The sequence below is a fragment of the Calliphora vicina genome, chromosome 2, assembly GCF_958450345.1.
Source record: "Calliphora vicina chromosome 2, idCalVici1.1, whole genome shotgun sequence".
Classification (NCBI taxonomy): domain Eukaryota; kingdom Metazoa; phylum Arthropoda; class Insecta; order Diptera; family Calliphoridae; genus Calliphora; species Calliphora vicina.
Genome location: NC_088781.1, coordinates 51,889,355 through 51,961,443, shown reverse-complemented (window position 1 = coordinate 51,961,443; position 72,089 = coordinate 51,889,355). Strand labels below are relative to the sequence as shown.

Sequence of the window (72,089 nt, the reverse complement as noted above, 5' to 3'; positions counted from 1 at the left end):
TATTTCTTATTGAAAATGAAGGAAAAAAATGCCAATTAAAAAAAAACAAAATATTGTAATACATAAAAGAAATCAAAACATAACAAAAAGGTTTTCAAAAATTAAATCTGTTGTGTTTTTTCATTTCTTGTTGTTTGTTGCGGCGTTATATAAAAATCGTGTAAAAAAGTCGCGTATTTGAAAAAATGGTTGCTAATATGAGTTCGCGTTATATCGAAATCGCGTAAATAAAGTACCGCGTAAATGGTGGCTTACCTGTATTTATGTTTTAACTTTTTACATACTGATTTTTTTTGTTTTATATATTGATTGTGGAGTTTAATACGTATTTAAATGCAACTCAATTTATAGTGTTGCTGTCAGAAAGTTAGTTGAGTTTATCTAATTAGAACAACTGCTTTTTATTGAATGGCAAAAAAAGTACTCATTAATTATAACTTCAACAATACTTCACTCATTTTAATTAGTAGTCATCAAGATGAAAAACTAAGATGCTGGGTTTAATTATTTATAAGGAGATGTAATGGTTTTGCTTGAGCATTTTGTCATTCGTTAAAAAAATAGTAAAATTGTATTTTTCAGATGCTTTTATCATTTATATAAAACTAGATTAACCTGGTGCACTAAATACGTTCGATGGTTCCACAATAATATATTCAAAGTATTGAGAATCACACTATTATAAATCTCCAGATATCCAATACCCTACCTGTTCCGATCCCTCAAAATCACCACTTCTGAACCGAACACACAATCTCTATAACACTGAAACCGGTGGTGTGGTTCAGCGGCAATTTTATTCAAATTAAAGAAGTAAAGCAAAACTTCCGCATATGACGATTCTTTGGTACAAAACTGCACATTTTTGAAGAAAAAAAACTTTCTTGTTTGCACTATAATGTGCAATAAATAAATGAGTATAAACGAAAGATAAGTACCCTTCAAAATGACACATAAGTTATTAAAAACAAAAACCGCTTTCAGAAGGTGTCCTATCTATTGTAAATCCCTCATTTTTAAATCATACACTCAATTCTTTCTATGGGAAGTGCCCATTTACAGTTTTAATATAAAAAGTATACTAATATACTGTGTTTCAGTGGTTCAGCCTAAAATCGACTTTAAAGCTTTTGTGGTTAGGCTGTATGTATATAATATTATTTACTTTAAAATTTGTTTTATTCAATATTTCATATTTCTTATAAAATAAAATAAAGGTACATACATAGAGTTATCCCTGTAAATACTTGATATTAATGATAATGATATTAGTGTTCGTTGATCATCATTGTTGGACTTTGTATTCCTTAATATCCAAACAGAAACTTAAACAAAGAAAAAATACAGTATCATTTCAATATTGCATTGTAACGCCCCATAAATGCTGTTGTAAATTTATTACGTCGTAATTATGGTATACATGGAAATCGTTATCAAGTTATTGCAAAATTTCATTACTTTATTAAATTACAGGTAATTCCATGTATGCACTTGTATATATATTAAGAAATGCACTTCAATTATTATATACCACCAATAATCCATATAATTAAGGGAATAAATTTGGAGAACAAATTTATTCCCTTAATACTCTCCTATATGTCATTTTGAACTGTACATTTCATTTATTCTCACCATGATATAAAAAAATTACAAATAAATAAACATTCAGAGAAGGTTTACAATACTCCGAGAAATTTTCAATGAAATATGTGTAGTGTGTAACAATTCACAATACTAATCTAAGACGTTTGGCTTTATTCACAAAGGCAATATAAATGAAGAGATGCCCGGAGATAATGAAACCTTTTTTCATCAGACATTAAAAAATGGATGGTATTAAGGAATACTCATTGTAACGTTGCCCCAATTGTTGCATCAAAGGGATTTTGTGCCCAACTTACAAAATAGTCACTGCAGTCTTTGCAGGAACTACTTAATATGTTTGCTAGATATTTGCAAGAAGACTTTTATCCCTAATTCCAACGTGTCCTGGATAGACTAATATGTTTGCGCAATACCCACTATGCTGACCAACTGAAGTAGACTTTTAGTGTGTTTGGCTTATCTATTTAAGGTTCTTAAGCCTGATTTGAAACTGATTTGAAGTATAGGCATTGTCTTCAATTGTGTACTACACTTGTGGACGAGAGACGATATGAAGCACATGTTAGCAATTTTGCCGTTAAATGTTTTTCATTTATTGCTCGGGATGTGCGTGATTATGGCAAATTCATGGAGTTTATATTGGAAACTATAGAGGTTGAACACGTTGATAGTGTGCAGGGCTGTAGGCGTTTAGTGTTCGAGATAATGCGCGGCATAAAGGGACAATTCCATTTCGGAAGAATTTTTGCAGTTTATTTTCGAAGCTAAAACCACAACATAGCCTGCTGTTGAATAATACAGCGGAATATCGTCAACTATTCCACTATATCATTCGTCATACCAAGTCTCTGACAATTGTCCCAATGAAGTTGTCTCTCAAATCGTATTAAGAGATTAGACAAAAAATTGTACATTCGTAAAATTGCTCCCTTATTCGTGCAAGTGCAAGAGGTTTGTGTCCGTAAACAGCTCAGTGATTTAATTGTCAATATAACCACAATCAAGCATAAACAAAATTTTTCTGCTAACGATTCTTCTGAAAACCTTGGCCCGAATTGTGTTGCTACTCAATGCCTTGGATAAACGCACAATAATATTTTAAATAAAATATTTTTTATTTTATTTATTATTTCAATAAAGGCAAAAATGGGATTAATTTGGATGAATATGGTAGTTTTGTTTTACACATAAACTTCAAATCTCCTTTATTGTCAAATGCTTAATAAGGTTGACATAAAGAGAAAATGAAACTACCTTGTATTTTTTTATACCATGAATGAAACTACCTTGTAATTTGTTTATATCATGATTTTTCATATGTATTTCGTATTAAAAAAATTATACAAATGTTCGTAACTTGAATGTTTAACACCTGTTTTCTTTTTATAAATATAATTTCTCTTGCTATATTAATCATTATGGCTAGTAAGATGAGATACTGTTTTAGGGCACTGCTACACGTTCAATATATATTGTGATATTTGGATCGCGATCCATTGTAATGGATCACGCAAAATTAGGTTATTCTGCGATTTGGATCGCGATCCATCAATACTACATGCTACACGTTCAATAAATATCGCGATATTGGATCGCGGTCAATATATATTGAACGTGTAGCAGTGCGCTTAAAGATACTAATATGTTTTGTTTCATTATATGTTAAAAGATCAGCGAATATCAATTACATACACTGTTTTCCAATTGTATTTTGCTTACTGTGGTATTCAAATTCGCAACTTAGACAATTCCTTGATATATAATGTAGAAATAAATCTATGTGTTTATAAAAATTTATTTTTTTTCTATAAAATACTAGTGTTTTTCATAAACTTTTAAGATATTTTCACCAAAAACGCTGTAAATCACTTAAATACAAAATTCGCAATATTTTAAAAAAGTCAAATGAAGTATGACTACCTAAAAATTTATTTATAAAAAAAATTGTTTTTTAGGATGTAAAATTTCGGGATATTATCTAAATATTTCATTAAATTTTTAACTAATTTTTCATTTGAATTAAAAACCTATGTTCGCTATAATGCCTTGAAAGTGCAGCGCTAAATTTTTATTTAAAATTTTCATAATGCACAATTTTATTAAGGATAAAGGTAAAAGAGTCAAATTTCAACTTTCCTGAAAGATCAGACAATCATGCCAAAACATCCATTAGAATTATTATACTCAAAAGAAGCATAAGTTTACGTAAACCAGTCGCATGCTAAAAAATTTCACATTCTTAGCTGCATTACCCAAATTTTGAAGAAATACACAAAAAAATAGGGTATTCAATGAAAATATAAAAACCGTGATATTTCGAAAACGCTGGAAAAAAAGTATAACATAGCAATGAGGGTTCATCAACTTATACAAAACGTTTTACAAATCTCGGTCACCAAAATCTCTGTTCCGCAGTGTTATGTACTGATCATCAAAAAATACGTGACATATTTTCCGTATATATAGAACTTATTTGGAGCAAAATTTGTGTAGATACCTATACAAATTTAACAGTTACAACCGATAATGTGCAATTTCGGGAGGATATTTGTATGGCGATATATCTTGAAAACTGCGACCTTTACTTAGCGCACAAAATTTACATGGACAGCCAGCCAGACATACATCGTTTAATCGACTCAGGAAGTGATTTTTAGTCGATGGGTGGGTGGGTGTTAGATAAATGTTTTTGGGCATTACAAACATCATCACAAACCCATTATACCCTTACCGTTATGGTGGTGTAGTACATTCAATATAATATTTTTATTGATTGATAATGTACAATATGTAAATTAATTTAATTAAGATAAAGGTTCCAAATTACTATGACTCAGCCAGTAGTAAACAAACACACAATTTCAAAGTTCTGCAATTGATCATAATTTATTGTTAATAACTTTTATCTTGTTTGCTAATAGTAGTTAATTTGTTGATAAATAGTTTACAATTAAACTATCTATAATATACTTGTTTTAAGTGCAGCCAAACTTTCTATATGGCAGTATTAGAATTATATTGTTCGGTGTTTCGGTAACTAAGTGGTCTCAAGCAATGATAAGATTTTCTTCTTCTATATGAATTGTGTCTGGTGCGTGTTAGCCAATGATTAGACACTTTATTGCATTGGTGTTTTAGAGCGAGTGCAATTTGAAGTTGTTTAATTATTTGTTTATCACACACATTTAATCAAATTTTAGTTAGTTATTTTAGCCACTTATTTTAACATTATTAACGATTATTTGTTTAGTGATTGGTATTTCCTCCGATTAAATAAAGGCCGCCTGTGCGATTAAAAGTTAACTAGATTAATAGAAAGAAAGTTTAATTTCAATAAGCACCTGCATATTAAAAATCTAATAATGATAACGGCTACACTTTGGGAAAATATTGTTGGAGGTTAAGAACGACACTAGGAAAAATGTATAACTTTATTGTAACAATAATTTTTATTAGGATAATTAGTTTAAACATTATTACAAGAGTATTTATGTACAACTTTTGTAATATGTTAACAATTTACATTCACCAAAATGATGGCCCAAAAAAATTCTAGATTTTTTTATTGTTCTGTTCACAAAATGACCATCATGGTGAAATATTAAGTAAAAGTTTTCAACACATTTATGTGTGTAGTGCTGAAAAGTTTGTGGGTGTATTTTGCGTGTTTCTACCGTGTAATATGCAATTGTTATTATTATGAGCGTACAACCACAATGTCAGTCTACATATAGTGGACCCGATGGCACAGTTACAATACAATAAAAATAAAAAAAAAGAATTCATAACATGAGCTTTAACATACCATTGGAACAGGGTGTATTAAAAATTTAGTTTTTTTTAAACCGCAACTAGCGATAGGAACAGCGAGACAAGAACGTATTTGTAAAAGTATTTGCTTCATTGCTCTGAAAGAAAATTCCCCTTAGGTTACGTGGGTTGCTCGCAAATTAGAGAGTTCACTCGGAGGCCTTGTGGCCCTTTAGAAATACTATTCTCCTTATGCTAATAATTCATACATGAGAGGAGAGTAGTTGCCATCCCTAATTTCATTGGCTATGTGATTCCTGTGAGAACCCGTGAGAATCAACCGGTACTTCTAATAAATCTGATCATATTTACTAGTGACACATCTCTCACACAGTCCACATAATGAAAAAGTGCTTTACCAAGGTGTAGTAGTTTACGCTCTTGTAGGGTCGGGCAGTCATATAGAATGAACTGTACTTATTCTTCCTCTTCATCTAAAAAACTGCTACAATAGCTATAACGTGGATAACCCATACGTTCCGACATGAGTCCAATCATGCAGTACACATTAATTATACCCGTAATATGCCTAATCGAGTTCCTACTAAGAGAGAAAAGAGTTTTTGTCCTATCCTTTGTCAGAGTGGGTCAGTGCATTCTGGATATTCAACAAGCGATGATATTTGACTACCTGTAGTCCGTCTCTCTCAAAGCCCATTCATCTATCAAATTCGATACTGTCACCAAGGTTGTGTGAATATTCCTTTTCGCAAGAGTTACGTCCAGTGATGACCCGTTGGTTGCGAATTCATCAGATTGATTTCTCCGGATGCCCTCATGTCCTGGAACTCAATTAACTCGACGTGATGTTGTGCCAGAGAATTGTGAAGATATTTCGAAGTATTCAGCATATGCGACTATGCTCAATCTTGGATCTTGGTATCTCTTCGCCTTACTAAAAAGTTTTCTACATTCCTTCCTCTGCTTCTTTGTTCCCTAAAAGTCTTTCTGAGCTAGATATGAGGCCAGAGGTCATTAATGCCTTTATAGGGAATAGTAATTGATTAAAAAGACCAGACATGGGGATCTTCTTAGTGTGACATAATAACCGCCAACTCATTGCACTATAGATTAAATGACTACTTTTTCTGTGCTAAATTAATAACGACTACAAAATCATGGTATTCAAACCAAAACCTTAAAGAATTTCAAAAGTAAGAATAATTCTATTAAAAAAATGGAATTTAACCCAGTAACGACCAAAAATTAACCCATTTGCAATCATTAATGCTAACTTAAACATTAATTTATTTTAATTATACTAAAACTAGTAATTGCTTAAATCTAATTCATTTTGTAAATTTAAATCAAAAAGGTCCTCTTCGCTTTCATTAATTTCATTGTCTTGGTGGCTAAAGTGAAATTCTTCCATGGGTTCACTGCAACATAACAGTTAAGTTACTTCAGGTGGAAGTGTGGAAAGTTTCCATTTTTTTAAGCGCCTATTTAAAAATGATGTGGAAATTAATGGATCTGAGGTACAGCTTAATATTAATATTAATTCGGAGCTTAAAAAATATGTCTTCTCCGCTTCCATTACTGCGTCTTTTTGCATCTCAAAAAATTTTCAGCAATATGAAGTAAAATAGATTGCAAAGAAACTTTGGCAAGAGTCTCATTTGCTTTTAAAATTTCAATAATTTATATTCGTGAGTGATTTTCGGAAGTGGGTTATATGGGAGCTACGACCAATTATGAAACGATCGTCATGAAATTAGGTCGTGTGATTATTTTCTTTATGAAAGTTGCATTTTCTGTTGAATTTTATGTGTATATCATAATTTTTAAGAGATTTATGCACGTTAAAGCTATTTTCGGAAGCGGGTATTATATGGGAGCTATGACTAATTAAGGACCGATCATCATAAAATTAGCTGACATGAATTCCGTATATATAAAATTTATTTGGAGCAAAATTCGTGTAGATACCTATATAAATTGAAAATTTATGACCGATAAAGTCCAATTACGGGAGGAAATTTGTATGGGGGCTAGGTGGTATAATGGACCGATTTCACCCAATTTAAATAGGCTTCGTCTTTGGGCCGAAAAAATTATATGTACCATATTAAGGTGGGTGTTAGACTAATATTCTTGGACATTAGAAACATCTGCACAAACGCATTATACCCTCCCCACTATGGTGGTGTAGGGTATAACAAATTTATTGTTTTCGTTATATGCTTCTCCACTTCATCTGAAAATATGTTTACTTCAATTTTGTCCACTACATGTTTGAAAACGGCATAACATTTTTCTTTTTTTTAATTTTTGTTAAGCCAAATTTCAAACAATAACCTAAAAAAGATAGTATTATTCGAAAACGGCTAAAAATGGCTATTATATGTAAATGAAAATTGGTTTATAACATTTCAATATATCCATTTCTGATTTCATTCAATCTGCCGAACTTTGCCGAAATTTTAAAAGCTTCCACGAAGTTACATTTTGTAAACAATCGCATCACTTTTAAGGTTATGTTAGAAAAGTGGATTTATTTCAAGCAAGTTAAACAATTTTATCACATTTTTTGACAAAAAATTACTTACTTAATTTATTGTTCTCCATTTTCACTTTTTTGTTTGTAACTCGCGAAATTATTTAAACATGCAATTGAAAATTTGAAAGCAATACAGGCTTTTCAACAAAATTTATTAAGTAATTACGATGCAATGTCTTTGACTGCGTGTTGTCAAATGGAATTTAATATTTACCAAAAACAAAAAGCAGACTTAGTTAATTTGGAGTATTGGTTACAAAATGGCATTAAAAAAAGTGCAATATTTGCATTTGAAAAATTGGACTTTAGCACAGTTTTGGTAGCCGCTTAACCTATAGTGCATTGGCACGAAATTTAAATCTAACTTTTCAATCTTCCCCTTCTCTCTTTTCATTTCTATCTGTCCATCTTTTTTTGACTTTCTATTTTCAGGTAACACAAAGCGATCTATTGCTTGGACCCACCTTATCTGCTGTAGCCTAGGATTCTACCATGATTGCTGGAATTTAGCAGGTCTCTGCCGCTCCCTACACGAAGTATAGTTGGCTTCTCTTAATGATCTGAATAGAAAATCTGCCGAATCGTCCAGTTCCTGTGTACCATTTAATCTATCGGTTTCTGAAGGTGATATGGTATCACTAACATTACTGAATTTGACCCAGTCGGTTTTCCTAGGATTTCTAAAGGATTTTTCCCTATCCAGCTCTATCGTAAAAACTATTCTATGGTGGTCGGAGAATGAGGCCTCCAGTAATGCTCTAAAATCAGGAATTCTAAGTACTATCAATGAAAATCCATTTAAGTTTCTTGGAATTATTTGGCGATATTTTCATAATATCTTTGAATTTGTTGGATATTGTGGGAACTTATTGCGCCGTCCGCAAACGCTAGCATGTGATCTTGTGAACTGGATAAAAATTAACCTTCGTCATGCCCGCAGAAAAGTGAGGCAGTTGTGTAGTATATGGGGGATTTCATGTCAACTTTCGAAATCGATGTCGTCCGATCGGGATGAAATTTGCACCAAGGTTAGTCCTATTGGATAGTAATTTATATACAAAAATATACCCTTTTGCTATTTTTTTTACTCAAAAGAAAGCTTAGGTCTTTTCATTGAAGACCTTTTTGGTCGCTTAATGGGATGCGATTTGATAACTATCTAAATTATTTGGGACATATTTTGCTAAGAACAATAGGTAATAAGTTAAATGGATGAGAAGAAATACCAGTTTGGCCAAAATGTAAAATTTTGACCACTTATAACTCAGGCAGTTATTGGCCGATCTTGTTGAAAAATGGTGCCTGAGTTACTATCCAATAGTAATCTTTCATCCTGATCGGAAGACATCGATTTCAAAAGTTGGTTCACTTGACATGAAATCCCTCATATATTTAACAGCTTTATTGCTAAATTTCTCAATTTTGATAAATAAATCTTAGTTCGTTTTCTTTTACAGTTTAGAGTATACATTATTTTAAGATATATAAATCTGTTCGTTCCATGAAACATTAAGCTTTTGTTAATCATGCCCATGTTTTGAAACTTTGATGAAATTTTCACACAAAATAAGTCCAAAAATCAAACACCCATGAGAACTAATCTGATTTTGTAGCAATTTTGATTATATTCATCAATGTCACAGTTTATGTCATGAAAGAGGCCTTTCACTAGGTGTCTTTCAACAACTTCAACAATAGTTATTACGTGGGTTACATATTATACATTCCGGCAATCGTTTAATCATACAGTGTCCAGTAAATAAACCTGTAAGAAGTCTTATCGAGTTTCTTAAAGAGTTTTGGTGCTTTTTTGTTCTAGAGAGTGTCAGCACATTTTCGATATTTTACAACTATTCATTGACTTTTAACAAACACCCTGTCCTCAAAATCGACCCATTTAGTAGGACTACATACAGTTACTACAACAATGTACACTACACATAATATTATACTAAATACGAAGGAACAACAACACATTGTTAAGCTATTAGTTTTTCCCACTTTTTTTTTGGCTTTCCTTCATTTATGCTTTTATTTGGAACACATTTTCTACAACAACATGGTTTTTATTAAATGAAAATAAGGCTTCTTCCTTCACTTTTAAAGCTTTGTTCGTGTATTCTCCTTTTTCATTAATAAAGTGTGTGTGGAAAAGTTATTCATATGTGTTGAAATGTCTGAGTTTGCATGTATACATGCCTGTGTGTGAGTATGTGTGTTAAATAGTTTTGGTATGTGTAGGTGTGTGTTTTTGTTGCTTTTTTGCCTTTTCATTTTGTTGCTGTTTCTTCAGTTAACATTATAATAACAATAATTATAAATGAACATAATAATGTTGTTAAGTGTTGAATTAAGTTTTCGAAAGTTGATTTGAGAGTGAAATTATGCCACCACGCCTCTTATGTTTTTATTTTGTTTGTTTGCCAATTACAGTAAGTGGTCATTTTATTAGGAACACTTCGTTTATATTGTGGGGATTGTTGATTTCGTTATATTATGAGAAGATTAAATTCATTGCAAAGTCATTTCTGAAGTAATAGATATATATAGAAATTAGGGTGTACAATTATTAAACATGTTTTTTGAATTCTTTAAAGTAAAAATATAAATATACATTAGTTGTCTTCTTTCCACTTAACATATAACTCTATATTCAAAAATTAACTACCAAAAAATAGTAAAATAAGACAAAAATAACAAATATTTTCGAAAATACAAAAACTAAACAAACGAAATCCAAGGTAATCTTGTTTCCTACACTTAATAAATGAACATTTTTCTTTTACAATTTCAATAATTTATTTTCGTGAGTGATTTTCGGAAGTGGTCCTTATATGGGAGATATGAACAATTGTGGACTGATCGCATTGAAATTAGGTCGTGTGATTTATGTATATATGAAACTTATTTCTGTTGAATCCTATATCGATATATATATCGATACCAATAGTTTTAAAAGATTTATGCTCGATAAAGAAATTTTCGAAAGTGAGCCTTATATGAGAGGTATGACTTATTATGGACCGATCGTCATAAAATTAGGTGACATGACTATATATAAAACTTATTTGGATCGAAAATTGAGTAGATGTCTATTAGGTTATTCAATCGATTAACCGTTAATCGGTTAACCGATTAATTTGTGGCGATTAACCGAAATTCCTTTTTTTTTGCACTTTAAATAATTTTTTTGTATTTATTTTTCCTTTCAATTGAAATTTCAAATTAAAATTAGATATTTTTTGAACATCCAATAAACATGATTAGTGAGTATATATAACAACTGACATATTTAATTTACATGTCTTTGAAACTTTGTTTTTATTTACATATATAGACGAAAGTTTTTTTGAAATGAGTCATATATAATAACTAAACGAAACTATTAAATTAATCAAAATCTAAAACAATCCAAAAATTAATATTCTTTATCATGCTTTCGATTTCTCCAACATATACAATCAGCGAGAGAGTTTTTCTTTCCAAGAAAAGTTATCTCAAATACCTTATTTGCTGTTTTTTTCAGGGACCGAAAATAATAATTATTCTTGAAATTTCTAAGGAAAAAAGCCATCACAGGATAATATCGGAGAGTCAAGTCAAGCATACCATTTTGATTGTTTTCAACTATAATTTCATAAAATAACATGCTTTTTAAATCCTTGATTTTTATTTTTTTTGTCAGAAATAATTGTTATTTTCTGATTTTTATTTTTTTTGTCTGAAATAATTGTTATTTTTGATTTTTATTTTTTTTTGTCAGGAATATTTGTCAAACTTTGAGTTTTATTTTTTTTTGTCAGGAATATTTGTCAGACTTTGATTTTTATTTTTTTTGTCAGAAATAATTGTTATTTTTTGATTTTTATTTTTTTGTCAGATATATTTGTCAGACTTTGATTTTTATTTTTATACCCTTCACCACGAGTGAGTGGCAAGGGTATATATAAGTTTGTCATTCCGTTTATAATTTCTACATTTTTCATTTGCGACCCCACAAAGTATATATATTCTGGATCGTTATAGATAGCGAAGTCGATATCGCCATGTCCGTCTGTCCGTCTATTCGGCTGTATGTTGAAATCAACTTTCCGTAGCCCCCAAATAACTTACAAACATGATTGATACATCAATATATCGGGAATTCTTCCGGCTCGGTTGCCATTTAAAATCGGCCCACAAATGGCTGAGATAACGGGACAACCTCGATTTTTGGCCTATTTTTGATCTATATCTGGATAGATATTTCAAAGTCCATTGCAACGATGTATGTATATAAGGCTTTGACCTACAATGGGTCAAAATCGGGAAAAATATTTTTTAACCCGAATTTTTTTTTACCAAAAAATTTTTTTTGTCATAAATTTTTTTTTACCAAAAAAATTTGTCAAAAATTTTTTTGTTTCCCAAAAAAATTTTTTGTCATAAATTTTTTTTACCAAAAAAATTTTTTGGTAAAAAAAAATGCTTATATTAATGACTTAGTTATCCAGATATAGATAAAAAATAGGCCAAAAATCGAGGTTGTCCCGTTATCTCAGCCATTTGTGGGCCTATTTTCTCGTATCAATCATGTTTGTAAGTTATTTGGGGGCTACGGAAGTTGATTTCAACATACAGTTGATTTCAATAGACGGACATGGCGATATCGACTTCGCTATCTATAACGATCCAGAATATATATACTTTGTGGGGTCGCAAATGAAAAATGTAGAAATTATAAACGGAATGACAAACTTATATATACCCTTGCCACTCGTGGTGAATCAAAGTCTGACAAATATATCTGACAAAAAAAATAAAAATCAAAAAATAACAATTATTTCTGACAAAAAAAAATAAAAATCAAAGTCTGACAAATATTCCTGACAAAAAAAATAAAACTCAAAGTTTGACAAATATTCCTGACAAAAAAAAATAAAACTCAAAGTCTGACAAATATTCCTGACAAAAAAAATAAAAATCAAAAATAACAATTATTTCTGACAAAAAAAATAAAAATCAGAAAATAACAATTATTTCTGACAAAAAAAATAAAACTCAGAAAATAACAATTATGTTGTGATTTTTATTATAAATGTCATAATTGTTACGGTCCCTGGTTTTTTTATGTTTTTGTACACAAAATTCGTTGTTGTATTTTCAATTTTAAATTAAAATAGAAATTATTTGGTTAATCGAATAATTTTAAATTAACCGAATAAATCTAAACCTCGATTAATTATTTGCTCGATTAACCGATTAAACCAGAAACCCGATTAATTGAATACTCTAATATCTATATAATTTAATCATTTATTTCCTATAAATTCCTATTTAGGGAAGACAAAAATTTACATATCCAGCCACCCAGACGGACATTATGTAATCGTCTCAGCAAGTGATTCAGGGTCAATCGGTATACTTTAAGGTTGGTGTTAGACTATATTTTTGAGCTTTACAAACATCAGCACTAACTCATTATAGCCTCCCCACTATAGTGGTGTAGGGTATAAAAATTACATACACAATGTAGCATACTTTCAGGCATTTGTGAAAATACTAATTACACTGTCCAACAGTATTTTTGGAACAGAATAGCGACCGTATAATTCTGAAAGGGAATGTTGAGTAGATAATTTTTGTAGAATAAATAATAAACAAATTCTTCAGAATTTGGAAAAACTAAGTTTTTTCGGAAGCTGACAATCTGCTCTCCTCCAATACAAATGGGTTTTTCAATTGGACATTTCGTTTTCTCGACAGAAGCGCCAGAAGTTCAACAAATTTTGTATCATATTTTCGTTAATTTTTTTTAATATTTTACTGCTTTACTAAATTAGATATATCTCAATGGTTTTACCATATAGAAATTCATACTTCAAAACATAGATAAACATTGATATAGGCTTTTATTAAATGTATATTTTATATTTATGGGCCTCTCCATTTTCCTGCTATAGTCCTTTAAACTTGGTTCTCAAATATAATGATATTTTTTATTTTTTTCTAAGAATGTTATATAGGTTGCCAAAAAAAAGACCGTCGAAGCCCATCCAATGGCTATATATATCATTTAAGGAAGCTTCTGGGAATGTCTTTGTAAAAAAAATTTTAGCCGCCAGCACCCGCCGAAATAGTTTTTTTTTAATTTTTACGGAATGGAATTTTTAGAAATATTTCTTTATTTATTATTGATTTTTATATATCTAGACCCTACTGTAATTTGAAATATAGTAAAACAGATCTTTTTAAAAATTTAGTTTCAGAAACAAATGAAAACTTTTTTTTTAATGTGTTTTATATGTATATCTAGACCCTAGTGTAACTTGAAAAAAGTTTATATTGATCTTTTAAAGATTTTTTTTGGGAATCGGAGCTACCAATTCTATATTAAAAGAGCGCCAAATAATTTTGTCCACCTAGATTTTGATTTGGAACCACAGTGAGTTGGTCTGAATTTTTTTTTATAGCGTGTCAAAGTTTTATTTTTTTGATTTTTACTAACTGAAAAAAATGTTGTATGTTAATGTTTGAGAGAATTTTTATTGTCAGATTTACATTGTGGAATTTTATGGGGATCATTTTTGTGGAAGATCTTAACCCTCTATGTCTTCTCTTTAGGGATTAATTTAACCCTCTTTTCGAAAAAATAAAAAAAAAATAAAATTTTAAAAAGGACATTTAAGGATTAAAATATTCTACGAACAATTTTTCCGGTAAATTTCAGTGGGGTCACTAAAGACACAAGAGTTTTAAATAAAGCCCTTTACACCTAATTAGAAAAACTACATAGAATCTTGGTTCTCCCATTATTTAAAAAAATAGCCAAAAATCCATGTATAATTTGAATGAGCTGAAATTTCAAATATAAATAGTCCTTAAGGAGATCTACAAAAAAAATTGCATATTGTAAGTTATCTTGTTTAGTTCAAGAGATATTTAAGTTCATTTATTTATTTTTTTAATTGTGCTTGACCTCGGAGTTTCGATTTTTTAAATATCATCTATATTTGCGATAAAATTTTGAATACAATAAAAACAACTTCTAGCAGTTATCTCGTCCCTAAAAAGTTACACACATCCAAAGTTGAAACATTAAAATTTTTCAAAAGGGTGCAAGGTTTGTGGAGCACCTGATGAATAAATGTAAGTATAAGTAGTTGATATTTATGAAAACTTGAGGACTTGAAGCTTAACAGATTAGTGAAAAAAAATAATTTTGTGAATTTTTCGGACGTCATTTACCGTAGAAACTAAAAAATTATAATATAGGGATTTATCATAAACAATAATATAAAATTTGAATTTATGTAAAATGTTAACGGTTAAAGATATTAGAACAAAATTTGAAGATAGTGTAGATTCAATTGGCCTTAAGTCAATGGCATTAAATTTTTTAACGCTTTTTATTTTCAAATACCAAAATTCCCATATGGGAAAAATATGTTCCCAAAACTGGGCGTTTTTAGAAAAGACCCTACTGTGTGTTATCTACCTTGTAATAGTAAAATAACTAACATATTTAAATAAGATATAGGCCTAAACATGCATGGATCGGTGCTTTGCCTTTTAAGAATTTTTTACTCAAACCTTAAATTTTTCTTTTTTAAATTGGCAAAGTTTGGATAGATCAGGGGGCGAATAGGTTTGATCAAGTGATCCAAGTTCTACTTTACACGCTTTTGCATTAGGTTCTCTTTTCGGATCATATACAAAATTTTATATAGTCCCGAAGAAAATTTGTTACTACAAAAGAAAAAATATAGGGATTTTTTTGAGAAAAAACGTAAAAAATACGGCCAATTTTACATGTTGCAAATTTTGATGCATGTAACTTTTTATAGGTAAGAGATAACTTTTATCAATGATTTTATTCAAAATTTTATAGCAAAGATAGCAGATGTTTTTAAAAAAATCCGATTCTCCGTAGGCTTGTCATATCTAAAAAACCAAAAAAAAAGCAAGCAGAATTAAAAAAATACAAGTAAGAAAACTATATTCGGCTGTGCCGAATCTTATGTACCCTTCACCAAATTATACTTTAAAATAAATTTTTTTAAATATTTTTAGGTAAACAAAATTAAATTTTTTTTTGAATTGTTTTTCAAAATTTTTTTTTAATTTTTTTTTAATTTTTTTTTTAATTTTTTTTTAAAAAAAGTTATTTCCAAATTTTTTTAAAATTTTTTTTTTAAATTTTTTTTTTGCTTTTTAATTTTTTTTTTTTGAAAAAAAATGTATGACAAAAAAAAATTTTTGATGAAAAAAAATTCGGGTTAAAAAATATTTTTCCCGATTTTGACCCACTGTAGGTCCAACTTACTATAGCCTTATCTACATCGATGCAATGGACTTTGAAATATCTATCATTAGATATCCATATTGTCTATATTAATGACTTAGTAATCCAGATATAGATACAAAAATAGGTCAAAAGTAGAGGCTGTCCCGGTTTTTTGCTCACATCTCCGTTATTTATTTACCGATTTTGCTGATTTTAAATAGCAAACTTCTCGAAAGCATGTCTGACCGAATTATTGAAGATTTGGATCCCGAAGATATCTGGGGTCTTCAGAAAATTGATTTCAACAGACAGACGGACAGACAGACGGACATGGCTTAATCGACTCCGCTATCTATAAGGTTCCAGAATATATACACTATAGAGGGTCGGAAATGAAAAATGTAGAAATTACAAACGGAATGACAAACTTATATATACCCTTCTCACGAAGGTAAAGGGTATAATAAACAAAATAAACCTAAATATCTCTTGAACTAAAAGAGATAACTTACATATGTTTTCATATTTTTGGTAGATCTCCTTAAGGACTATTTATATTTCAGCTCATTCGAATCATTCTAGGATTTTTGGCGATTTTTTAAAAAAATGTGTCATGGGCCTGTAATTTTGGTAATTAAGCGTAATAGGCTTTATTTACATTTTTTGTATCTTTGGTGACCCCCACTGAAATGATCCAAAAAAAAATTTCGTAGAATATTTTAATCCTGAGATGTCCTTTTTGAAAGGTTTTTTTTTGATTTTCTCGAAAAAATGGTCAAATTGACCCCTAAATAGAGGAGACAAAAGGTTAATATCTTATGGGGACAAAAATAATCCCCATAAAATTTCACAATATAACCCTGTCAATAAGAATTCTCTCAGATATTAACTTACAACATTTTTCCAGTTAATATAGTGCAACCTTCAATCAAAAAATTAAAACTTTAACCACCTGTAAAAAAAAATTCAGACCAGCTGGACTATAAGTTTGTTTTTCAAGAATGATCTACTCAAAGTGTTCCTTCAGCATTATAGGATGGCTGTGCTGTTCCAATAAAAAGTCTCAATTTGTTGGACAGTGATATTATTTCCAAAGTGTACATTAGAGTGACAGCCGATTTTTTTTTTTAGATTTCAAAGAGTGCCGGGTGGAATATTGTGACACTAGGCCTAAATGTTAAGTGCTGAAAATTTGAGCCAAATCGGGCAACGATTTCTGGACGCGCATCGAGGTCAAAGTTCAGATATATGCAAAATTTTACTGTTAATATGGAATAAATAGGTGAAACTCGTTAACTTTCTGCATTGTTTTCTAGAAATGTATAGATTTATTTATATTAATGAATATTACACTAAAAAAAAATTTTGGAAATTAACCCTGTATCTCCTTTGGTTCAAAATGACCCAAAACTGTATTATCGCAAAAATTAGAGAAAAATGCAAATATTTCAGTTTTTGAAAAAATTTTGCTACTAAATAAATATTTTTGCAATTGAATGCAAAAGAATCGAAATATGTACGTAATTATCGTTGCAATGAGATATAAATGACAAAATTTGATTAAAAAAATTTTAAAGTTATTACAAATTCGCCAGACCATTAAAGTGTTTCAGGCCACTTTAACACAAAATTTAGGAAAAAAAATTAAGATGTTTCGAGAAAAATTAAAATAAAAGCTCATTTTTACTGAAAATATGTCCATATTTACTTGTATATGAGTTTTTGTCTTCGTTAACCTATTCGCAGGTATGTCCAAAAAAAAAATAATTTTTTTTAACGTCTGTTTCAAAACTCCATTTTCAAATTTTTAAAAATTTGGTTAAACAAATTTCAGATTTTCGATCATCATTGGGGTTTATTGAGATCAAAATAGGGAATAAAAATATGAAAAAATTATGTCAATACCTCTTACAGTTTTTCCGTACCTGCGATTTAAATTTTCCGATTTTAAAGAAAAACTAATTTTTTGTCCATATTTAGGCGAATGAGCCCAATTTCCTTACTGTTATAAATTTTAAGTAACACTTATACTTATTATATTAAATTTTTTTCCATACAACTGATTGTCACTCTAGTGTACATGATGTTGTGTATTCGTCACACCGACTATATTTTTATAATATTGTTTATGGTAAACTATTAAAGTTTGCAATTGATTGTAGAAATTTGTTCGTTATTATAAGAAACTTATTTATAACTGCGTATGACACATTGAACGTTACAACTTTTAAAAGAAAAAAATAATTTTATTTTAAAGAAAAATGCATTAATAATTGCTACATTATCATATATGAAAGACATTAAAACCTTAAATTGTTAGGACAAAATGAAAAATGTTGATCCAAAAAAAAAAAAATTTTTAAACCTTTACTATTCTGTTGTGTACCAAACAGTGGCCTGTAATTGAGGAAAATCTTTAGGAAATGGTTGAATATCCTGCATTAAAAAGGAAATCATTTTTAGGAAAATATATAAAAATGTACTAGGGGATATAAATATTACTATGACCCTATATTTAAAAGTTTAATGAGCGGTTAAATGGTTATATGCAATTGAATTTGAGCGAGTTTACATAATTCTTATATAAAATTTGAACTGTGAATCTCGATAAAAGACAAAGTCAAATGAATTTAAAATTTTTAAACAATAAAAAACTTGTGTAACAAGTTTTAACAAATTTCAACATGATATTTCATTCATGTTCTTTATTTTGGAAATATTTGATCAGAAGGGATACGGAAGAAATCTATAAAAAATCAGAAAATTCTACAATTACACAGTGCAACACGAAAAATATAACCACATACGGACACCACTAAGTGATAAAAGACCAAAAAAAGACTCGTGTCTCCCAGTTTTGCCAAAAGTCGTTCACTTTTTTATGGGCCCCAAAAATTTCGGCAAAAAAGTGATCATTTGCTCAGGCTCATATCTTGCACACAGTTCGGAATTTTGATGTACTATATGAGGAAAAGTTGTAGCCCTTGTCATAAAGAACAGAAATTGTGAACATATTAAATCAAAAAAACGTCATCTTCAAGATCAAAATCGCAATTTTTTAAATTTTTTTTGGATAGTGATCTTGAAGATCTTGAAGTAGTGAGGATTACAGTTTACCTAGTTTTAAATACCGAAATATATAACATTTCGTATTGAAATATCAAAAGTTTCTAACTTTCACATACGTTTAAATTAAAATTTATAATTTTCTCTGAATTAAAAATTGAATTTGGCAAAATATATAAAAGACAACATAAAAATGCAACAATAATTTTATAGTCACATTTCTAAACTGACTATTTAAGCTAATACAATAATTTGTTAACTTCAACAATGTCTACATCAAAATTGGTCAAATGTACAGAAAGTTTTACACACCAAAAAGCATAGAATTACAAAAGTTTTATGAGTTTTAACATTAGAACAGCAGCAACAGCCACAACAATACAATCCACTAAACACATAGAAAGCAAAAAGAAAAAACCACAATTTCACCCAGAAATAAAAAATTACTGACGAACCCACTAAAAAACAATTGAAAAAAGTGGAACAACAACTGTGGCTTCAAAAATTACTCATCCTTTCTTTTGGTGGCTCGCAATTTTTTGAAATTTAATAAAAAAAAAATAAATAAAACTGTGTACAATAGCAGCAGCACCACCACAACCATTTTATTTAACTTTTATTTTCAAACAAAGAGCAACACACCAAAAAAAAGTAAAACTATATTCATAGAATACAAGATGTGAAAAAAGTTATTCATTCTGCTGCACACCAGTTTTGTTTCTTTAGAAAAATGAAAGTCAGAAATCAGTATATTGCAAGTTTTATTAAATGAATAATGACTGAAATATGTACAAAATGAAAAATTTACATTCATGTGAAGAAAAAAAATAGAAAAGAAAGAGAAAATAATGAAATAAAAAAGAAGCCAAAACATTGAACCTTTTACTTTTTTATTATTTAGAATACAAAGCGGAAATTTAGTTGGCAAACAAAATATTTGTAGGTAATTTTAGGAAACGCTTTTAAAAAAATGAATATCTATTCGTATGCGCATCTGACCTTTTAAAAAAACAAATTTTGCCAAGTCTTTCAAACAGCTTCATAAATTTTATAAGTTTCCTGTCATTGAAAAAAAAAGATATGTTGTAATTCCTTAACTCATTAATTACCAGAAATTTAAACGTTGGAATTTTTTGATGAAAATTTCAGAAATGTCTTCTGATGTCATGTTTAATATTTTTGGAGAAAAAAAAAATTTTCTGATGCGTAGTTTTTCTGAAAATTGCCGTGTGTTTGAACACACGTTGGTACTGTTAAGTGTTTGGAAATCTTTTGTTCAGTACAATTTGTTTTAGTTATTTATGTTGTATTTTGGAAAGAATATTATCAATTAATATTTCAAAGTAGTTAGAGGTAAATCAATGTTACCATTAGATCGATTGTGTAGTAATTAGTGGCAATATTAATTTTTTTAAAGGGGCGCCAGCAATACGATTGAGTCGAACAGTGCCGGTTACGCAGAATCCCCTTCTTTTTAGCAAGCACAGCAAATAATGGGAGGTAAACAAATTGTCAAAGTGGACGGTGTACTGCTTTGGATGGTCACAATGTGACAAAAGTTCCATTATGACGGATGCACCGAGTCCTGAAAACTTATTGTAAATGCAGGATGCGCCCGAATATGGGATAAACTGAAAAATATAGACATTGTCCGAGAAAAGCGCCCACAGTTTATATCCGAAACGGATTGGTTTTCCACGTATAAACATTTTTCTTTAACATTTCCTCATGTACCGGGTGAATATCGTTGGCAGTTCTCTTGTTTTTTTTTAAACCGGGTTGAAATCAGTTACCGGATGATATTTATGTTTTGGTAGTTGTTTTGACGTTGATGGTTTCGGTTCCTCCGGTTGAACTTCGACTTCCGGACCACCATAGTCGTCAATAGTGGATGTGTAAATTTCTTCCATTGTGCCTATAAACACACACATAACTAGCAAAACAAAAGGAACATAATAAAAAATAATACCTGCCACTTCGGCCAACGGGCACTCATCGCAAATAATATTTCTTGATATTTTGTTATCGTCTATTGTTTCATAATCGGAATCACGGGCAGTATTGTCGGGTGCAAACAAATAACCGTTTCAATCGGTGACTCTCTATCATCTTGATGGTAATGTTAGCCATCGGTCCGGTTATCGATGATGTTTTTTAGTTCTGCTTTTTTAAGGTACTCTCGACGGGACTTTTTAGACAAACTCCCTCTCACTCACTCACAAATTATACAATTTTAAATAAGAAAATATTGAACAATTGAAAACAAACCAAATAAAATGTTGTAACACAAAGAAAACTGCTGTTCGATACAAACCAAGCCGCTACTGGTACAAAACATATTTAATGACCAATGTCACTATCAGTACCAACGTGTGGTGAAACACATGCCGGTATTTACTGCCACCTAGCGGCTAGTATATTTAACAGTAAGCTTGGTAAATGGCCTTAGGTTCCTTTTTGGAGAATTGGTAACACACGGCATTACATATGTATATAAAAATTCTAATTTTTGTTTATATGTATATTATATAATTAATTTAAAAAGAGTCCATTTTTGGACCCTTTTTCAAGATAACAAACCTTAATATAAACGTCTCATACATTTAATTATTTATATTTACTCAAAGTTGAGAAATGATAAATGTGTGTTGAAACACACGGCGGTAAGAAATGGGTTAAGGTAGGTATTATTCTATTTTAGATATTTGTAACAGAACCATTGATCTCATTGATCAATGTAATGGGTAAACACAAACTAGTTCCTCAAGCAATAGTAGATGGCCAAGTCTGGTAATTAAGACTGATTGCATCGAGTTACTTTTGTCATAGCAAAATAAATGAAATGAATATAACAAATCCAATAACGACCATTTTTCATTTATCTAAAATGATAAGAAAGCTATTCGGACAAAGTTTGAAGAATCTTGGAATTATAATTCTCAAGATATTTAAAAATAACTAATTTCTTTTGTATGGTAGGTGACTAGGGTGGCCCTTAATAAACGAAAGTTGGATTTTGGCCATTCTCACCCTCCAGTTTGGTGAACATTAGTAAAAAAATCATCCTGAAAAAATTGTAGGTAAATCGGTTGTTGTTAAGTTTTGAGATGCATTTACAACCTAGAGTTTATGTTATATTTTTGTTAAATTTCATCAAAATCGGCTCAAAAATATACAACATTTCGATCATTTCGAAATCTTTCCCAGAGAAATTCCAAATATTGCAAAATTTGACTTTTGACCTTCACGATTTAAGGGTTAAAGTTTTCCGATTTTAGTAAAAGTTTCAGAGTATATTTACAATTATCTGGACTATAATATTCTACATAGGTTTTACTTAAAATTCATAAGAGTAAGGAAATAGAGCTCATTGGCCTAAAAATTGCCAAATAATTGGTTTTTCTCGAAAATTTCAAAATTTAAATCGCAGGTACGGAAAAACTATAAGAGATATTTTCATAATTTTTTCACATTTTAATTCCCTATTATATTCTTAATAAATCCCAATGAGATGATCAAAAAATTCTGAAATTTGTTTATCAAAAGTTTTAAAAATTTGAAAATGGAGTTTTGAAACTGCCGTTAAAAACATTTTATTTTTTTGTTCATACCTAAGAATAGTTTAACGGTATCCTACGAAGACAAAAACTCATATACAAGTATATATGGACATATTTTAAGTAAAAATGAGCTTTTATTTTAATATTTATCAAAATATGTTAATTTTGTTCCTACATTTCTTGTTCTAGTGGCCTGAGACACGTTAATAGCCTGGCGAATTTTTAATAACTTTAACATTTTTTGACCGATTTCTGTTTTTTATGTCTCATTAGAACGACAATTACGTACACATTTCGATTCTTCTAAATTAAATTACAAAAGTTCTCCGGATATTCGAAATTTATTATTTACTTTGTATGGGAGGTGCCACGCCCACTAATCTAATCCAGCACATTTTCAGCCAAACTTCGTACAGTGATAAGTAGTTGGCGGATTTTCATTAATTTATTATTAGAAACTATGCGCCCAAAATATGCGTCAAAAAAACCAAAATATGACCTAAAAATTGAAAAAATATGCATTTATATTTTTGTGCAGAAACATAAAGTAAATAACTATGGATCGCGCAATGCCCAAAAAATACAAAACAGTGTTCGCTGCAGTTAATAGTTTTAAAGTTAAACCAGGAATTAAATAGTTAAATTTTTAAACTTATAATTGTTCTTCTGAGAAAACGATGGATATATTGATTAAAAGATCTTGGTATGAATAATTGTTTAAAGCCATAATCTGTAGAGCATCTATCTTGCGACTTGCCTTTCAAGATCGGCAATATTTTGATCGTTAAAGTAGTATCCAACCTTAATATCATCTCCTAATAAACCAGCAGATAAGCAAGTACTTAGTAAATGTATCCCTTATAGACAGTAAATATCTAAAATGTCACATATTTGCTATTTGTAATGCAGAGAGAAGTCAATTGGTTTCTTTAATGACAATTGTAGCTTAAGTGTATTTAAGTAATCTATAGTTTAGTCACTTCAAACGTTAATTGTGTAGTGCATTTGACTATAAGCAATCCAAAAGGGTCAACTGACATTATATTTCAAAAAGATCAGTTAACCCTCTGCTTAGTACTTGCACGTGTTAAAATAACTAATCACGTAGATGGTTATGTAACTAGTTGTCATCCTAAATGATAGGTAAAATCACCAGTTCAGTACAGTCTCCTAGAAATGCTGGGAATTGACTGTCAGAAGCGGTAACTTTGTATATAAATATAAATTGAATTGAAAAGAAGTAAATATGGGCATTTCCTACGATTAATCAACCAGGATCGATAAATAAATTGTTGATAATTATCGTGTTTTATTGAAGATATTTCGATATAATTTGGTACATATAATTTTTTCGGCCCGAGGACGAAGCCTATTCAGTCCATTATTTTACATAGCCCCATTACAAATGTCCTCCCGAAATTGGACTTGTCAGTCATAAAATGTTTAATTTATGTAGGTATCTACACAAATATTGTTTCAAATAAGTTTACGGAATTCATGTCACCAAATTTTATTATGATCCGCTTCCGTAATTCGGATCTCATAAAAATGTTGGTATACATATAAAATTCAACATATTTTATTGTGTAAATACCAGATAGAGACCTATATTAATACACTTTTAAAATAAATTAATCGCTTTTAAATATTCCGTTCCATTTCACAGATTATTACATTTCACTAGTGTCAGCCAAAGTTTATTTCTATTTTGCGTACGTTCGTTACCACATGTTTATAACTATCATTATGAAAACTTAAAGTCGATGGCATCCATCTTTTGCACTAAACATAGAGCTACCAAAGTGTTTCGAATCGCTAAAAAATGCTAGGAAAAGTTTTTTTTCTATATTCTTTGGACATCAAAAGCATACGAACGCCAGAAATAACCATATCCTAATTTTGACACAAAAAATTGGCTGCAAAAGTACATTTCATGTCATTCCGGTCAAAGAAAAATTTGTTTTTATATATATTTGTACATAGATATATTGCTTTATCCTGACAGTTTGTGACTAATTTTGTAGTTGTTGGAGGCGTTTTTTATCCTCATACTATTTCTAGAGGTCTATTGAACTCTTTGATCCAAAACGTGTTTAATGGTTGTATTAGAAATATTATATTTATATCTAATTCCTAGTAATATTTTTTGTAATTATACTCAAGACATTTAGGTATGTTGAAAAAAATACCGACATTCAAATTGCTCGTCGACTATTTATAGTCAACATAATTTTTTTAAAGGACTGGAAACACAGTTGCAATTCAAAATCGCATTTTCTATTTTAACTTGTAATATGCGAAGGAACCATGCGTTTAATATTAAAACTCTTTCCTTAGAATTCATTTCCATTTAAAAATTTTAAAATTTTATTCAGAGCCTCACATAGATTTGTTTAAATTGTTTAAAAAATTAAATTGTATAATGTTATTTTAGGAATTTTAAAACCAATATTTTTTTTTTATTTCAAGCGTAAATATTTATAACCCGCCATTTTTCAACAAGTTTAAAATTTGTTCTGCATAATATAACAAAGTAATGTAGCAAAAGTGGTATAAGTTCAATATACCACTAAGTAACACAAACATATATATGTTTACTGTAACCATATATATGGTTAAGACAATCATGTGAATCGTAAGTTAACCATATTATGGTTACCACAATCATGTAAATGGTTACTGTGACTATAATATAGTTAAAAAACTTGTAACACTATATAAATGGTTACAGTAACCATGCCCAATTATATTTTTTTCTGCGTGTACTCACATCGTATATGAACTATATGATGAGCCTGTGTCAAAATGACGCTGTGTTCCTTGACCAGTAAAATCTTAGTATCCTGATGATGCACAGTGGTTTAGAAAAGCTTTTTTTTGGATAGAATTCGGTATCTCGGGAACTATTAGAGATATTGTAACTAAAATTCACATGATTGGAGCTCAGGTGTTTTCGAGTTGATTTACGTTTGTTAAAGCTTCCTAGCGCAACCCCTAAAATTTGGTCACCTCGGGTCTCAATTTTTTTAAAAAAAAATTGACAAAATTCCATTTATGATCCGAATGAGCTAAAATTTTAAATATAAATAGTCCTTGAGAAGATCTACCAAAACTTCCTTTACATGTGTGGTTATATTTATTAGTTGAATAGATATTCAGGTTTATTGATTAATTTGTATACCCATTATCCCTATAAAGTATATATATTCTGGATCCTTATAGATAGCGGATTCGATTAAGCCATGTCCGTCTGTCTGTCTGTCTGTTGAAATCAATTTTCTGAAGACCCCAGATATCTTCGGGATCCAAATCTTCAATACAGACATGCTTTCGAGAAGTTTGAAAAATAACTTTTAAAATATTTTTTAACCCGAATTTTTTTTTCATCAAAAAAATTTTTTTGTCATACATTTTTTTCCAAAAAAAAAAAAAATTAAAAAAATTGTTTTTAAAAAAATTTGAAAAAAAAACTTTTTTTAAAAAAAATTAAAAAACAATTTCAAAAAAAAAAATTTGAAAAACAATTAAAAAAAAAAAATTAAATTTTGTTTACCTAAAAATATTTAAAAAAATTTATTTTAAAGTAGAATTCGGCACAACCGAATATAGCTCTCTTACTTGTTTTTTTTAATTTTGCTCGATCTTTGTATGGTTTTTTTAGATATGGCGGGCCTACAGAGGGTCGAAATTTATTTTTAAAATATCATTTTTAGCGATAAAATTCTAAATAAAATAAAAATAACTTCCTTACAGTTATCTTGTCCCTATCAAAAGTTATACGCATGCAAAGTTGGAACATGTGAAAAGGGCCGTATTTTTTAAGTTTTTTCCCAAAAAAACCCGTATATTTTTTCCTTTGTAGAAAAGGATTTTATTCGGGTCTATATATAATTTTTATATGATTCGGAAAGAGAATTTAATTCGAAATCGTGTAAAGTAAATTTTGGCTCACTTAAGGGCTCACAACACCCCCTATAAAAATTAGATTTGAGTAAAAAATTCTAAAAAGGCAAAGCAACGATTATCGAAAAAGCTTTATACTTGTATAGCCCCATAGGCTTCTTAGTTCCAAATGTTGTTATGATATATTTAACCTTTAAAATTTAGATTAATTAAAATATTATATTTTTCTTCATGGAAAATCTCCATATAATAATTTTTTAAGTTTTAAAGGTAAATAACATCCCAAAAATTTATGAAATTATTTAATTTTACTAAAATATAAAACTTCAAGTCCTAAGGTTTTCAACAATATCAAATACTTATATAAAAGCCTTTACTATCTTCTCAGAAGTTCCACAAACCTTTCCCCCTTTGAGCAATTTTTACATTTTTTCATACCAATGTCCTCCCGAATTGGACTTTATCGGTCATAAATGTTTAATTTATATAGATATCAACACAAATTTTGTTCCAAATAAGTTTTATATATACAGAATTCATGTCGCCAAATTTTATTATGATCGGTCCATAATTAGTCATAGCTCCCACATAATTACTGAGATTTTAAAAGAAAAATATTTTTGCTCATTCACTTAGTGTAGGATACTGGATGGTCGTACTTGACCGACCATACTTTCCTACTTGTTTTTAATTGGAAATTTAGTACATTGAAACTAAAACCAATTAAAATTAAAGTTTGTTCCCAAAATAAATTTTAATAATAATATGATTACTTTTGATCATAATGTGATTTCATTGGATTATAATATGAAATCAGTTAATCATAAATATGATTACTTTGGATCATACTTTGATTATTTCAGAACAAATTATGATCATTTATGACAATTATATTACGAATTTGATCATAATATGATATGCTATGGTACTAATAATGATCATAATATATTTGGACTACAATCATAAATCTTATCATAATAAGTTCCTCTTAGATTATGTTTACCAAAACCATGCTTTTTCTCGGTGTGTACGAAGCTAGCTAGTAACAATAACAATTTCTGACAAGAAAGTAGCGATAATTTAAGATTACTTGAAAATCATATAATTGCAGTAACTTTGTATAGAAATCGCTTTTCAGGAAGGCCTTAAGAAACAAGAAAGTATAGTAATTCTAGTTTGTTTTGTTTCCATAATTACATTTGTAAATCAGATGTTTTGCCAGTTAATCTTTCGTAATATCGATTTTTTGTTTGTTTTCTGTTAAAGAACATGGAAAATGTAAATCAAAACTACTTAAAAAGTTTAAATGTCATTAACAAATTCTAACACAGGAGGACAAAAAGAGAAAGGAAATTTAAATTTGTTTGTTTAATGAAAACTGAGTCAACGACTTTTTTTCTAGACCAATAAAACGGATAGAAGAGACCAAACATTTTTAGGAAACACAACTTTTGTTTATGTTTTATTTTTATCTATTGTTTTTTCTATCAATTCTGCTCGATTTTCTGGCTAAATGGTCTATAAAATATTTAACTTGAAAACAAATTTTACAAGTTCAATAGACAAATCAATACATATTTGCTGAAAATACACACAAATACTAAAATTACATTAGACTAAACGAATAAGATAGAACAGAACATTAAACTAAATGAAACCTTAAAAGTTGGACATTTCACGTCCAGAATGGCTGAAAATGGAAAGTAAATTTAAACTAAAAACAGAACAACAAAACAACATAACTACATGATAAAAATATTGCCTAACAAGTGAAAATGAAATTTCTGCTTATAAATATAATTTGTCTCTGTTTTTGCTGCCTGTTTCTTATGGTTGCAACTAATTAAATAAATACACTGTTTGTTCAGGTCTTTAAAGGTATAAAGGTTGGTCTACATGCAAATTTGTACTCAAAGTCATTTTTGAAATCGTGCCGCTGGGTAGTGAATTAGTCAAGAAAAATAAAATATATTGCAAAAAAAAAGAATATTTTTTAGATAATTAACAATAAAACCATTTTTAATCATTTTAAACGAACGAATTTTTATTTATTTTTATTAGTAGTTAATTAAAACAAAAACAAAAAAACTTTAATCAATATGGTTGTTAATTTTAAGATTTTTAAAAAGGCCTCGCCTAATAACATGGTCACCCTGTACATGAACAGGCGTGAATTTGTGGATTCTGTGACACAAGTGGAACCTGTTGGTAGGTTTTTTGGTGAAAAGTTTTTTTTTTTTATAAAAAAGTGCTAAAGAAATTAAAATATTTTTAAAATTCGAAATCAATATTTACTGAATTGAATTCATAAAAAAGAATAACTGAAAAAGTTCTTTGAGAAAGCTGTTATATTTTTGAACTTGACCTTTAAAAATTCCCTACAGTTGGTCCAGCTGCATTTTTTTTGTTTAACCTAAAGTTATAATGACAGTTTTATTATTTAATTTAACTCCTTCTGATTCAAAGTATTTCAAATTATTAATATAATTTTTTAAAAGACATAAGAGTAAAATATGAAAGTAGGTGTTATAATAGAAATTAATCTATGTTTTTGCCTTATAGGAGGCTACACTGCCCCTTCGATATTACTGAAATATTCACAGAAACATTTTTTCAATATTTTTGCAAATTTGCAAGTGGGCGTGGCACCTGATATACAAAATACTTAGTTATAATCAAAGAACTGGCGACCTATGTTAGGTGATAGGCTACACCGTTCGATTTATTATCTTTAAATGTACCCAGCATAATTCTGATTAACTGGATGGAAAAACATGATCAAATATCTGGCGCGATATAACAGTGAGAGCCTCAAAACTATGCATGATTTATTTTGTTATCATTGTACGTAGTTTGGATAAAAATGGGCGTATAAGTAGGCGGGGTACCTCCCCTATAAACAAGGTAGTTATATTCGAATGTCTGGAGAATTATATTAGTGCATAACTTAAAAATGCGGTATTTTTCTAATTGGTAGCTTTCATTTTGTACAGTATAAATTTACTCAAAGTTTATGCCATTAGCTTTGATCTTTTTCCATCTTTCTGGCAACATATGGATTCCGAGTCAAACGAACTGATAATTTTGTTTGGCCAAGAGCGGATCAATCCAATTTCGGATACTCTGTTCTGAAATGAAGCGTATCCCAAAGATTGCGTTCTGCAAGGTCTGGACTATAAGGCGTATGTGTAGGGTTCCTACGCGGGAAAAATTTTCCGGTAATTCCCGGGAATATTTTTTGTTAATTTTCGGAAAATGTGTCGGGAATTTTCTGGAATTTCTTCATAAGTTTTCTTCTAAAAGTTACAATATTCAGGTTTAAAGTTTATGCTCTTAAACGAATTACTTAGGTGCCTAACATTACATCTTTTAGGGATATTCAATGATCATTATTCATATTTAGAGAAAATAATAGTGGTTCAAATTTGTTTATCTACAAATTTCTCTAACTACGCATGTTTTGTAGATTTAATATGGTCGAAATTCTTGAGTTTTTTAATTAAACAATGAATTTATTGATTTCATACTGATTAAAACTACACTCTAAAAATTTCATGTAACTTTATTCCATTTATAGTAGGTAACTTTTCACCTACTATATTTAGAGTAAAAATACATGTTATGTCTAAACTCAAATATTTACACACATTGTATGTAAAATAATAGATACAAAAACTGTAAATTTACCTACATATATGTGTAAAAAATGTTTAGCAACATACCAATTTAAATTTTTTGTATGTAAACAACATTGATAATATGTAAAGTTACAGTTAAACTGCTTAAAGCTACATATAATACATGTATATATAATGTCAATATTCCCACCCCTTTCTATTCAAAAGACATAAAATTAATAAACTTATTTTTGAAGGATATTTTATTTAAAAGGAACTGTTTTATTAAGATTTAACACTGAATAAATATAAAAAATTAAAAGAATATAGACAGAATATAGACAGAATACATATAACACAAGTTTTTGGATTACGGAAAACATCAGTCAGACCAGATATTTGAAAAATATTGAACTCTTTTACGATGGTACATTCGGATACATTCTGCTTGATCTTACCACTATCGTTCCAAATCTCTTCAATTATTAATGCCATCATCTTGAAACAAATTCAAACCATAATTTCCTTTGGACACGGTACTTTTATACTTTTTGTTGCGATAACTGTAATTTTCGATTTGCATTAGTCCAATTTAAATTCACAACTTCAGCATAAATATTGCAGTAATTACTTGTTCTTTGTTATGGTATTTACTTCCGATATATAGACACTATCAGCAATATTTAAATAAATTTCTTAACAATTGAAAATTTTTCTTTGAAGCAATTCTTTGACAATAAACGCTTTCAAACTTTTTATTATTTCAGGAAAATTTTTTTGACAATTCATATTTGTATATTACTCGTTTTGTGTTTAAGATACATATAAATTTTACGCACAATATATGTAATTTCAAAGTAAATATGTTTATTTATTAAAAACATGTTTATCAACATTCAATATACTTAATTTTGAATGTATTTTTGCAGGCAAAAGTATGTAATTAATTTCCATAAACATATTATGTCTAAATTTACGCATTTTCTGTAATTTTACATGAAAAATTACTTACTTTACAGGAGCAATTTTACATGCATTTTTTAGAGTGTACGACTGTGACAATACCGATCAAATGCCACTATTAAATCAGAAACCCTTATAAAGGCTGGACCATCAACCAAAAATTCCAGGGAATGAAATGATTTTTTAATTTAAAAAGTCCGGGAAATTAGGAAGCCTACGGATGACGCAAAACTTCCCAAGTACTACTTTCTAAATAGTTTTTAATAGGTATTCCAACATTTTACCGAAGATAGTCATAATGGAGGATTACGGATTCGGTCCGGCGTTCTGGGCATTTTTCTGAAAATGTTCGCTTCAAAAGAATCAGTTGCTTTGGGTACAGATTCCTTATGATGGTCTGGCCATATTTCAGTTGTTCATAAAAGATAGGTCTCGGCAAATACACAGCATTACCTTAGCGACATGGATATTCAGCTTTGGTGTCCATTCGGCTGGTTGGGCGGGCTTCAGATACGATCTTTAACGCTTCGAGTTATCGTAATGGATCCATTTCTCATCGCAAGTAATGATTCGGTGCAAAAATGATTTTCTTTTATAGCGTTCAAACAGCAATTCAGAAATATAAAAACGTGTTTCAATGTCGCTCAGCTTCAATTGATAAACTACCCAATTTCCCTACTTTTGGATAAATGCTACTGCATTATGAATTTGATGCTTGAATAGCAACCCAATAATTTTACAAGCTCTTGTTCAGTTTCACAACAATCTGCATGGACCAATTTTTGGTCGGTTACAAAGTGCGAGAAATGGTTTGTGCGGTTCAGAAGTGGTGATTTTGACACAACAGACAAATATCGCCCATGCCAGCCAAAAAGATTTGAAGACCAGGAATTGCAAAATCATACTTGAGAGCTACTTGATCAGCAATTTCAAATCGTTTGCAAGCAGCAAGATTTATTCAAAAGCAGGGAAACTGGGTACCATACGAATTAAAGCTGAGAGAACTTGAAATACGATTTTGCATGTTTGAACTGCTGCTTCAACGCTATGAAAGAAAATCATTTTTACACTCCATCATTGGCGATGAAAAATTAATCTATTGTGATAACCTCAAGCTCGGCCAACCAGCCGAATCGACACCAAAATAAAATATCCATGGTGCTAAGGTAAGGTACCGTGAAATAACTCAAAATGAAATGACTTCCTACGAAAAAGTGAAATAACATCATTATGAAACAATTCCCAATGCATAGAGAGTTATTTCATAATTTTTTGTTGGGAGTTATTTCATTATGAAATAACTCCCAATGAAATTTTTGTTGAAACAACTCCCAATGAAAATTTTGTTGGGTGTTATTTCATTTTATTTTGGGAATTAGGAGTTATTTCACTGTATTGGGAGTTATTTCATTTTTGTTGGGTTCAACTTTGGGTTGTTCTCCTTTGAAGTGTATTAAAAGCCGGCTTCGCATACTATAAACTGTTTGCATTGCCGGCTTTTGGCCGGCTTCGCTCAGAAAAAAGATTCTTTTTGCATTGACGGCCTTTGTCAGGTCACAACGATTTCTTAATTTGGTGGGAAATTAAAATCGGCTTTCTGAAATATTATAAAACCATTTTGCAATGAAATAAATCTTTTCTGAGCGAAGCCAGATTTTGATACACCCCAGAAGAGAAGACCTTAGCGCCCGGCCGAAGGCCGGCAAAGTAAACTTTTCTGAGCGAAGGCAATTTTTGATACACCCCAAAAGAGAAATCCTTAGCGCCCGGCCAAAGGCCGCCAATGCGAAGCCAGTTTTTGATACATCCCAGAGGTCAGCAGTGCAAAAAATGTTTGGTAATTGGGAGTTAGATTAAATAAATAAATTGTTTCGAATTGGAAATTATAAAATCTCCGATTGTTGGGAGTAATTTCATTCATAAAGTTTGGGAATTATTTCATTTTTCATGGGAGTTATTTCATTGGGAGTTAATTCATTTGGGAGTTATTTCACGGTACCCTATGTTAATGCTCTGTATTTGGTGGGACCAAAATGGTACACAGAGAAAACAGATTCGTTATAGCAACCGAATTTGTTTCCAATCGAATGATTCGGTTGCACTCATATCCATCAACAGAAAGTCAGTTGATATAGAAGAATTTCGGTTGAAGCAACCAAACTTTTTTTAACTTGTCTAAAGTTTTGTAACCACAACTGTAAAATTCGGTCACTAAGGTGGAATCATTCGATTAGCAACAAATTCGGTTGCTATCACGATTCTGTTTTCTCTGTGTATTATTTATTTGTTTGAAGCGAGTATTGGTCTAAAAAGACGCCCAGAATATGCGGACAGACATGAAACTGTAATATCTCATCTTAATAATGCTCGACCTCATTATGCAACACCTGTTAAGAAGTAATTGGAATGAAGTTGTTGGGAAGTTTTGCCTCACCTGCTTGATAATCCGACTAATATTTGTTTCGATCGATGCAGAACGATCTCTCTGTAATACGCATTATTGGCATACGAATCATATTGGCATGATTCGGCCGGAAAGATGGAAAAGGGGCATAGCTAATAATGGCCAATACTTATTTTTTAATTAAACTTATTTTTTTTTGGTCGACTTTTTTTTGGATATTTTCGTGTTACGGGTCTGGAATTTTGTATAAAAAGGTTATCATATTATTTTTCTAAGATCAAAACATTTCGTTTATTTCGTAAAAGCAAAAATTGGTTCATTTAAGGGAACATTACCTACCTGACCCCTAATCAAACTTGGGCAATTTTAAGCACAATTTCTGGTTTATATAAAAATTTATAAAACGCCCTTGTTTTTACAAAAAATATATGATATTTCCATGGTCTGTTTAGAACACCAATAGCAAATAAGATATCACACGTCAAATAACAGGAAATTTATGAAAAAAATAAATTTTTGGAGCATATTTTACCCGTTTTAGTAGTTTCGGTATTTCAATAAAGATAATGGCAAAAATGCAAAGCATTGTCTAGTAAGTTCCATTCGAATTTCAATTATTTCAACTACATCAAGTTTTCATGCTAACTGTTATTATAAAAATGATTTTTTTTCAATATGCTTTTATCTACCCTTCAGGAGTCTTGGAAACTGAAGGTTTTAACTTTTGTTGGTAATGTTGCGTTTTTACCTTTTAAAAATGGATTCCCTTAATTGCAAAATAAAAGTGATCAGTAGTTTAAAATTTCTAACAACTCTTTATGTATTTAAATTTATACAAAAGTCCCTATCTTTTAAAAGACACAATTTGTAATTTACAAGAATACACGGGTAATATCGTTGATATTAACTCTAACAGCGCCAACGATATACTTACTCACACACAACTGTTACTATTTATATACACAGCGGCATCTTCTAGAAGTCTCATGAATAACACTATGCGACAAAAAATAATACCTGGAAAGTGATACAATTCTTCTGGAAGGTGAAAATTTCTAAGTAAAATGCCTAGAAAAAATATATTTTAAAAAATTTTGTTTTAGTACAATCTTTAATAACTTTGTCAATTTCCAATGGATTTTTAAAAGCAATATTGCGTTTTATGCATAAATAAACTTATTTTTTAAATCAATGCATAAATAGTACGGTTCCTTTATAAAATACTATGTAAAATCTTCTTCAAAGTTGGAAAATGGTGAAAAAATATAAACAAAAATATGTTTACTGAAGAAATGCTCACAAATTTTGTCAAAATACTTAAATAATATATATACCATTGGAAAGGCCGCAGTTTCTTCTTTTTAAATCCGTTTAAAAATTTAAAATCGATTGAGAATCAGCTTAGTTAATGGCTTATAGGTGCTTGAAGGTATGAAAAACCGGTTTTTTACCCGTAACTCAAGATTTTGGAGGTGTTTTGCAAATTTCAAAAACATATTCTTATTGTACTCGATAAAGCCTATCAGAAAAATAGTATAACTTTCCAGGTATTTCTACTTTAGTCCTTTTTGTCTCATAGTGTAATCTAACGGAAATACTACAGTGAAAGGTTCTATTTCCACAATGATTACCCAAAGCTTTTAAAGCAGCTTCAAAGTTAATGTTGTCATACTTAAAAACAATGTTAATAACAGCATGTTATCAACATTGCTGATAAGAAGAAGTTTCTATTGATGGAAATGTTTATAAACATGATAAATGTTACAAGCAGCCGTTACAGACTGTTAAATTCAAATTTATAATGAAATTGAGAATTCTTTGTATCTGTCAAGAATATTCGACATGGATTAAATAATATTTATTGTATTTTAGTTACAGATACTCTGCGGAACAACCTGCGGAAAATGTTTGTCAATTATTTTATAGGATCTAGTTCCATGACAAAACTAAACATATACCTTTAGTTTAATTCAGTGACCTGTCACAGAGTGCGTAAATTTATCCCCTCGTGTGACATCATCATGTTAAGTTTACAGGTCTACTTCATGTAAAGTGTTTGAACTATTTAGTCAAGTTGCAAGTTTTGTAATTCCCTTTCCCATATAGAATTTTGAAGAATAAGATGGGTTCAAAAGCGGTTATTAATTCGATTTCATTTTTGTAATCAAGAGTGGAAGTATGAAAATCGTTTGGAGTTTTGGACCACTTTCAGTCTACATATTGGTTCCATTAGTAGACATTTTTATTTTTTTTATGATCAATTAAGTAAACTATAATTTGAGATTAATTTATAATTTTTTTTTAAATTTTAGATGGTATTGTGGTGCTGGACGATGAGTACATTCGTCAAAATCGCAAAATCTTCGTGCAACTCATTTGCAATTTCCGCTATGGTCGCGAAGATGACGAAATGATTGGTCTGCGTTTCCAAAAGGAACTGATTTTGGTTTCGCAACCTGTCTATCCGGAACAAAAAATCGATATACAGTTGACGAAAATGCAAGAGCGTCTACTAAAAAAACTGGGCTCCAATGCCTATCCCTTTATCTTGGAAATGCCACCTAGCTCTCCTGCTTCAGTGGTGTTGCAGCAAAAAGCCAATGATAGCACCCAACCTTGTGGTGTCCAATATTTCGTTAAGGTATTTGCTGGTGAGAATGATTGCGATCGTTCTCATCGCCGTAGCACTGTTAATTTGGGCATTCGCAAGGTACAATATGCGCCCACTAAAACTGGTATACAACCCTGTACTGTGGTGCGCAAGGACTTCCTCCTATCGCCGGGAGAATTGGAACTGGAAGTCACTTTAGATAGGCAGTTGTATTATCATGGGGAGAAGATTTCCATTAATATTTGTGTGCGTAACAACTCGAATAAGGTGGTGAAAAAGATTAAGGCCATGGTGCAACAGGGCATTGATGTGGTGCTCTTCCAAAATGGTCAATTTCGTAATACTATTGCTTTTGCTGAGAGCAGCGAGGGCTGTCCTTTGAATCCGGGTTCTAGTTTGCAGAAGATAATGTATTTGGTACCCAATTTGGCGGCAAATTGTGATCGTGCTGGCATAGCTGTTGAGGGTGATGTTAAGCATAAGAACACTTCTTTGGCCTCGACTACATTGTGAGTAAAATTGCTAGCTTGATTGTATAATTGACTATATAACTATTTTTTACTAATTGTTCTAAAGGATTGCTAGTCAAGAAGCTCGTGATGCTTTTGGCATTATTGTCTCGTATGCCGTTAAAGTTAAGTTGTTCTTGGGAGCATTGGGTGGCGAATTATGTGCTGAATTGCCATTTATTTTAATGCATCCAAAGGTGAGCAATCTTCTTAAATCTACTTAATTTGAGTATATTTTTGCATAGCTTAAGTTTAAAACTTTACCTAGTTTATTTACTCTTATTGCCATTACCTTACATTTTATAATAAACAATTTTATTCTGTATCATTTCCTCGAACACAGCCTAGCCTCAAGGCTCAACCGGAAGCGGAAACTGAAGAAGCTTAAATTATCTATTGCTGCAGCTGCAACTACTACTACTCTTAAATACTCTGCATCTACTATATTTGCTGAAACTGTTGTACTCTATAAAGAGTTACATAAGTATAGTTAAAATATATTTTTCAATGATTTGCATGTTCTTTATTTATTTAAATATACAATATAGTTATATTGAAAATATTATAAACAAAATAGCAAACTGTGCATGGGAATCTGTATCAATTGCTTTATTTCTTCTTTAAGTACTTTATGTGATTGTCTGTATGTTGTTCTATATTAAAATACTATTTAAAAATACAAAATAATAATAAAATTGCATTGATGAAGCAACTGTTGAAAATCTATTGTTTCAATAGAAAATACAATTTTTAAGAAATTTTCATTTATCGCGCATCTGAGAAGGTCTTTAAATATAGATGTATCTACAGAGAACCACTAAACTTTCAAAATCGATTCGCTAGCATCAATAAGAAGCTATATATTCTCAATATCGAACATATTTTTCTCATTCGCATGATAACGAATTTCAAGGTCAAGTGTTTGTAATACCATCCATCTTTAAAAGCGATGCTGTGTCATAATCGGAGCTTAGCTGACCTTAGAGTCATTGTAAGGTACTCTCAAACTTCAGGAATGTAGACTTATATGTCAGTATCCGAAGTAGCTATCTCTTCTAGAGACAACCGGAATTCTTGAACAATTTTCGATGTGATTTGCACCCTCTCTAGGGATAATAGCCGCTTTGCTATTAGTAAATATATGGATATACTTAATCGATATTCCTTAATACTGAATTCGTTCAGCTGCTACTTTTATAGCCAGTATTCTATTATTTTGATTTGTCAGTGAATATCTGGAAGACAATTACCGAAAGATGGAGACCATTTTCATAATTGAATCTACCACCATTTTTCCTAATCCTAATCCAACCATTTGTTCTATGCTTCTTGGCCGCAGTCGTTCTCTAGACATTTCATTGCGTGATGTCTGTCCAAATCACCTCTAGATATTTTATCAGTAAGTTTCAATTCTGGAACACCACAGCTAGCGACTTGCAGGTGTTTATTAATCAATCGTTAACAAAACTGCTAAAGTTAGTTTGGCCGTATATTATCTCAAATACAGACCTGTGGGAAAGAGCAGATTGTCAATCCAGATCATTACATGGTAAATGGAGTTAGATTAGCCATGTTCTCAGACGCACCAGCGACAACATAGCCAGAAGAAGAAGCAGACCTGCTAACACCTGGAGGAGACAAACTGAAACTGAAACGAACTCAATGGGAAAGTCATGGGCCGAAGTGAAGCTCATCACAGGATATATCACAATGGAAAGACTTTTTTGTGGGCCTTTGTTCCACCTTAGATTAGTTTAGTTTAGAAGGAGTGTGCACCATATGCACTTCCAATCGGAGACCATGAGGTCCATTGTGATTTACATCAATAGTTCCAAAACCGCATAGGGAAAGAGAAAGAAATAAAGAAAGATTTTGTTATGGATTTGGAATCGCTGTAGAACGTCCTTGAAATAGCCAACCTATTCCCATTATAAAACCTAGTGTGTTAGTCAGTTTACAGCCAGCAACACAAACTAGTTAATCCAGAAATCAGTTCACTAACCATTTAAATATATGACCCTGTATCCTAGGGCAGTGGCACAAGCTATACTCTACTGTCTCTAGCTCCTCTACATCCCCACGCACCCTACAGAAATCCTGTGTGCCGTTATCACAATTATGTTTGAAGGCTCCAATTGAGCAATGATCGGTTATCACTCCTACTAGAATCCTGAGATTTTATCTGTCCGACACTATCAGTGTTTTGATGTATAGATAAACATTTGAAAATTACGATAGGTATTTTCTTTTTGCATTTGCAAAGTTTGGTAATAATTGACAGCTCAAAAACAATGGTATGCTAACTTTTCGGGTATGCAAAAGTATGCGTACATAAAAATTAAAGGTAATTTGTAACTATTTTTGTTATTGTATGATACTACAATACTGCAGTTTTTGTTTCAAACTCATCATCAGTGTTGCCAGGAGCTGGCGACAAAAGAAGCTATATTGGCTTCAAAAAAAGGCCAGAAAAAGCTAAACCGCTTTAGAAAAAAAGCCAAAAATAGCTAAAATATTATAAATTAAGAATTTTGGTTTATATTTATTTTTAAATAAAAAACAAGTAAGAAAGTATGGTCCGTCAAGCCCGACCATATAATACCCTACACCAAGTAAATGAGTAAAAATATTTTTCTTTTAAAATATCAATAATTTATATTTTTGAGTGATTTTCGGAAGTAGGCCTTATATGGGAGCTATGACCAATTATGGACCGATCACCATGAAATTAGGTCGTGTGATTTATGTCTATATTAAAGTTAACTATGTTGAATTTTGTGTGTATACCAACATTTTTAAGCGATTTATGCACGTTAAAGTGATTTTCGGAAGCGGGTCTATATGGGAGCTATGACTAATTATGGACCGATCGTAACAAAATTTGGTGACATGAATTTTGTATATATAAAACTTATTTGGAATGAAATTTGTGTAGATACATAGATAAATTAAATGTTTATGACCGATAAAGTCCAATTTCGAGGGGACATTTGTATGGGGGCTAGGTGAAATAATGGACCGATTTCAGCCAGTTTCAATAGGCTTGGTCCTTGGGCCGAAAAAGTAATATGTACCAAATTTGATCGAAATATCTTCAAAATTGCGACCTGTACTCTGCGCACAAGGTTTACATGGACAGCCAGCCAGCCAGCCAACCAGACGGACGGACGGACGGACATCGTTTAATCGACTCAGAAAGTGATTCTAAGTCGATCGGTATACTTTAAGGTGGGTGTTAGACTGATATTTTTGGGCGTTACAAACATCTGCACAAACGCATAATACCCTCCCCACTATGGTGGTGTAGGGTATAATTAGAAAATGTGTTCATAAAATTCATCTGCTTTACTTAAAGGAAGTACTAAAAAGTTAAATACTAGATTAACGATATCAGAAAATGGACATTGTTGGTTCTATATTTGTCCATTTGTAGTTTAATATATTCTGCCCCTGAGCCTTAAGCTTCGTAATTTTATTAGCACTTTAATTTTTCACTATCAATATGACATAATATATTTTTTTTTGGTTTTACTACTTTATTATCAACGGGAAAAAAATTGATTTTGCGTAGAGTTTTCATATGGTAATCTTTGTCGCAATTGCTCAATTAGTTTAATTTGTCGTATTATTTTTGTCATAATCTTCACTAATTAAAACGTTCTTTATTTTATCTCTCATTCATCAAACTAGTATGAAAAATGTGTCAAAAACATTAAACAATTTTCAATTGGCGACGATAATGGATCAAATTCCTTGAATTATAAATCAGAAAACAGCAAATGATTTATTTACTTTTTGTACTTTGTGCAATACTGGATTTAAAAAAAGATGGTACGCCAAATTATAATCAGTGTATTAATTACTTAAAAGTTTGTCTTTTTAGAATTGCTGGTTTGACGAAATTAAAACAAAATGGGTTTTAACTCAAAGCATAGATCCACAAGACGTTTAACGGCTATTGATAGCCATCGAGTATCACAAGCCTTCAAGAGTTTGTGGGGCTCTTGTCCATTATATAATGATGAATATAATGTGTAATAACAATTTTGTCTTGAAAGAGAATTTGCTAGACATTTAAGCTTTCAGATATAAAATACTCTATTTCATTTTGAACCACTTGATATTGGCAATTGTTATTTGTTCTTTTAATACTGCACAATTCTTGAGTATGTTGAAAAGCTAAATGAAAATCAGTAATGAATTAAAATGAAAATGGTTCACAAATATAAATTTAGCCTTTTTATTTACTCTTTAGTCTCGAAATTTTTAGCCTTTTTTAATTTCAAAAAAGGCTATTTTGAAATTAAGAAAAGGCTAGAAAAAAGCCACGAAGCTAAAACCAAAATTTCGAGGCTAAAGAGTAAATAAAAAGGCTAAATTTAGCCTCAAAAAGGCTAAACTGGCAACACTGCTCATCATAAAAGTGATTTTTGAAATGGCAAACAGAAAATTAATTAATGTAGCTGAACGTAAAATTATTATACATTTACGGAAACAAGAGAAAACTTTGCGCGAAATCGATCAAGTAGTTGAACGTACTCAATCCTCCATCCAGAGAGTGATAAACAATTTTAAAAAGACTGGAATTTTTGTCTCAAAGCCTCATTCTGGTCGTCAACCAAAATTATCTGAAGGAAAACCTCAGATTTACTGCATCGTAACTGGCTGAAAACTTAAATTCACAATTTAATAAACATGTGTCTAAAGACACTGTGCTCAGAATTTTGAAAAAGGCCAACTATAGAAGCCATGTAGCACGGAAAAAGCCTCCAGTTTTGATAGTTAATAGACAGAAACGAATTGCTTTCACTATAGAACACATAACAATGCCTACAGAGTTCTGGAAAAATGTTCTGTTCACGGATGAATGCAAGTACTGCATCTTTGGCATAAAAGACCGTCAGTTTGTTTGAAGAAATCCTTGTACAGTGCTTAGTCCCAAAAATTTAAAACCAACAGTTAAGCATGGTGGTGGTGCAGTGATGATACGGGGGTACATGACAAGCGAAGGCGTGGGAAATTTAGAATTTATTCCATCGACAATGGATCATAAGGTCTATTTAGACATTCTAATGAAAAATCTTACCTAAAGTGTGAGCAAATTGGGCATTGAAGATGATTATATATTCCTGCAAGACAACGACCCAAATCATACTGCACAAGACTTTGGTTGTTGTTTAATAAAACAAAAACAATTGAAAACTCCTCCGCAGTCACCAGGCCTAAATCCCATAGAACATTTATGGGATTTGCTGGAGTGAAAAACATTAAACCATGTAATAACATTAAAGGAAATGCTTCAAACAGTATTAACTGAGGAATGGAAAAATATTAGTTCGAAATACACCGAAAAACTGGCTTTATCAATGACAAAACGCCTTCATAATGTTCTTGGTCGTCGGGGTTATCCAAATAATTATTAAAATACAGTTTAATTTATAAAAATCAGTAATATTTTTTTATGTACGCAAACTTTTGCCTATTTATGAATTGAATTCTTATAAGTTTTGTTGATTCTAAAATATAAATTTTACAATGCAGTTGTGTTCTTAAATATTTAAGAGTTTTATATAAAAAATTTCAAATGAGTAGTGTTTATTTGTATATCCAAAATTAGAGTATACTTTTAATTTTCGGCAAACTTATGCGGCCGAGTGTAGTCACTGCAGACCTATCATTGACGTGTGCCATTATCAACCCTGTGGCTTTCGACATCGCGAAAATCTCTGCCTGGAAAACGATGCACTCGTTAGAGACTCTATATTAGAGCTTGATATCCTTGTCGACCAGATAAAGGCCGGCCCCTGCACCAAAGTTCATCTTGGATCCGTTACACACCCATCGAACAGTTGATCGGATCCAACCCAATTATACCTACTGGGGAACTCTAATGGGGGTGATGCACCGAAGTTAAAGGTCGCGACCCTATAGTTAGAAATTCCAAATGGAATGATGTCCTGACCGATAAGACCGATAAGATCTTTGTTTAGTGAGCTGATTTATCTTAATTATGTTGAGAGATCTTCAATATGCTGGTTTGAGGAAAACTTCTTTCCTTATTTTGCAACACAAAGTTTTTATACTGCAGCAGAATTTTATAACACATCCACGTTAGCCCATGAACTTTTTGGGACTGGCAAATTTGTTGGAGTGTTAGGATGCAGGATGAAAATTAGTCCTTAGACTTAGGTTTTGCAGTTAGGATTCGGATAAGGATTTTTCAACTCGTTCAAAAAATATATTTATATTGAAGAATATTTTATATTGTTCAATAATTTTATTTATTGTAGGTTTAACAATTTCCGCGTTTATTATATTTTATTTTATTTTAGAAAAAAAAAAAATACAAAATTTTCTTTTTACTTTTCGAAAATCGTTCTTCAATCTTTTAAATTCTATTCTTCATTAAATTGTTTTTAAGTCAATCAAATCAATTCCTCCCTTATTTTTTGTTTTATTTTTCACAAAGTATATTCAAGTTTAAGTAAATATTAGACACGACCTCACATGGTTTATCAACAAGTTGTGAAAATATTTCAGGGTGCGAATTTTCTGTGCTAACTTCTTTAGTTTTTGTGATGATAGAATGTCAATAGTAGTGAACAATACGTGACAATAATTTGAAGTATAAAAAATATATTAAACCTCAAAACTCCCCCTGGGGCACATACGCCAGATACAAGGAATCCCTGTGATATAAGGCAAAATGTTTATAAAATATGGAAAAAATCGGTCACAATTTGTTTAACTTTTTTATGTGAAATAAACAATAAATACCTAGTTTATTATACTTTGTTTTGTGAATTAAGGTATAAAACAGTAATATATGATTATATTTTTTAATTTTTTGTCTTATTTTACAAATGACAAATCTGCCCCATCCCTATGGCGTATTTATTATACTATTTATATGGAATAAATAGGTGAAACTCGTTAAATTTCTGCATTGTTTTCTAGAAATATGTAGCTTTATTTATATTAATAAATATTACATTAAAAAAAAATTTTGGAAATTAACCCTGTATCTCCTTTGGTTCAAAATGACCAAAAAACTGTATTATCGCCAAAATTAGAGAAAAATGCAAATTTTCCAGTTTTTGAAAAAATTTTGCTACTAAATAAATACTTTTGCACTTGAATGCAAAAGAATCAAAATATGTACATAATTATCGTTGTAATGGGATATAAATGACAAAATTTGGTTCAAAAATGTTAAAGTTATTACTAATTCGCCAGACCATTAACGTGTTTCAGTCCACTTGAACAAAAAATTTAGGAAAAAAATTAAGATATTTCGAGAAAAATTAAAATAAAAGCTCATTTTTACTTAAGATATGTCCATATTTACTTGTATATGAGTTTTTGTCTTCGTAGGATATCGTTAACCCATTCGCTGGTATGGCCAAAAAAAATAATTTTTTTAACGGCTGTTTCAAAACTCCATTTTCAAATTTTTAAAAATTTTGTTAAACAAATTTCAGATTTTCGATCATCACCAGTGTTGCCAGTTTAGCCTTTTTGATGCTAAATTTAGCCTTTTTATTTACTCTTTAGCCTCGAAATTTTGGTTTTAGCTTCGTGGCTTTTTTCTAGCCTTTTCTTAATTTCAAAATAGCCTTTTTTGAAATTAAAAAAGGCTAAAAATTTCGAGACTAAAAAGTAAATAAAAAGGCAAAATTTATATTTGTGAACCATTTTCATTTTAATTCATTACTGATTTTCATTTAGCTTTTCAACATACTCAAGAATTGTGCAGTATTAAAAGAACAAATAACAATTGCCAATATCAAGTGGTTCAAAATGAAATAGAGTATTTTATATCTGAAAGCTTAAATGTCTAGCAAATTCTCTTTCAAGACAAAATTGTTATTACACATTATATTCATCATTATATAATGGACAAGAGCCCCACAAACTCTTGAAGGCTTGTGATACTCGATGGCGATCAATAGCCGTTAAACGTCTTGTGGATCTATGCTTCGAGTTAAAACCAATTTTGTTTTAATTTCGTCAAACCAGCAATTCTGAAAAGCCAAACTTTTAAGAAATTAATACACTGATTATAATTTGGCGTACAATCTTTTTTTAAAACCAGTACAAAAACCAGTACCACAAAGTACAAAAAGTAAATAAATCATTTGCTGTTTTCTGATTTAAAATTCAAGGAATTTGATCCATTATCGTCGCCAATTGAAAATTGTTTAATGTTTTTGACACATTTTTCATACTTGTTTGATCAATGAGAGATAAAATAAAGAACGTTTTAATTAGTGAAGATTATGACAAAAATAATACGACAAATTAAACTAATTGAGCAATTGCGACAAAGATTACCATATGAAAACTCTACGCAAAATCAATTTTTTTCCCGTTGATAATAAAGTAGTAAAACCAAAAAAAATATATTATGTCATATTGATAGTGAAAAATTAAAGTGCTAATAAAATTACGAAGCTTAAGGCTCAGGGGCAGAATATATTAAACTACAAATGGACAAATATAGAACCAACAATGTCCATTTTCTGACATGGTTAATCTAGTATTTAACTTTTTAGTACTTCCTTTAAGTAAAGCAGATGAATTTTATGAACATATTTTCTAATTTTTTATTTAAAAATAAATATAAACCAAAATTCTTAATTTATATTTTAGCTTTTTTTGGCTTTTTTTCTAAAGCGGTTTAGCTTTTTCTGGCCTTTTTTTGAAGCCAATATAGCTTCTTTTTTCGCCAGCACTGATCATCACATTGGGGTTTATTGAGATCAAAATAGGGAATAAAAATATGAAAAAATTATGTCAATACCTCTTACAGTTTTTCCGTACCTGCGATTTAAATTTTGCGTTTTTCAAGAAAAACTAATTTTTTGTCCATATTTATGCGAATGAGTCCAATTTCCTTACTGTTATAAATTGTAAGTAAAACCTATTTATAATATTATAGTCCTTGTAATTTTAAATATGTTCTGAAAGTTTTACTAAAATCGGAAAACGATAACCTTTGAATCGTGAAAGTCAAAGGTAAAATTTTTCAATATTTGGAATTTCTAATGAAAAGATAGCGAAATGTTATATATTTTTGGGCCGATTTTAATGAAACTTGAGGAAAATATATATTGGGGTCTAGCATTTACAACAACAGTGCAAAAATGGATTTTAACCTTTAAGAGGACTTGGGGTCAAAATGGTTGTGTTTTTCGTGATTTTAAAAGTTGAGGGTAATTTGGACCCCAAGTGCTGCTAAGGGTTAATTTCCATTTTTGTGCTGTTATTTTAAAGTCTGGACCTCATGTTATATTTTCCTCAAGTTTCATTAAAATCGGCGCAAAAATATATATCATTTCGCTATCATTTCATTAGAAATTCCAAATATTGAAAAATTTTACTTTTGACCTTCACGATTTAAAGGTTAACGTTTTCCGATTTTAGTAAAACTTTCAGACCATATTTAAAATTACCAGAATTATAATACTATGAATAAGTTTTACTTAAAATTTATAACAGTAAGAAAATATGGACAAAAAATTAGTTTTTCTTGAAAATCACAAAATTTAAATCGCAGGTACGGAAAAACTGTAAGTGGTATTGACATAATTTTTTCATATTTTTATTCCCTATTTTGATCTCAATAAATCCCAATGTGATGATCAAAAAATTCTGAAATTTGTTTAACAAAATTTTTAAAAATTTGAAAATGGAGTTTTGAAACAGCCGTTAAAAAAAATAATTTTTTTGGCCATACCTGCGAATAGGTTAACGGTATCCTACGAAGACAGAAACTCATACACAAGTAAATACGGATATATTTTAAATAAAAATTAGCTTTTATTTTAATTTTTCTCGAAATATGTTAATTTTTTTTCCTAAATTTTTTGTTCAAGTGGCCTGAAACACGTTAATGGTCTGGCGAATTTGTAATAACTTTAACCTTTTTTAACCAAATTTTGTCATTTATATCTCATTACAACGATAATTACGTACACATTTCGATTCTTTTGCATTCAAGTGCAAAAGTATTTATTTAGTAGCAAAGTTTTTAAAATATCTGAAAAATTTGCATTTTTTCCGAATTTTGGCGATAATACAGTTTTTGGGTCATTTTGACCCAAAGGAGATGCAGGGTTAACTTCCAAAAAATTTGTTTTAATGTAATATTCATTAATATAAATAAATCTATACATTTCTAGAAAACAATGCAGAAATTTAACGAGTTTTACCTATTTATTCCATATAAATAGTATAATTTTGCATATATCTGAACTTTGACCTCGATGCGCGTCCAGAAATCGTTGCCCGATTTGGCTCAAATTTTCAGCACTTAACATTTAGGCCTAGTGTCAAAATATTCCACCCGTCACTCTTCAAAATTTTAACAAAAAATTTTTTCCATACAACTGATTGTCACTCTACTACTCACTTTAAGCTAATCAGTTGCATTCCCTGTACCGATGGTCTGGTTAGATTTGAGCAGCTCATAGTAAGACCCTATTTGACGATTCATCTGGTTGGCCGTGCAAAAATTATTTTCTTTTATAGCGTTCAGGTACAATTTCGGACTTGCAAAATCTTTTTCCAAAGTCTCTCGGATTCAATTCGTATGGTATCCAATTTCTTCATGGAGTAATGACAACAATTCTTAGTCTCCATACTTTTTTGGCTGGACTGGGCGATCTTTGTCGTTTGTGTCAAAATCACCACTTCTGATTTTCCTCGGAAAATAATATTTGTAAATTAACAATATTTTTTATTATTTTCTTAAAGATATTATTAAAAATATTACTCAAACATAAAAATTTCCAATTTTTAATAGAGGCTCTTCATAGGCTCTTATAAAATTAAACCCACTTCATATCGAAATTTCGGATTTAGGCTATTTGTTCTAAAATCCCAAAGCAAGGAATTTTTATATGTCATGTAAGTATAGTCTATTTGAATGAATTTTTGAGGTTGGATTTCTCTGAAAAAAATTTGCTGAAGATAAGGTTTTACTAACAAAATCCCACGTTCTTTTACGTTTAATATTATTATGGCAATAATAAATCATCTGCACCCCTTTAATATCTCACTTGCATTTTCAATGAATTTCTCTATCTCTTAACAAATAAATTTATTATTTGCAGCGTATGTAACAAGTGCTTTATTTTCTGTTCTTAACATTTATTTAAACGCATAGTTTAAAATTCTTTTCAACAAAATAATCGAAAAAAAAAACTATTAGGTCAATTGAATTTCACTTCAGAAATAAATAATCTTTAAAAGCAGAAACAAATATGTTCACATACGAAGTGCCAATAATTCTAATGTCTCTTTTCACAAGCAATTCCCTAACATTTATGCTTCAACCCTAAAAGGGGGGAAGGGGGTAAACAGGAAAAAAGGTTTTAAATTCAATTGTTTGGAGACATTTGGCAAATGTAACTTTTGAGCCGGAAATTCCATTGAAACGGAAACACCAATATAAACAGCACTTTTTGTGTAAAAATTACTGAGTTTTAGAGAAGAATTTTGGGAAAAGTAAAAGAAATCACCAGTAAAATACAGTGTCATAGTCCTAGACACATAGAAATTGCTATACTACATTTTTTTTATAGATTTTTAAGAAAAAAAGGAAATACGTAGAAAAAATTGTAAAACAATATTTAAATGTAGCTAAATGTAAAGCAAGGACTGAGACCAGCTTTTGATTTTGAAATATTTAAAATGCCAACATATAAACGTTTTTGCAAACCTTAGTTTCCATTAAAATTAAATTTTTATATTTTGTTTCAAATTTAGAGATTCTCTTGGTAAACTGATCTCAATCCTTTTAAGGACATGTGTACAAATGTGCTAGTAAGAGTTTGTCAAACATGAATGCACATAGATTTCCACTTTATTTTACAAAACACCAACATATTTTGCCATAAAATCTTTTCTCTCCTGCTTTTCTTTTGCTCACTTTACAAGTAGATTCTTTATTCAGATGTGTTAGAGTGTGAAATATATAAATGCATATAAAGAGACATTTTTTTACTTTCAAACACTATCAATTTTTAGTTTTATTTCAGTTTACATTTTATTTTATCATCCGACATTTACTAACAAACCAATTTTTATGCCACTCTTACATACATACAAACATGAACGTAGACAGATTCTCATATAAAAACAAAAAATCTTTAAACAAACTCAGTTGGCCAAAGATCTAAATTCTGTATAAATTTCGACTACAAGATCAGCAGCATTATCTTGAATGTGATCGTCTATCAATTTGTAGCTGAACTTTTCATTGTTATTGTGTGAGTGACAAACTAAGTGACTTTGTCTGTATTTTAGTCGTCCACGATATTTGTTCTGGCTTTGTTGCATATGTCGTCGAGGAAAATATATTTTCATGCAAATGGGGATATCTTGGAGTTTTGGCCAACTGGGAACGTAAACATACACATACTTGCCAATACAGATACACACAGTAACAACCATACGGTATTGTATTGCTGGTGTGTGATGATGTGTTAACTAGTAAAATGCCAACAAATGGTGTGGAAAGTCCACACACATAGACACACTCACTCACTCAATCACACATGCAAACTAGGGAGGCCCCTTTATAAGACTTTTTCGACATTCGGCCCTCCCAAGCTCTAAAAATAGTCTCTTTCATCAGGTTCAGAAAATTTTAGCAAAATCATATAGCGCACAGTGGAGCAGAATCAAACTTTTTTGGAAATAAATCTGGCATTTCTAAACGGCTGGTACGATCAGGATAAAATTTGTCATGAGCCAAGGAGTATTCGAGTTTAAGTTATTAAAATGGGTCCTACAAATGCTACTGGTCGAAGGTACCCTGGATAGGGTACCTTCGACATGTAAAATTTTTAAACACGTGCCATTTTTTTATTTCCCATCTGATTTAAAAGATTTTTATATTTTTGCAAAGCGCTCAGTTAGGTCTTGAAAAATGCGTGTGCTATTTATCTTTATAATTTACGAGTTATACGCATTTCAAAATTGAAAATTTAAATTTTTGCCATACCTTGGACCGCGTTTTTAAAAATATATGGCGTACTTTTGAACCGAATGGACTCAATTTTTTTGTGTTAGTTAGAAAAATAAATTATCTATAACATACAAAAAATTTCAGAGCACTATCAATTATCAATCCAAAAATAAACAATTTTCAATTAAAAAGTTCGAAAAATAGTAGATTGTTGCTGTTTTTTTTGGCGAAAGAAACCCTTAATATGTTCTTTATTTATCTCCTAGTCCCGAAGAAAATGTGGACCCTCTGGGTAAAATTGAAAAAAATACCATTTTTGGGATTTTTGCTCAAATTTTTAGGAATTTCGGAATTTCCTCGCCATCTAAATATCAAATTTTAGTTCTAATTCAAACTCAACCGTTCTAAGTGTTAACGAAATATTATCTTTTAAATTCACTCCATAACATCAATTGATGTCGAAAGAACATTTTCTATGATAAAAATGTTTTCAGATCCAATAGACAACGATTTTTATTTGAAAATTTAAGTCAACATTTAGTAATTGCAATAATAACCTTAATTGAAGAAGTGACTTTATATTTATATAAAATATCATCAAAAATACCTCTCGAGGACTTTTCATAACTTAAGTTCCTATTGTTTTTATGTTGTATTTATTTTTTGTTATACTTTTTAGTTCTTGTTAGTTTTGTTTATTTTATGTTGTAGAAATGAATTGTATTGATTTTTTTTTAAAAAATTATACTATTTGGTTAAAAATTATGTAAAAGTTTGTTTTTTAAGAGCATATTTTTTAAATTTTAAGAGCATATTTTAAAGCTTTTACTGCATATTTAAAGCGCTTAAAACTTTTTTTTAGAGCATATTTCCGGTTTCCCTGTATATTACATATTTATTGAGTTTCTAAAACAAAAATTTGTATCAAAATTTTAATAGGATTGCAAATATTAGAAACAATTTTATTTCTTTTGTTTGAAAGCATGTTTTTCGAGACCGAGTCGAGTGCTTTCCAGAACTTCCATAGCGTCGCCTCTGGAGCGTTTGTGGGGCTCATTTTACTTACAACTTAAACTCGAGTGTTACTTGGCTACGCCAACGTCAAATTTTTTTCAACGTGCGAGAGACACTGAAGACAAAAATTACCCAGGCCAGCTAACATCGTTTGAAAAATAAAAATTATTTCACGAAGATTGTTGTAAATCACAGCAAGAGCTTGCAAAATCATTGGGAGTTACCAATGTAGCAATTCTAAAATGTTTGCGAGCAGCACGATTCATCCAAAAGCAGGTAAATTGGGTACCATACGAATTGATACCGAGAGATCTTGAAAGACGATTTTGCATGTCCGAAATGCACGATAAAAAAAAAATAATTTTTGCACCGAATCATTACTTTTAAAATGAATCCATTAAGATAACCCGAAGCGTAAGAGATCGTATGCAAATTTGATCAGACCATCACAGGGAACCTGTACCAAACGCAACTGATTCGTTTGATACGATTATTTACCGAAATATGCATCCAGACTTGAAACCGTAATATTGTATAGTGACAATGCTCGGCCACATGTTGAAAAGTATTTAGAACGAAGTGGTTAGGATTTTTGCCTCATCTGCTTTAAAGTCAAGACAGTGCCCGTCCTCTTAAGGTTATTAAGTGATTCAATGAGCATTTGTATACAACCTCTTATCCTCGTTGAACAGTTTACTACACATCCTGCTGGCGTGTCAGCTTGCAGGCCATATTAGTAACCGATTGGAGCGCGTCTGTCATTGTTTCCACAGCTACCTCAATATCTCCCCTACTTTCAATAGCAGGCGGGCAGGATAAAGACCGAGAGAGAACATCACTTTAAATAACCCAGTTGGTCTTCCTCCTATTCAGAATGGACATGAGTGATATGTCAATTACATCAATATTGAAATCAATATATTGGTGATAAGAGACAGCATAATTTGTAATCATACCGTGGTGCTCAGCACCTCATTTCAGCTTGAAACCATGAAGATAGGTGCTAAACCTCTATTTACTACTTACTTCCAAACTACTACTAAGTACGAAATTGAAAAAAACTCTCACCTGTGGTATTGGTGTCGCTGCTACCCCATATAGTGTGGTGCGAGTTGACGTCAGCAGAGATATCTAAATGTATCCTGGACTCATTCGACTTTTTCACGATACTGCGGACAGCATCACTTGGCGAATGCTCTCCGTAATCGTGCGCCATGTAGCTAGATATCAGGTATATCAAACTGCCTTCACTGCTGTAATCAGATAGAATGAAGATATTCAAAGAGCTTATAGCAAACATACAGGATATAAATTTACCTGTTCATTTAGCGTAGTAGGGCTTATAGCCCTTTAAACATAGGCCACAGATCCAATCCAAGGTTGCTGGACCATGACTAGCTCCTCTGACTTTTGAGAAATTCGGAGAAAAAATCTTAGTCCTTGTCAGCACAAGTTCAATATAAGGTCCACCCTAATACTGAATATATAACAACAACCTTGTTCTACTACTAACATAGTGACACATCTATTTATTTATTTGTTGTTGGCGTTGTTGTGCATGAGTACTAGCACAAGTATTTTCAAGTGAATACAACAACAAATGAAGGTTTTTTATACTTTATTCTCTCATGGTAGGTTGTTGTGTTGTTTTCAGTTTCATCTATTATTGCCGTTACCATTGTTGTTGTTGTTGCTGTTGTTATTGTTATTGTTTTCGTTACACATATCTACATATCTACACACCTACATCCATAGTTGTTTGTGCAAATACAAGTATTCACTGTTCAAGTAGTAGTTGATTTGTTGTAATAACGGTATATTTGTTTAACAATAAACACACAATTCATTTTAGTTTGTAGTTGTTTTTTCACTCTCATATGTACTCTTTCTGGCTGAATAACTTTGTTTGTATGCATGTGTGCGTGGTACTTTTATTTGTTTTTTTTTTACTTATTTTCGTTACATTGTAATTGTTTTTGGATTGTAAAACATCTCGTCGTACGTATGAATGATTCAATTGGGTCATATTAGAATATAATCTGGGTTTTCCGTCAGATAAATGAAATTTTTTAACAGATTTTTTTTATTTATTTGTTGTATTTTCGTAAATGTTATTTTTATTTGTTAAGATAATTTTGTGTGGGGTTGCTAGTTTTTAAATGAAATTGAAGTGATTGAATATACATACATACGCATATGAATTTAAATGGGTTGAAGCGATCGGAAATAAACAATGTATCGTAATAAATAAATTTGTATGTTACGATTTTTTTATTTATTTTTAATATAAGATATGTTAAAAAAATGTGCAACAATTGCTGTATAATAAACTGATTACTTTTATTATTAACTGACTTTGCTGAATGTTTACAATACCCAGCAAAACCCTCAATTTTACAATTTATCGAATTATTTTTATTCGCGATGTTCTATTTTTTAATCATTCGCTGTTTTTTAATCTACGCATAATTTAAAATTTATACGTTTTGATAATTATATAAGCTATAATTATTTGTTTTAATAAGTAGTAAAAATGAGAAGTGGAAATATCTTGGCTCGAATATTTCTCATCTATTCATTATATGGGAGCACAACAATTATTATACGTATGTGAATTATATATTCTACTCATATTCAATATAACTCATACGCTATCATACGATAATATAACAAGTATTTATACCCTACACCACAATAGTGGGGAGGGTATTATGCGTTTGTGCAGATGTTTGTAACACCCAAAAATATTAGTCTAACACCCACCTTAAAGTATACCGATCGACTTAGAATCACTTTCTGAGTCGATTAAACGATGTCCGTCCGTCCGTCCGTCCGTCCGTCCGTCCGTCCGTCCGTCTGGTTGGCTGGCTGGCTGGCTGGCTGGCTGGCTGGCTGGCTGTCCATGTAAACCTTGTGCGCAGAGTACAGGTCGCAATTTTGAAGATATTTCGATCAAATTTGGTACATATTACTTTTTCGGCCCAAGGACCAAGCCTATTGAAACTGGCTGAAATCGGTCCATTATTTCACCTAGCCCCCATACAAATGTCCCCTCGAAATTGGACTTTATCGGTCATAAATGTTTAATTTATCTATGTATCTACACAAATTTCGCTCCAAATAAGTTTTATATATACAAAATTCATGTCACCAAATTTTGTTACGATCGGTCCATAATTAGTCATAGCTCCCATATAGACCCGCTTCCGAAAATCACTTTAAAGTGCATAAATCGCTTAAAAATGTTGGTATACACACAAAATTCAACATAGTTAACTTTAATATAGACATAAATCACACGACCTAATTTTATGGTGATCGGTCCATAATTGGTCATAGCTCCCATATAAGGCCCACTTCCAAAAATCACTCAAAAATATAAATTATTGATATTTTAAAAGAAAAATATTTTTACTCATTTACTTGGTGTAGGGTATTATATGGTCGGGCTTGACCGACCATACTTTCTTACTTGTTTTCATATGAATATGAGAAAAATCTTGTATTTTTTTTCGAAAGAAGTTAAAAAAATCAAGTTTGAGTACTATATTCGGCTGTGCCGAAACTTAAATACCCTACCTAAATATATTAAAAGTTATAGAAACTACATTGCACAATAGATAATTTTATCCATTTTTGAGGCAAAAAGTCATGTTTTGTACTTTCAAGAATGCATTTTTTGTTGTTGGTATTTGATAAAGAAAACATTAAAGCAAATAACGGTAAGTTTTGTTTTTGTAAAAAATTAACGGCGACTGCTTAGCAAGTGGTAAAATTCATTGTTTGTGAACAAAGTGTTGAAAGCAGTATAAACAATGTCATTTGGTCGAATTTTTAAGTTGATTTAAATAATGAAAAAACAATAATAAATTTAAATTAAATATGAAAAACAAACGTGACAGTAAGTGCTTAATGGTTTAAGGAAAATGTTTTGTAAAAAAAATAGTTTTTGGCGAAAAAACTCATACTACTGACACAACAACCTTTAATTTTATAATTTTTTCTGAAAAAAACGAATTTTGTATAAGCTTTTAAAAAGTTGGCCGACTTTGGCCGGCGTTAAATCGAATGAGCATTAGGGTGGCCCTTAATAAACGAAAGTTGGATTCTCACCCTCAAGTTTGGTGAACATTAGTCCAGATAATTCTAAATATACTATGGAACTTTTAATAAAATCGGAAAACGTTAGGTCAAAAGTCAAATTTTTCAATATTTGGAATTTCTCTTGGAAAGATTTCGAAATGTTCGAAATGTTGTATATTTTTGGGCCGATTTTGATGAAATTTAACAAAAATATAACACAAAGCCTAGTATTTACAAAAACAGCAGAAAAATTAAAATTAGCACTATATAGCACTTGGGGTTAAAATGACCCCAAATTTCGAATACCATAAAAAAATTATGATTTTAAATGTTTGCGGTCATTTTAATCCCAACTGCCATTAGCCGTTAATTTCCATTCTTGTGCTGTTATTATAAACCCCATAGTTTATGTTATATTTTTCTTAAGTTTCATGAAAATCGGCCCAAAAGTATATAATATTTCGCTATCTCTCCATGAAAAATTCCAAATATTGAAAAATTTGACTTTTGACCTTCACGATTTAAAGGTTAACGTTTTCCGATTTTAGTAAAAGTTTCAGAGTAGAGTAACTTCGGGTATTGTGGACTATGCGTCTAATGTGGACCAGTGTCTTTTTTCAGAAACTATTGAAGGTATGATAAAACTGATTTGTCGTACATTTTACAATTTGTTTGAAACGACAATTGCACATTTGCTTTCATGAGTTATTGATATGTTGACTTTTTATTCTTGTATTGAAATTAATGCGCCTGCTCAACATTTTTTTCGGCTCAAGTAAGAAACAAACTTTGGTACAGTTACTTGGTAGAATTTAATGTTTGGTTGTTTTATATAGTTAAAGTGGACACGTAGTTTTGCATATATTTGGTAAGAATTTAAGCACATTTAGATAATTAGGTAAAAATAACTTTTTACCACTGTAGCCCAAGTTCGTGTAATGTGGACCACTTAAATTACTTGATTATGTACTACTGGTCCATATTACCCGACAATAACTATGTACTTTGTAAGCAATCTATCTAAGCCAAGAACGCGACTTTTTAGTTTGTATTAATAAAAATATATTGAAATTAAATTTTTTAATCATTCATGATTAGCTGGTTCATGAATTTTATGTATTAAATACTAGTCCACATTACCCTCATATAGTGGTCCATATTACCCTCCAATTTTTTTAATGCTGATTTTTGGGTTCCTTAAAATATTTTCACATAAATTTTTTATCCTTTAACGGAAAAAATTTTCAACTGCAAAAACCATTAGAGAATACATTAGCTAATTTATTGCTTCACAACTCTTTTAATATCCATATATATTGTGGCCAAAATTTAGAAAAAACAAAACGGTAGTCCACATTACCCGAAGTTAATCTATATTTAGAATTATCTGGACTATAATATTTTGTATAAGTTTTGCTTAAAATTCATAAGCCTAAGGAAATATAGCTCATTCGCCTAAAAATTGCCAAATAATTGGTTTTTCTCGAAAATTTCAAAATTTAAATCGCAGGTACGGAAAAACTGTAAGAGATATTTTCATAATTTTTTCACATTTTTATTCCCTATTATGTTCTTAATAAATCCCAATGAGATGAGCAAAAAATTTGTTTAACCAAATTTTTAAAAATTTTAAAATGGAGTTTTGAAACTGCCGTTAAAAAAATTTATTTTTTTGTTCATACCTAAGAATAGGTTAGCGGTATCCTACGAAGACAAAAACTCATATACAAGTAAATATGGACATATTTTATGTAAAAATGAGCTTTAATTTTAATATTTAACAAAATATGTTAATTTTGTTCCTACCATTCTTGTTCTAGTTGCTTGAGACACTTAATGGCCTGGCGAATTTTTAATAACTTTAACATTTTTTGGCGAATTTCTTTTTTTTATGTTTCATTAGAACGACAATTGCGTACACATTTCTATTATTTTAAATTAAATTGCAAAAGTAATTTTTTAATGGCAAAATTTTTACAAAAACTGAAAAAATTCATTTTTTCCCCTTGTAAATTTATCTCAAAACTTCAGAGGGCTTGCTTAACCCCTACCGATTTACCTAAAATGTTTTCACGATCATTTTTTTGCTAATGTTCACCAAACTGGGGGGTGAGAATGGCCAAAATACAAATTTCGTTTATTAAGGGCCACCCAAATGAGCATACAAACATATAGTCACCTTAAATACAAACGGACGTAACTAAGCAAAAATTAAAAATCGAGTTTTTGATTGATTATGGTTCTTTTTATCAAACAACATGTTCACGCAAATTTGCGATCAAAAATTACATCCTTATTAATGAAATTCAAACGCAAAAAATTGCCGTGAATACTTTATTATTATTGATTTTATAACGTGTTTTGCTTCTCCTGATAAAACAATAAAAATGTAGTTGTGTCCATTTGCATTTTAGGTAACAATATATACTTATCGTTAAAAAAATAATTCTTATCGAGAATTAAGCAAAATTTTGTTTTTTTAATTGACCTTAAAAAAATTTTCCAATACATAAAAGATATCAAAACATAACAAAAAATTCATAAAAGTAGCTAAAGAGTATTCAAGTTTAATTTATTAAAATGGGCCCTACAAATGATCTAGGCGTTATGAGGGCTCAAAGTAGGGTACTTTTGACATGTAAAATTTTTAAACACGTGCAATTTTTGTTTCCCATTCGATCGGCTAGGTATTGAAAAACCATGTTTGCGTGTGCTATTTATCTCTTATAACTTCCGAGTTATAGGCATTTCAAAATTAAAATTTTGCCATACCTTGATCCCCTTTTTTACAAATGTAGGTCGGACTTTTGGACCGAATGGACTCGATTTTTTTTGTTGGTTAGAGAACTAAATTATGAATAACATACAAAAGATTTCAGAGCAATAACAATTTGTATCCAAAAATAAACGGTTTTCAATTTACATATTCAAAAATAGTTGACTTAACTCTTTTTTTTATTAAAAATAAACTTTCTTCAAGAACATATAACAATTTTATACTTTTCTCTAACGAAGAATATTTTGGTATAAAAAATGTCCTATTTTTCGAATATGAAGCTTCTACGCCCTTCAGAATGTAACCTATTTTTTATCAAAATTTCTAATTTGGGCCACATTTTCTAAAATCCCAAAGCAGGCATCAAGAAACTGGGAGCAGATATGGAAATCCTGATATTTTCCCTATTTATCCCCAAAGCATTTTCCCAGCACCGAAGGAAATGTGGATCCTATGGGCAAAATTGTAAAAAATACCATTTTTGGGATTTTTGCTCCAATTTTTAGGAATTTCGGTATTTCCTTTGATCTTTTGACAAGTTTTTTCAGATTTTGTTATTTAGAATGACTAAGAAATATAAAAAACTTTGAAATCGGATGGGAAACAAAAAAATTGCACGTGTTTAAAAATTTTTCATGTCGAAGGTACCCTAATTTGAGCCCTCATGGTGCCGCTCCTGGATCATTTGTAGGGCTCGTTTTAATAACTTAAACTCGATACTCCTTGGCTACGCTCATATCAAATTTTATCTCGACTGGTCCAGTCGTTTAGAAATGCCAGATTTATTTCCAAAAAATTTTGATTTTGCCCCACTGTGTAATCGTAAGAAATGCCCATATATGCAAAATGGAGTCGGAACAAAGTGTTTATATAAATATAATTTCTAAAAGTCTCATCATAGTTAGGTGGAGGGCATTTAAAATTCGGCATAACCGAATATAGTGCTGTAACTTGTTTTTATTGGTTTTTGAATAAAAAGGTAAGGGTGTAAAGGAAACATATGAATAATACTTATGTCTTAATTGTTAAACATATTCTAGTTATAATTATGTTTATATTATGTTAAAAACACTTCTCTAATTATTAGTTTTAAGAAGTTTGACGTTGAAATATGATTATTTTCCATTAGCTTAGCAATAATTAACACTAATTCGAACTCTGCTCATTACAATGCATGTTTACAAATTAAACTATGTTCAACCAAATTGTGTAATTCCAGTGAAGCCTTTTAGACAGACACTCACATGCTGATCTATAGACTTACATGTCTATATCAATTAGGCAGCCAAATTTCTTTGTACTACAAATATGTAGAATAACAACATTTAACCAATACGTAGAGTACATTGTTTGCTGAGTACATGTACAACTTCATGCCAATAACATTTTCATATATGTATGTTGTAGTGGCAGGGAAATTTGTTGATGATGTTGCACCTCCTGTTGTTGCCATGTTCATTGCATTAATGTTTTCATGCACTCATGATGAAGCTTGTGTGTTGTTTGTTAACGTCTTGTCTTTAGCACATATATATGAGTAGTAGGATGGCCCTTCTAAAATTGTTATCCGTCATCTTAAAATCAAGTGTTAGTTTGGTTTATCATTTAACCATTTGATGTTTAATTTAACCAGTTATACCAATTATCGAGAGAAAATACCGAAAAAATTTAGTTTTTGATCACAGATTTGTGAAAATTATTCGTTCAAAATACATTTCGTAGTCGATTTTCTTTGGAAACAAATTTTGGATCTCGTAAGTTTCGAAAATCGTTAAAATTCCAAATAAGGGCCACCATAATGTGTGCTCGTGGCAACCAAAAAATGGCAGAAAAACAGCTATGAATTATTTACGGAAAACCAGTAGGTTTTCATTACGTTAATGTTTTTTTCTGTTTATTGACTGAACAGGAATATTAAGGATTGTGAAGAGGCTAAAGAGAAGATGGGTTAATAAGTAAAGTTAATAAATATTAAGATAGAGCCATTGATAGTCTGCCTTTTTAAATATGTATTTAGTATTTAAAATATTAGTGAAATGCTTAAAACTAAAGATTTTTTTTAAATTTCGCAATAAATTATTTTAATTTCCTACTCTATCGTAGTAGCTTTTTAAATTTTAATACGAAATTAAATGATTTTATGTTTCATAGATGAACTATTTTAATTTAAATAAGTAGAGTATTAATATAAAGCATACAATTAATACCACACTATAATTGTATACCAAAATATATACTCAGCTACATTTGCATGATATAATACACTTATATAAAAGCTGCATTAACAGCCTCACTCACATCACAATGTTCATCACAGTGACGAAGCGAAAATTTTCGTAAACAAAATTATTGTATTGGGTGTCTGACTTGAAAAGGTAAAATTTTTTTAAAATTTTAGCATTCATTTTGAAATATTTGTACAACATAAATTTATTCCATTTATTGTCCATTGTTAGCTATGACTTTTCTGGCAACATATGTAGCCATATTTCGAGGCTAAGAACAAATCCAGCCAATTTCGGATACTCTGTTTCACAAGATGGTGATTCCTGGGCACCTTCCACATAGGCCTAGACCTATTTAATAACGTATATCACCGTTATTAAATGCATTTCAAAGAACGCTTAATTCTCAAATTCTTGTACAAAGCTTGCACAGATCAATGCACAAACCCCTTGCTCGAGAGCTCGGGCTCTCTAATCCCTGCCTTCCATTGCTAGCTAATCAACTAACAAGCCCAGGACAATTATCAGATCTCTGACTTCAAAAGTTGCCGGCCGATAAAAGTCAGAGTGTGCTACTATAATACACATTTCAGACCTCGACCGAGAACCAAGTCCAACGACCAGTACATAACGAATGCTACTACCCCAATATATTTCCTGAGCATAAACGCTGTTGTTATCTGCTACTTTCAATGACTCTGTTGTACTCAGCAACAGTACTCAGAAGATGCATTTGGTGTTCCGAAGTATTCTAAACTAGCTCAAACATCAGTACATTAACCAACGATCTTCTTCCCGCGATTTTGGGTATAAACCACTGCCACCATGACATCACCCGAAGTGACCAGCACCAATGATCCTACAGGACCGAAGTCCTGGGGCCTAGGATTCTAGTCAGCTGCGAATTAAAAAAAAAATTAAATTCTCCCCAGGAAAGAGGTCCGTGCATCTCGGAGCACCGGTTTCGCTCCATATTTCCCCTCGAAGCACAACATCACGTTCTGGAGCTAAACAAGATGCATATCCGTGCCCCAAAGGGGAACTCTGTTCCACATTGGCACAGAATCAACATTTTTTGGAAATAAATATGGCATTTCTAAACGGCTGGTCCGATCGAGATAAAATTTTATGTGGGCGTAGCCAGGGAGTATTCGAGTTTAAGAGCGAAAATCAAAAAAATCTATTTTTTACAATTTTGCCCATAGGGTCCACATTTCCTTCTGGTCTGGGAAAATACTGTGCAGATAAGTAGGGAACACCTCAGGGTTTCAAAAGCTGCTTTCCGTTTTCAGATCCCTGCTCTGGGATTTTAGAAAATGTGGCCCAAATTTGAAATTTTGATAAAAAAAAATAGGTCACATTCGTAGTGGCGATATATTCCAAAAACAGGTCATGTTTTTTATACAAGAATGTTCTGCGTAAAGTTACCTTACAGAAAAATATAAAATTGTTATATATTCTTAACCCTCTAATCCGCAAGAGTACCTCAAGGCATGCATTACAAAACACTAATTATCTCAAAAAGTAATTACATATATTTTTTTTTAAATTTAACTATGACTTTAGTTACAGATTTTTTAACATTTCCCTTGAACGTCGAAATGTAGTGTAACTTTTAGTTTTTGTTCTGTCAGCTGTTTTCGGAGTGATCCCATAATTTTAGCATGTGAAATTTTGTGTGCCATTTTTTTTATTTAGGTCAAAGTTATACTAACTATTAGTCGCCCGATCTATTCGAAATATTTTTTATTAGTTCTCTTTCATTAGTTTTTCAATAAAATCGTATCATAATTGTTGTTTTTTACACCTAAACGGGCAACAATGCCCTGAGTCACTCTTCACCTTTTTGCACCTGGTTCCTCAAATTAATATGCAAATTAGTTTCTAATAGCTGTTCTGAGTTTATTGGGTCATAATTACCCTACAAAAATTATTCGACAACTTTTTTTTAGCTTTTTAAAGTTTTCGGATTAGAGGGTTAAAGAAAGTTTATTTTTTCATAAGAAAATAGTTAAGTCAACTTTTCGCCCAAAAACACTGCATTTGTTTATTTTTGGATCCATTATTTGCAATTTAGTTGTCTAGCCCATTTAATCTTAAAGTATGACCTATATTTTTAAAAAAGCGGAACAAAAATGCAAAAAACTCGGAAATTGTATTAAAAAACAAGCATTTTTTCTAAAAACCTATCCGATCGCTTTAAAAAAATATGTAAGTCTATGAAATCGGAGGGGAAACAAAATAAATAGGACGTGTTTAAAAATTTTACATGTCGAAGGTCCCTACATTTATAGGGTTACGCACACGACAAATGTTATTCCAATCGGACCTGCCGTTTAGAAATGCCAGATTTACTTCCAAAAAATTTTGATTCTGCCCCACTGTGTGTTGCAAAGTGAAGCGTATCCCAAGAGAGGACGTTCTGCATCGATCGAAACAAATAGTAGTAGGAAGGCAAAACTTCCCAACCACTTCTTTTTAAATAGTTTTTAACAGATATTTCAGTCTATCGTTGTTATGGTGGAATATTATGGTTTCATGTCTGGTCGTAAATTCTGTGCATGTTCTGGTCTGATTTCAGCAGCTCATAACGAGTGAGATCGAAAAAACCTTAACAAACATTTTTCCTTAAAACTTTTAACTTAAGTATTATTTGAAAAAAGTGCGTACTAAAGTTTTTAAATATTTTCAAAAAGAGTAGGCCAAACAATCAAAGGTCTGCCGTCAAACTGTATCGGAGAACTTGTCCATTAATAGAGAACCTGGTTTAGGTAAAAGGAATTGTTCACATGATGTTTCTAAAGGCAATAAATAGAAAGCATTTTCAAAAGAGCTCCCAACATATACGGTAGGAAAGCAGCTCGGTTAGCTAAGTACTTGGAATAATTGGTACGAAAAGTTAAAGCCAATGCAGGACTAAAAACTGAGATTCCTCTCAGCTAAAAATTTAGAGACCAAAGACGGAGGACGGAAATTGAAATAAAATTTTATAATAAAATATACCTTCTGCATAATGAATGACGAAACGTATGTTCTGGCAAATTTTTCGCAGCTTCGGGGTTAATATTAAGGACCCAAAAACAGAAAATTTTCCAAAAAGTTCTTGGTATGGTAAGCAATATGCAGTTGCGGCAAAAGAAGCCAAACATTTGTAACAAAGGGCTCTATAAATACCGAAATTTACATAAAGGAATGTTTAAAAACAGGATGCAACCATTCATAAGAGTGATACAAGAACAGTAATGTGGTATTTGTACCATGAGGGGCAAATTCTCCAAACTGCCTGGAGCTAAGGCCAGTGGAGTGATATGGGGATCTTGTTAAATTCTTGAATTGAAGAGCAGAAAAAAGGTGCTCCAAAGTGGGATAGAATTTAAACAGAGATGGACTACCTGTTCGAACAAATTGACAGAAAGTACTATAAAACCCTTAATGGAAGGGTTCCCGGAAAAGGTTCATAAATTCATCACTAGTGATTAGAAATATAAAAATAATATTTTTTTTAAATTGTAATAGTAATTTCAATCATATAAAAAAAATCAAATCTATATATTAATGGTTTCTTTTTTATTAACATTTATATATGTTAAGATTTTTTCGATATTACTCCTAAATAGATGGTACCCAAATTCATAGCATTAACTTAGCGCCATGGATAATTGGCTTTGGTGTCGATTCGGCTAGTTGGCCTGGCTCCACGTACGATCTCTTACGCTTGGGGTTATCGAAATGGATCCGTTTTTCATCGCAATTCATGATTCGGTACAAAAATTATTGAATATAATTTCGGACATGCAACATCGTCTTTCAAGTTCTCTCGTATTCAATTCGTATGATACCCAATTTTCATGATTTTGGATGAAACCTGCAGCTCGCAAACGCTTTAAATTTGCTGCTTGACTACAATCATCATGGAGTAATGCCTCCAATTCTGGTCTGGGCGATCTTTGTCTTCCATATCAAAATCACTACTTCTGAACCGCAACAATAAAATGGTTAAAAATAGCTTAGTAGGATAAATGGTGTCAGAGAGAGTAATAGAGGGGAGTACAAAAAGAGTGTGCAAAAATCCTTGTTGTTTACAAAAGAGATTGTTGGTAATGGAATGCATATGATGCTTTAAGCATTATACACCAAACTGTTATGAACAATGTTTTTGATAGTTCTTTTTTTCATATTTTGGCTTATTTTTGTCTGAGTATTTGCTCAACTGTGTGCGTATGTACATATGTGTGAATTATTTTATTTTTTTCAATTTCGGTTTAAGATGTGAAAAATATGAAAGAACATTTTTCAACTGGCGAAGGTTTTTATATGAATCTGTGTCTGTTAGTATATGGTTGTGTAGGCAAGTTAAATTTACATTCTTATTAAACGAAATGGCAGCATACACAATACGTGTGTATGTATATGGAGAGAAAATACTTTGTAGTTTTAAAAGTAGCAATTGTCAACTTTTCATAAGCAAAATAATTCTTACTACACAGAAAAAACTATTTCTTAAACCTTTTCAATTTAAATATTTGTCACATATTGAACTGGTTTCAATTATTTCATAATTGAATCAAGTATTCATGTGCTCAAAAACAAAATATTCTGATATTTTCTATTGAATTTTGAGTTTTGAATTTGATAATTTTGACAATTGAATATACAGTTTTCGTTTTTGGTTGAATTTTAAATACAAAAATTATTGAATAGATAATTTTCGTAATTGAAAACACAAAAAATAACAAAAATGTGTTTTCAATTACGAAAATTATCTATTCAATAATTTTTGTATTTAAAATTCAACCAAAAACGAAAACTGTATATTCAATTGTCAAAATTATCAAATTCAAAACTTTTTGAAAATTTTGTTTTTGAGAACATGAATTCAATTATGAAATAATTGAAACCAGTTCAATCTGTGATAAATATTTGAATTGAAATATAGTTTTTTCTGTGTAGTTATATCACTAACATGTAGCAATAAAAATTGGCACAATCGCAGTTAAAATCGCTGATCAAAAGTCTAGTACGCTAGACGGATCGATATAGCAATCTCACAATGACAGAATCATCAAAAGACTAGATAGATGAAAACTAGATGAAATCAATATGTTAGTAACATGGTGTAGTAGATCTAGCCTGTCGTATTCCGGTATACAATTATATATGAAAAGCCGGACATTCACAGAGGAATATCCGGCTATATGAGGACGAAAAAGAGTTTATAAATTTCCGCGATCCAGGAAACTGTAGCAGCAACTGTTAAAGGGATGTCTGAGTCCTTAGTTACTTGCTGATAGTTACTTGTTAATACTGAAATTAGTTTCGAAATGTCCTTTTGGTTAATATTTAGGAGTTAAATACATCGCTTCACGTTCTATCCATGCCACAATCTTTTGGCCATCTATTGTCAGACTTCTGAAGGTAGTGTCTGAAAATTTCACTTTTAATGGTCTTAAGCGCTATTGCGACATAGAAAACCTATCACACATTTAAAGGGGTTCGTCTGTCTACTCATTACCGTAGTAGTCCAAACTAAAGTGACGTCAGTTAGACAACCTAGCCCAGACAATTCTTTATTGCACTAACTAAAGTAGATGTTGCACAGTAGGTTAATTAAAAAAAGAGGAAATAAATCTGTAACTTCTATAAGAATAGTTCGATTTTAATAAAATTTCACATGTTTATAGGGGAGTTGTAGTTGAGTTTAAGTTTTGAATTTGGACTTTAAACAGCAGGAGTTATTAGCATTTTACTTAGTTTGTGTTTTAGAATTGAACTTAAACCATTCATTTCTTTTTGAATTCCTAAAATTGAATTGAAATAATAGATTTTAATTGAAGAAAAATCATCCAATGAATTCTTAAGGCTTTTGTTTAATGGATTTGAATTAAATAAATTCTTACACGAGTGAAGTTGTAGTACTAACGAACTAAGACTATGAATTATTTCGTAATTAATTCGTTAACGGAATGGTTTAAAGATAAAAATTAATTTAATTTTGAAAATAAAGTCTTTTGAACAATTGATCTTGGCTTACCCTTCTTTCGCATATAGTGTGTTGCTTGTGGTGGTCGGGACTTCCCCGTTTAAGGACTTCCCCGTTTAAAGAACTTATGGATTTCCTGTAGCACATTTTATGTTCTGCCGATTAATTTGAACAACTTTCATCATTATCGTGAGGATTTCTGGAGGGCTTGGAATGCTTCAGCTCTGTCAGCAGATTATTGACAACTTCAACAACGAAGTACTATTTAAAGCCCGCTTTCTTCAGCGAAATTGATACTGGTTCTGAGATAACTAAGGAAGTGGAGCATGTGACTACACTTCACGTTTCTAATGATAGAGTAGTCATCCATCGTTACATAAAAAAGTGGATGTAGTTTTCATATATGGGTCCTAGATGGAAGCTGGAACTGGAGTTTATGTAGCAGATGAGGTCATTAAAGTTTCACACAGACTCCCAGACGAATGCAGCGTCTTCCATGCAGAGATCCTTGCGATCTGGAAAGCCATGGATTTGGTAAGGGGCATGTCACAGAGCGGTCTGTAATGACAATTTAGACTGAGAGCTTGTCAGATGGTACATTCGAGCTTAATGTTGAACTGTAAGAGGGCTCTAGAAGCGTTATTTGAGCTATGTACACTCAGATTATGTTGGGTACCAGGGCTGTAATATATAGGAAATTGAGTCAGTAAATTAACTGAATAGGGTATGAATCTGGACTATAATAATAGGTTAAACCTCCTATATACTACTACCACAGACTGATTCGAAATATTTCGAGACTCTACTAACCAAGCCTTGTATAGTATGATGGATTGCAGGGTGTCCAAGGATATTTGGTCATAGTTGGATGCAAAGGCAACCAGAATACTAATTGGGTTGGGTAGGAAAAGTCTTTAGTAGGACTAATAACAGGACACAGCACAAGTGGAGCCTTCATTAGTAAATGGGTGCATATGACGTTTGTAGAATGTATGTCTGTATCACGTCTTTAGTAGGAGTCATAACCGGTAACTGCTCAATTGGAGTCATTATTGGTAAATGGGAAATGCACGATGATATTGAGGAACTAGAAATAGTGGAGTATATTCTGTGTTACTGTCCAAGATTACAGGGTCTCATGCCGAAATGGCTAAGGGAAAGATTCCATGATGAACTGAGGGATATAGTTAGATATGATCTAGGTAATCTATTAGGCTTTATCGTGGGAATAGGCTGGCTATTTTGAGTAATAGGACTCTGGAATCCAAGTCTATACTTATTTTTTATGCTGGGTTTTCACCTTAATTTTTTTTCCAATTTCATTTCTTCTTTTCTTATTTCACATCTAGTTATATTTCTAAAGAGTGTCACAATGGAGCCCCTTCAAATATATCCACCTATCTAGGGACTTCCTAAGCCGGGATAAACTTAAGACTTAATTCATCCCATGTAACATTTATCATAGCGGTTTACCTGAAAAGAAAATCCTTCCAGAAAACATCCCGGCATTTGATTACTCTGTACCGCCAATGAATCTTATCAGAGTCGAAACGAGTTGCCGGATTATTCCTATTGGCGAATACGTGATCCGCCTATTTGAATTCAATGCCACCCCATTCCGTTACTATTTCTATATTTCCATATTTCCTGTTGGTAACTTGTGTTTGTTCTTAGTCAGCCAGGGATTGCAGGGTACATATATACGGGTTTTTATTTATTGCAGTATTGTGGAACTCACTTGGTTCTTTGTTTGTCTGATTATTATTGTTTGAATGTCTATGAGTGTGTGTATTTAGTTCTCGTATTTTGTTTATGATTTTACAAAGGATTTTTAAATAACTGTAAAAAGGATTGAATTGTTGTTTTTTGTTTTTGTTTATTTTATTTTCTGTTTGAAATCGGTTTAAGATAATAACTTAAGGCGGTAAGAAAATAAGAAAAACGTATTGGCTTTATATTTGCAAATTGAAATGAACACATTGTTTTCTGTTGCATTCACAGAAATAGGGTTATTTGTATTTATGTTTGCATTCTTGTGTAGAATATTTCACTCAGGCCTTTACAAAAGAATATGTATGATTTATTTGTATATGGAAAATAACGGTTTGCAAATAATTGTATAATGAATTCAAAGAATTAATTTTTTAGTGGTGAGGTCAGTATTTAACATAGTTTAAGAGAATCTTAATTTTGAGCAATCGTATAGATATTCTTTGTTGGTTGTTTTAAATTAAGCTTTTTTAGTAGACCTATAATTAAATTGATTGATAGCAATGGAACTATTCGTGTAATAGAAACACATTTAAATGTTAAATAAATTTGAAATTGTTATGTTTTACTTTCAAAGAACTCGATACGCTCCTGCAGAAATATAGTTATTGAATTTTATAATTTTTTATAAAAAAATTATTGAAGCTAAGACGATATTTTAAAAACTAACAAACTCTACTTGAGGATACTTATTATAATAAATCCATATCACTCATACGCACACATGGTCAATGATTAATGTTTAAATGTAACTAACATAACCCGTTGGGTGGCAGCCAATTTTTTTTTAGATTTCAAATAGTGCCGGGTGGGATGTTGTGACACTAGGCCTAGAAGTTAAGGGCTGAAAATTTGAACCAAATCGGACAACGATTTCAGGATGCGTATCGAGGTAAAATTTCAGATATATGCAAAATTTTACTATTTATATGAAATAAATAGGTGAAACTCGTTAATTTTTATGCATTTTTTCCAGAAATATGTAGATTTATCTATATTAATGAAAATTACAATTAGATTAACCCTGTATCTCCTTTGGGTCAAAATGACCCAACAACTGTATTATCGCTTAAATTCGGAAAAAATACAAATTTTTCAGATTTTGTAAAATTTTTGCTACTAACTAAATACTTTTACAATTGAATGCCAATAATCGAAATGTTGTAATGAGATATAAATGACAAAAATTGATTAAAAAATGTTAAAGTTATTAAAAATTCCCAAGATCATTTACTTGAACAAGAAATTTAGAAAAAAGAAATTATCATATTTTGAAAAATTAAAATAAAAGCTAATTATTATTTAAAATGTAAACGTATTTACTTGTGTGTGAGTTTTTATCTTTATAGGATACATTTAACTTATTCGCAGGTATTGCCAAACAAATTTATTTTTTTAACTGCTGTTTTAAATCTCCACTTTGAAATTTTTAAAAATTTTGTTAAACAAATTTCAGAATTTTTTGATGATCACATTGGGATTTGAGATCATAATCTATCTATATAAATAAAAATCAAATGTCGTTCGTTGGTAATTGCATCAGTTGAGAACGGCCGAACCGGTTTTGACAATTTTTTTTTAAAATGTTAGTCATGGTCCAACTTATGTTTCTACGGAATGAAAAAATTACCACGCCCACTTTTTTCGATTTATCTGAAATCGGAAAACGGCTACACCGATTTGGCTAATTTGTTTTTAAATGTTCGCAATAGTCCACAAAAGTTTTTTACGATCTGTGATCACTCATATTTCTGAACAAAAATCTATTTTTTATTTAAAAACCCAAAATATCTAAATTCGCTGATAACTTGGCCAATAAGCGTTTAATCAAGAAAAGGAGAACGATCTGTGATCACTCATATTTCTGACCAAAAACCGATTTTTTATATAAAAACTCAAAATATATAAATTCGCTGATAACTTGGCCAATAAGAGTTTAATCAAGAAAAGGAGCTCGATCTGTGATCAATCATATTTCTGGCCAAACATCGATTTTATATATAAAAACTCAAAATATCTATATTCGCTGATAACTTGGCCAATAAGCGCTTAATCAAGAAAAGGATTGTTGTCGTTCAACAATACGTTTTTTTTTTCTTTTTAACTATTTTTACCCATTTCAAACCGCTTCACACTGATGTCTGGCAACATTCCCTCTGATCATTCAATACAATAGGGAACTGTAATTCATGTTTTGTTTTTTTGGTTTTTAGCTCCGATTAGGAAAAACTAAGCTTTAAAGTCAGTTGTTGTCAACAGGTACATTAAGATTTCAAAGAGAAGTGTATTTTTTGTGTGACTTTGGTTTATAATTAAAAAGGCTACGGTGATTTTGTTGTCATAATTTTTTTATATTATTATTAAGCTCCATTTCAAGGAAATATGCAACAATTTTCATTTAATTATTTCCATAGTAACTATTAAAAAAAACTATTTTTTGTGAGAAGATCAGAAATTTTAAAAAATAAAATATTTTCTTTTTTCAAGTAGAGTTAAAGCTGTTTATTCCGCATAGTTCCGCTGTAAAACTATATTTGGGTTAATCTGCCAAGTGTTCACTTTAAGGTAAATCAAAAACATCTTGCGCATTTTTGTGACCGCCATACATTTTTTTTCACTTTTCCAGTATGACCTACACAAAGAAAAAGTAAAATATTTCCTTTTTTCAAGTTGAGTTATAGCTGTTTATTCCGAATAGTTCCGTTGCAAAACTATATTTGAGTTAATCTTTCAAGTGTTCACTTCAAGGTAAATCCAAAACTTCTTGCGCATTCTTGCGACCGCCATAAATTTTTTCACTTTTCAAGTATGACTTCTACTTTTTCACGAAAGAAAATTTTTGAAGAATGGGTAAAAACCAGGGACCCGAAATAACTGTTATTTTTTTTTAAATAAGCAATTGGTTATAGAAAAAATAACTGCAAAAAAATAGGTCCCATAATAACAATTATAAATAACTCAAACAAATTTTTGTCTATGATAACCATTATGAAAAATTTAAATTTTTTTAGGTCTTTGATAACCGTTATGAAAGATTTTTATTTTTTTTGGTCTTCAATAATCATAATGAAAGATTTTTATTTATTTCGGTCTCTGATAACCATTATGAAAGATTTTTATTTTTTTTGGTCTTCAATAACCATTATGAATGATTTTTAATTTTTTGGTCTTTGATAACCATTATAAAAAACTTTTATTTTTTTGGTCTTCGATAGACTACAGCCATTACAAATATTTATACCCTACACCACCATAGTGATATAGCGTATAGCGCCCCAAGGACGAAGTCTATTGAATTTGGTTAGAATCGGTCTATTATTTCTCCTAGCCCCCATACGATTGTCCTATCTGAAAATAGATAAACCCTCATAAATATCTTAGTTATATAGATATCAAAACCAAATTCAGCACAAATAAGTTTTATATACGCCGAACTCTCACTACTAAATTTTGTGACGATTGGTCCATAATTAGTCATAGCTCCCATACAAGGCCCACTTCCGAAAAGCATTTTAACGAGTATAGATTTCTTAAAAAAGTTGGTATTAAAATAAAATTTAGCACAAATAAATTTCATATATACAGAAGACATGTCACTTCATTTTATGCCGATTGGTCCATAATTAGTCATAGCTCCCACATATTGCACATTTTAAAAGAAAACTGTTTTTAATCATAAATATTCTTGATTCTTATGAAATTCTGAACCAATTTATCTTTCTCTGTCTATTTTAAAATACAAGAAAACCAGGTCCATGCGACCAAAAAACTTTGTTGGTACTCATAATGTTTATGGAAGACCAAAAAAAATAAAAATCTTTAATAATAGTTATCAAAGACCTAAAAAAATAAAAATATTTTATAATGGTTATTGAAGACCAAAAAAAATAAAAATCTTTTATAATGGTTATTAAAGACCTAAAAAATAAAAATATTTCATAATGGTTATTGAAGACCAAATAAAATAAAAATCGTTTATAATGGTTACCAAAGACCAAAATAATATTGGTTATTTTTAACTGTTATTCAGGGACCATTTTTAAAAAATTCTTGATAAACAATTATTTCAGGATTTTTTCCAATATTGGTTATAACAGTTATGTCCCTGGTAAAAACTCCCAAAATACATTGCGAAAAAAAAAGTTGGTTTTTTATAATCGTTTATATATTTGAACTCATTTTTTATATGATTCATAAGTGAGAAGTGAACCCAACGTGATTTATTAATTTTGTCCAGTTAGATTTGCGATCTACCACACTGTGCGCTTCTCACAAATTCACAAATCGAACACAAGCATTTTTTCAATTTGGACAGGACAACGTCTGTCGGGTCAGCTAGTAAGGAATAAAAATATGAAAAAATTATGTCGATACATCCTACAGTTTTTTCGTAACTACGATTTAAATTTTGCGATTTTTTTTATGTAAAATTTTGCAATATTTGGAAT

At 30.7% G+C, this 72,089-nt stretch overlaps 1 protein-coding gene across 1 annotated transcript; it reads left to right on the top strand.

Moving 5' to 3' along the window:
- The first annotated feature begins 28,689 nt into the window (after nt 1-28,689).
- Nucleotides 28,690-37,431, top strand: Arr1 (arrestin 1). The gene is made up of 4 exons (XM_065500658.1): nt 28,690-28,921; nt 36,010-36,817; nt 36,885-37,014; nt 37,161-37,431. The coding sequence occupies exons 1-4, from the start codon at nt 28,813-28,815 to the stop codon at nt 37,203-37,205; spliced, it is 1,092 nt and encodes a 363-aa protein (XP_065356730.1). The 5' UTR covers nt 28,690-28,812; the 3' UTR covers nt 37,206-37,431.
- The last annotated feature ends 34,658 nt before the right edge of the window (nt 37,432-72,089 follow it).

Coding starts and splice junctions, on each gene's coding strand:
- Arr1 (XM_065500658.1), top strand. CDS start 28,813: ATGGTTGTTAATTTTAAGATTTTTAAAAAGGCCTCGCCTAATAACATG. Junction 36,818..36,884: donor TCTTTGGCCTCGACTACATT/GTGAGTAAAATT, acceptor ATTGTTCTAAAG/GATTGCTAGTCAAGAAGCTC. Junction 37,015..37,160: donor TTATTTTAATGCATCCAAAG/GTGAGCAATCTT, acceptor CCTCGAACACAG/CCTAGCCTCAAGGCTCAACC.